Here is a 72,089-nt window from a genome sequence, read left to right on the forward strand (position 1 = left end):
CACCCTTTTTAATATATACCACAACATAATATGATTTTATCATCCTTTTCATAAATCATACTATCATTTTAACTAACCTTCATCAACTAGAAGATTTGTATAAGTTTTACATGTTTTCCTAAATCTATTAAAATCCACTTACAACCGTGGCTTCCAAATTTGCATCGGTAAGAGAAATAAATGGTCAAATTTCATTCACTCAAATCATTATTGGTATTTGTTAAATAGATATCTATGATAAGTTGCTTCCCTTCCGATCATCAATTTAGAATTTTATCGATGGTGGGTATATGAAACATCATACATAGTCATCACTAATCTCGGATAGTAATACCCACATTCTACTTGCAACCAAGAATGATAAAAAGTTTGCTATATCCAACATCTTAAAAATCCTAACAAAAATTCGGCATAATCTTTGTGTAAAGTGTAAAAATCTATTAAATTGCCTTTCATAAATAAACTAACCAAACAATATATGGGGGAAACTAAGTTATTACGCATGAGATTAAACTATATTATGGTAATGACTTCAATCTAAAAAGGTCTTGTATGACATTTATACTTCTATTCTATTCAATCCAATATTAAGTAATACTTATGTTTGGTAATACATGTCACTAACACCGTACGACAAGACAATAACAACCCATGAAAACACAAAAATTCTAGAAAACCCGAGAACACTTTTTAATTTTTTTTTCGTCAAGTGTTCTTTACAAAAAACACATAATAACTTATGACGCTTGAAAGAAGCTCATTTCCTGAAGAATAATACTAAAAACATGATTTTATGAAAGAGATAATGTCACTGTAGCACATGAAACTTTTAACATTTGGCTAATTTGGTCCTTAAAGTTTTTTTTTGGTACATTAGACCAGTAACTCGTAATTGACCTTTTAATTACACCATTTTAGCAACTTTTAGAAGGTTTCCCGGTTATACGATGCCATTTTGTCAATTAATATATATTTTTTGTCTAATCCGATGCCACGTGAGATATGCCACGTCAATTAATGAAATACGACGCTTAAAGCCTTTCGTCTTCAGCTATCGAACTTCACTAGTCTTCGTCTTCATTATTCAGCTGTAAAAGAAACTGATTTAGGGTTTGTGAAGCATTCCTATGATCGAGCTGAAAGAAACAAAGAACTCACAGCAATGGCACAATCGGAACCTAATGGACTGTTTGCGATGGTGGAACTCAACTACCAAGGGGTATTTAATCAAAATCCTTTCTCTTACACTGGTGGTGTTAAAACCATCTTCAATGATGTTGACTTTTCTTCTATGACTTATTCTGAGTTTGTGACCTTCTGCAAACGTTTCATGCATGAAGAGTGTAAAAAGTTTTACTACTGTGAACCAGACATGTCCTTGATGGAAGGGCTTAATCCCATTTCAGATGATGTGGAATATTCTGCTTTTTATTTTTGATGCTTATGGAATAGATGGTGTAATTTCGGTTTATGTGGATCATATTGGGGTTGGTGTTGATGGGTGGCATGATGATGAAGATAATGATGATGATGAACATGAGTCTTGTATTGATGGTGAAAATGAAGCTGACAACATAGATGAACTTAGAAATGTTGCCTTTGAATTTAATGAGGATGTAGTGCATATGAATAGGACATCAAATGATCCTTTCTTGAGTAAGCTATGTATTGATGATGAGGATGCAAACAACATTGTAGATGATGACAATGAGAGAGAAGTTGAAGTTAACATACAAACTCATTCCATATTTAATGAGCTATTACACTAGTAAAAACAAAAACCAATTCTAGGGATGAGATTTAAGGGTCCAGGGCAAGTAAAACCAATGTTGTGTAACTATGCTGTAGCTAATGGATATCAATTGTGTTTTGAAAAAAATGATAGGACAAGACTTTTGGTGAGGTGTAGCAAGGGTGCTTGCATATTTAGATTATGGGCTTCCTGGATGAGTGATGAAGAGAGTTTCCAAATCAAGTCACTAAAAGCTGATCATAATTATGCTAGGAACTTCAAGTTTGGATCATTGGTGACATATGCATGGATTGGGAGTCACTATACCAAAGAGATTGTAGAAAGTCAGAAAATAAGTGTAAGGAAGCTTAGGTTAAAGGTAATGGCCAAGTTTGGTATCCAAGTTAGTATGGGGCAATGTAGAAGAGCAAAGAAGTATGCACTGAAACTTGTTGAAGGTAACCTTGTTGAACATTATGGTAAGCTATGGTCATATGGTCATGAGATTTTAAGGACAAATCCTGGGTCAACTGTGAAACTAGATATAGAGGATGGTCCAGATGGAAAGAAATATTTTAGCAAGTTCTATTGTTGTTTTCAAGGAGTTAAACAATGTTGGATTGAATGGTGTAGAAGGGTAATTGGTCTTGATGGATGTTTTCTTAAAGGTGTTTGTAAGGGAGAATTGCTTTGTGCTATTGGGAGGGATGCAAATGACAAGATATATCCTATTGCTTGGGCAATGGTTAATGTGGAGAACAAGCAGAATTGGAAGTGGTTTCTAGAGCTTCTCATTGATGATCTACACTTGAATTTAGGCAATGGTTTCAGTTTAATGTCAGACGAACATAAGGTTAGTATTTTACATAGTAATGCATTTATGTTAATTTTACACTATCTGAATTAAAGCTTTTTACTACTACAGGGTTTGATAGAGGCTGTTAAAGAGTTGCTGCCATATGTAGAGCACAGGCAGTGTGCTAGACATATTTGCCAGAATTTGCAGAAGAGATTTACTGGTGCCATATATCATACCTTGTTTTGGAGAGCATCTAAAGCCACAACTGAGCATGCTTTTAAAGTTGTGATGAAAGAAATTGAGACATTGAACTCAGATGCCCATCAATATCTCATGGAGAAAGATCCTAAAACATGGTCTAGAGCTTTCTTTCAAACTGGAAGGTGTTGTGATGCAGTTGAAAATGGGTTCTCAGAAAGTTTTAATGCTGTAATAGTAGATGCCAGGAAGAAGCCCATAATAACCATGTTAGAGGAGATAAGATTATACATGATGGACAGAATCTACAACATGAAATTAAAGGGACAACAATGGGGAAATCATATTTGTCCAGAGATAAGGGATAAGGTGAATTTGCTTAAAAAAGCTTAAAGGCATTATCAGGTACTACCAAGTAGATTAAACCAGTTTGAGGTAAGGGGAGCAATAGATGCATATGAGGTGGACTTAGAAAGGAAAACATGCTCATGTAGGTTGTGGCAATTGAATGGATATGGATGTGCTCATTCTGTAGCTAGCATTTCCTTTCTTAATAGGGATGTAGAAGCCTATGTAGACAACATGTTTAGCACAACCACATTTAGGAAGGCATACAATTACAGAATTGCTCCCATGAATAGCAGTGACATGTGGCCAGAGACAAACTATACTCCACCATTGCCTCCTATTAATAGAAGGATGCCTGGTAGGCCAACTATTAAGAGGAAGAAATCCACTACAGAGAATACAGGAACACACAGGGTTTCTAAGGCTAGAAAGAAAATTAGATGTAGTATTTGCAAGGAGATAGGTCACAACAAGGCCACTTGTCCACAGAGAAGGCCCCAAAAGTTAAATGTGAAGAAACAGAAGAAACAAAAAGTATGTGTGAACCAAAATGCAGGATAGGTAAAACAATTTAAAATATAAGATTAATTGCATATAATTTGTTACATATAATCTGTTACTAACATAATTATATCATGCCATGTAGGGTAGTACAAGTGAACCACAACAACATGAAGAGGTTGAAATGACTCCAATTGAGATGGATACTACTCAAAATGATATGCAAGTTGCTCCTACTGATGCTGAATCTAGTAGTGCAGAGGATTTTAGTCATTATATGCAATTTACTCCACCTAGATGTTATGAAGGTGGTGAGGGTGTTATGGGTGAGGAAGCTGATGTGGTTGAGGAAGCTGTTGTGGTTGAGCAAGCTGTTCAAGATGAGGAGGCTGAGGAGGTTGATCCTGTTATCCAAGTTGATAATGTAAATGTTCAGGAGGTTGATGAGGTTAATCCTAATGCCCAAGTGGATAATGGTAATGTTCAGGAGGTTGCTCCTGTTAACCAAGTTCAGCAGATTTATGTTAGGCCAATTTCAGATATTTTGAAGAGGATAAGGAGAAGAAAGTCAGAGAGAATATTGAAGCTGAAATTAGGTAAAACAATTGGTGGTGTTGATGATCCAGGAAATTCGAAGGGAAAAGCTCTTGTAATTGATTAGTGTTTATTGTAATTTGTGTTTAAAGTTTATGTAATGGGATGATGGTAAATTGGATTTAAAGTTTATGTAATAGGATGATGGTAATTTATATTTAAAGTTTATGTAATAGGATGTTGGTAATTTATATTTAAGTATGTATGACATTAAAGGGTATTTTAGTCATTTAAGTATGTATGAAAGAAAAGGGTGTTTTGGTCATTTAAGTATGTATGAAAGAAAAGGGGTGTTTTGGTCATTTAAGTATTTATGAAAGAAAAGGGTATGTTGGTCATTTATTTATTGATGACATATATGGGTATTTAGGTCATTCATTTATGTATGCAAGAAAAGGGTAATTTGGTCATTTAAGTGTGTATGGCAGAAAAGGGTAATTTGGTCATTTAAGTATGTATGACAGAAAAGGGTAATTTGGTCATTTAAGTATGTATGACAGAAAAGGGTAATTTGGTCATTTAAGTATGTATGTCAGAAAAAGGTATTTTGGTCATTTAAGTATGTATGACAGAAAAGGGTATGTTGGTCATTTATTTATGTATGACATGAAGTATGAAAGTATGTTACCATTTTAAGTAAAATCATGACAATTGGCTTTGAATATTTATGCATGGAAAAAATTGGAATAATGTGCATGCATGGGGATGTTTTATATGGTCCTGGATATGGTTTTTTAATGGCTTCACAGGTCCCATTTTTTCATTATTAAAACACTCACTGACTACAAATGGTCCTCATACACATAGTGTACTGCCACATGGACCACTTCCTAATTAAATATATTTGTTGGGAATATAGACCATGCATATGTTTGATAAACATCATCTGATTATACAAAATGCCCTACAATTGGGACTTTGAATATTTTTTTACATTACTTATCATATGCCCTTTCATTAGGGACTTACCACCTTACAACATCAACACATTAAGGTTGATAACCCCAACTTATAACTAAAACCAGCTTCAATACATACAAAATGAACCTTATGGAACTGACTTTCTAGTCTGCCTTTACAAAAAATACAAGGGATCCCAAAAAAACAAAAGGTTACACTAACCAACCAAACTAACTACATTGACCCCCCTAACTTCAAAACATATAAGGCCAAGCAAGCAAACAACAGGGCAACTATCATCTTGTACCTGCCTATTGCCTTCCTTGCATCATGAACTTCTTTCTCACTCTTTGCCACTTTATACTGCTCCTGTGACAGAAGAAACTCCACTTCATCAATCCTTCTCCTCAATTTGTTCATCTCAGACAGTTCATCCTTGGCATCCAGTTTCTGCTTCAGAGAATATAGCCGGTTTTTGTAGTACCCGTCTGCATGTTCTTCATCTTTCCATTCAAAGAAGCTACATTTCCTCAACATAGTCTATAAAAAGCCAATAAAATTAGGGTTTGACTGACAATCACAAATCAACTACCTTTAATGTACCAGGGAAATGGGTTTTATTCACAGTGATCGTCAAGAAGGAAATAAAATTAGGGTTTTTAACATATGAAACAAAATACAAATACACCATTATTGTCTTTACAGAAAGAAACAACACATCAAACCATAAAATACTAACTTATCAAAATCAAGAGAATCGGGACCTATCATACTGTTTTGACAATTCCAGAATCGCCTCCTAGGGTTTGTTATCTTCCAACAGGTTCGTTCTTTAGCTGGAACGACACAATCACAAACCTTTACCCCTTCCTGCGACTGAACATGGGTGACTTGTAGCTGATTCCTTGACGTCGATGAGCTCGAAGACATTCTTCTTCAAGATGGAAATAGTCGGGGAGGGAGAAGTCTTTGACTTTTCAGAGAAGGGTAAGTAAAGATTTAAAGGAGGTCCGAATGAGGGTTTCAATTAATAAGCCTATATCGATAACTGGACTACTTCGACACATAAGCTTCCCACGTAAGCTTATTGGACACATCAACGTGCCACATAAGCATTATAACCGGGAAACCTTCTAAAATGGTGTAATTAAAAGGTCAATTACGAGTTTACTGGTCTAATCTACCAAAAAAAAAAAACTTTAAGGACCAAATTAGCCGAATGTTAAAAGTTCCATGTGCTACAGTGACATTATCCCTTTATGAAAAGTACATGTATACACATTTAAAAAAAACCACATTTTTTCAGAAAAAAAGTTTGGAGAGTATATACCTACTTAATGGATAAAGTAGTTTTCTTTAAGTAGGGTGGAAAGTTTTTACTAATATTTGAGTTATTAATTGATTATATATATATATATATATATATATATATATATATATATATATATATATATATATATATATATAATCGAATTCCTACAAGGAAAAACTTGGTGAATAGATTTTTGATCTTCCTTATAGTCTTTGTCCAATCTGGGACAATTTCTCGAAGGATGTCGATCATGTGTTCCTTTCGTGTGAGGTGGCGACTTAGATTTTGTATTTTATTTGTACATGGTATAACATTAGTCTTTCGTTTTGTAACCAAGGAATTATTTGTATGGGTGGATAGTTTGTTCGTAGACTTATAACAAAAGATGGGCTTTGGAGGCAATTAGGTCATCCGTTATACCCACCACTAACCACTATAGTGGTGGGTGCCACATCATCACCACTAGCTACCACTAAAAGGTTGGGATACTCACCACTATATCCTTATTATTTTTTGATTATTAAAATAAAAAAATATATTTTTTAATTAATTAAATTGTAGAGAGAGATGGAAAAAGGTAGAGAGAGATAGAGAGGAATAGAGAGAGAATGAAGCTGATTGGGTGTGGTGATCCGTGCTCCTCACCACATATGACCACAAAAATGTTCCACCATTAGCCACCACTAACACTATGGGATGATGTTCACATTTGTGGTTAGTGGCCACATAGACCACGGAAGCTCTCATGATGACCATACCAGAAGCCTTATAAGGATTACTTGTAGAACATTTGGGAAGTATCAGAACACTTTCATTTTTAGATCTCATAAAATTAGAAATAAGTCTATTTTTGATAGTGTAGTCGCTCTTTCTTTTAATTGATAAGTTCACTAGGTATGAGCCCCATGTATTACATGAGTGTATTTAAAACAATTAAATATGTATAAACATTTGAGAAATTTGAATTTATAAGAAAAATGAGAAAAATATTGAATTACTAAAATTAAAGTGTTTTTTTCTTTTTTAAATTTTAAACAAATCATTTAGATAAAATAATCAAAGCAAATTAATGAGATTTTATTTTAAAATTTTGAAATTATAAGAAAAGTCCATTAATGAAATTGATACGCCTTTATTATTAAATTTAAATACCATATGAAATTTAATAAAATAGAAAAACCATAAAATTACATATGGAATAAAAATTAATTCAAAATAACCACAAAATGACATGTGACAAAATAAATGAGAGTGTGACAAGTGGAAAAAAACCCTTCATTTATTAGAGAAGATAGGAATATAAATTTAAAACTCAATTATGACTATCCACCTATAATAATTTGTTTTTCTAGCTCAACGTCTGTTTATAAAATTAAAGGAAAAAAGTAATCTTTTAGATGTTATTTATTTTTATTTTTTTTACAAAAATAAATCTATTTAGGCTGGGTTTAAAAAAAATAATGAACAATAATCAGTGATGGAGCTTGAACTTTTATTAAAATTGGCATACATATTTAAAAAAGTATATCACTCAAGATTATTATACTACACATAGCAACACCTTAAATATATATTAAAAAATAAACCACATAACCAAGCAAATATATAGGAGAATGACATGATACAACTATCGGTTAAAGTTACCATTCAGTTGAGACAAACCCAAAACTTTTTGTCATGATTAATCTTCGTGGTTGATGTCCAAATTCGAGAAGGATGCCCACAACCACATGAGTTTGTATCATAAAATATCTTCTGTGTCTTTTGAATGTGTGATCTTGAGTTGGAGATCATGGATTTAATACAACAAGAAGAAATCAAAGGAGAAGAAGAAGTTATTCGTTCATGAAGAAGCCTAAATCAATTTATAAAAGAGGAATATATCGACAAATGTCATATCACTAATGATTATGTCATGTAACAGTAATTAGGTTAAGTCATCCTTTAACTTGAAAAGAGCCGGTTACCACTGGGAAACATTTGAACACAACGTATAATTTGTTGGTGTTTTTGTATAAAAACCTTACTTGGATGATGTTTTTTGAATATATACTAAACTTGGATTGTGTTTTTTGAAAGCTTTTGAAATATAGTTATCCTCTTAACTCATTTTTCTCTTGTTTTTTGTTCTCTTAATTAATTTTTACCGGTAAATATCGGTTACCATAAGGTGACATTTGAAAAGAGTATCCAATCATTTGATATTATTTTGTACAATGACCTTAGTTTGATGATGTTTTTAAACATACCAAATTTGAATGATGTTTTTTTGAAAGTTTTTAAAACATAGTTACCTTATAAGTCATTTTCTCATTTTTTTTATTTATATAAAATTGATGACGATAATGTTACCATTCTTTGTCATTTTTACAATTTAGTGCAAGTTCCAAACCATGTTAACGTCATTGAGTTAAAAGGGTGATGCGCAAAATACATCACGAAATGCAAAACATTGAAAAAGAAATGCAACTTTATCTTCTTCACTTTTAGTTTTTTGTATAAACAATAAATGTTAAGGGAAAATAAGCTTTGGAGTATAAAATACGGAAATTCAAATTATATGCTCATAATCATAATGACTATTATTGACTTTCAAACTCGAGACCTATAATATATAATTCTGTACCCCCATCATTTCTATAATTTTTTATTTTACTTATACTTGTATACGGATCTAATATTCTAGTGTATAACAAGTGGGGTGTATGAACCTATTTAAAACCAGCTTCCATTGAAAATTTTAACAAAAAACATGTTTTTGTTATTTAATTGAACAATTGACACCCAGTAGTTTTCTTTGGCACCCATTCTCACCGAAAAAACCCAAGAAACACTAACAAAAGTTCATATACATTTTATTAATTTTGGTTATATTTATCTCTTATATATTTTGGTCTCCTGTTAGTTTTGGTTATGAATCCGCCACTGCTTGTATACCTTTGTCATAGAAAAGATATAATTCATAACTGAGCTTTTAGTAATAGAGTATTCGAGACAAATAGATGTCTTTTGAAATCTTATTTATTAAATAGATATAGTTTTAAACATTTACTAAACAAGTATAGTTTCAAAAAAATAATAGTTTTTCTAAAGTTTTCAATATATATATATATATATATATATATATATATATATATATATATATATATATATATATATATATATATATATATATATATATATATATATATATATATATATATGGGAAAAGGGAATATATATTACAGCTCCACCTAAGCTTAGGTATTAAACCTCTTGAAAATACATTCTTTTACTATATAAAGATTACGGTTAGTGGATTTACAATTAATACTTGAAGATGTAAATTCAAGATCGACACAATAGAGTTTACGTTTTAGGGTTTAGGGTTATGTTTAGGTTTAGGTTTAGGGTTTAGGGTTTAGGTTTAGGTTTAGGGTTTAGGGGTTAGGGTTTAGGGTTCAGGGTTTAGGGTTTAAGGTTTTAATAAGGAAGCAAAAATATTGATTATCTTTTCCCTTCGTAACAGTGGAAAAAAGTAATGTTCACTTGAGTGAAGTAATAAATGATAATGGAGGAAAGAAAAAGAGATCGTAAAACGATAATGAAAGAAATAAATGTTAGCGAGGACGGTATATTTACCAATTAAAACCAAACTGGGTATATTTAGCAAGTTAAAACGACATATTTTAGAGGTTTAGTACGTAAGCTTAGGTGGGACTGTAATGTATATTCCCTAACCCATATATATATATATATATATATATATATATATATATATATATATATATATATATATATATAAATATATATATATATATATATATATGGAAATGATCAAACGAGAACACTTAAAAGGTTGAGAACACGAGAACAATTCTGAACCAACCAATTTAAAAGATAAATTAGTAATTTTATATTTGAATTAAATTGCAACATAGTAATATTAATCGATGATCTCCTAAAATCTAGGTATAATGATTTTAGTTACCTAAAAAACTAATAATTTTTTTTAGTTAATGGAACATTAAAGATCCTTTTTTTTGTTACTTTTCCCTATAATTAATAACCAACGTTTTCGCTCTTCAAAAAGAAGTGAATAAAACTTCAATCACAAATAAATACACTTGTATTTACCAATAAATTTTTTGTTTAAAAACTAAAATATCAAACTGATTGGTGTTCCATCACATATGATTAAACTTTTATTCACAATCACAAATAAATATATACTTCTATTCACAAATAGTAGACATATAATTTTTTTTGTTTAAAAACTAAAATATGAAAGAGGTTCGTGCTCCATCACATATGATTAAACTTTTATTCACAATCACAAATGAATATATACTTCTATTCAGAAATAGTACACACAAAAAATGAATACAAATTTTTTTTCATTAACTTAAAATAAAAATTATCTAAAATTTTATCATTTTTTACAAATAAATGCATGTAATCACAAATGAATACTCTTATTCACAAATTAATATACATTTAATCACAAATGAATAATCACACATAATATAATTTACATCTTGAAAAAGATATAACGTAATATAATTTCGCAAACATGTTCGTGCTCCGTGATATCAAACCTCTCTCATGAATTTCAGCAAACAGGTTATGTGCACACCTTTTCCTTTGAATCTAATCATTAATGCAAACACTACAAAATATACCGCTAATCATATTAATACAGTTAAATAAACATTTAATCATAAATTAATATATATATATATATATATATATATATATATATATATATATATATATATATATATATATATATATATATATATATATATATGATGGATATAAATTACTACCAAAAAGAAAATATTTATAAGAGATAAAGAAACCCAATGACTATATGGTGTGTCTGCTTAATAGATGCAAAGATTCAAACCCATATTCTTGTTTTTTCTTTGTCCTACGTGAAGTAAGGAAAGAAACACATAATCAAACTGGTTCATCACCATTTTTTTCATACAGGGAGGGGAGTAATCTTCATTTCGTTCTTCAAGCTTATTACTAAAAAAATCATAATCATAACCACATTGATTGAAACAAGGGGAAGATGGCCGCAACTTCCTTTTTTTTGCTATCATAACCAACATATTCTATTTATTTACGATTATAAACATTAATCATAAACAAATAACGCACAATGGTTAACTGATTCTGCACGTTATTATACTTATTTAACCGAAAAAAAAAACTAAAAAATGGCATACACTCAAATGCTTATGATGTAAAATTATTTATGAATATACTAGCACTTAGGATGAATCCCACTACGTATTGTACACATTCTCCATTCTGTCTCTTCCAATCAGCAAGTTATCCTTGATATATTGGGTGGTGGATCGGCGGCTGAAACAGAAACATTGTCGACTGAAAATTATGCTGGAGATTAGCGCCCTTCGGACATCGCTCTTGGTTGGCTGTGTGGGACGATGGTGGCTACAGAGTGGGATGAAGATGCTCAACAGATCTTGATGGTCGTGTGCATATGATGGTGACGATTAACTATGAAACCCTAGATATATAGAAAGAGAAATAGGAGATACGGTAAGATGATAGAAAAGAGGTGAAAGAATGAGTAATTATAGGAACAAGCTAATTAAATTACCTAAGTATATTTTTGGTATATTTTAAAATACCGAAAATATTTAAATTAAATATAAAATTATTAATTTACCTTATAAATTCGTTGGTCCAGAATTGTTCTCATGTTCTTAATCTTTTTGGTGTTCTCTTTTGATCTACTCATATATATATATATATATATATATATATATATATATATATATATATATATATATATATATATATATATATATATATATATATATATATATATATATATATATAATATGCTCTTTCATCTTTTTATTTTTTTATTTTTTTATTTATTGAAAGAGAAGTTAAAAACACCATTTTACCTTTTATTATATTCATTTTATTATCACAATTTGACTAGAATTGAAACAGACGGTTCTTTAAAACAAAAACCGGCCAATTTGATTGCAAATGGAACCGATGGTTCTTCAATATGACGGAACCGGAACAAGAACCGGTCACACCCGTTCTTTGGATTTTGAAACCGATTTTGATTCAAGGTTTTTCATTTACTTTTTTAACTTTACTACTAATTAACCGTTACAAAGTGCTAAGAAAACATAATAAGTTAAGCATCCAATAGCGACAAAAATTAACAATTACAAAGTGTCAAACATAAGAAATTAAGCATCCATCATCCAATCAGGAAAATAACAAAAATAAAAAATAAAATAGCCATTACAAAATATTAACCAATCAATGTAATTTATAAAAGATTCAAAATGTTGAGAAAATCATCACTTCACTTAGACAATAACGAAAACTTATTAGTTGATGCAAGAAAAAGAATTAAAGGATGTAAACTAATTTGGATCAAACCAACCACCCATTAGTAAAATCACAAATTAGTTATAGTAACACTTTTAAGGGTACCATAAATAAATAAATAAATGTCATATTAGCCCGACAAATTTATTCTATTTGTTTTAAAAGATCATTCATTTATTTTTTTGTATTTTAAGGGAATGAAATAAAATGTGACCAGTTGAAATTGTCTCTTGACTATTTATAAGAAGTCACTGAATTATAATAATAATAATACTATAAGTTAATTAAAACAAATTAAAATAAAAGGGAAAACATAAACATGATCATAGGCATTAACCCTTCTTCATCCATATGTGTGCTTCTAACGCCTCCCACCTTCTAAGCTTCTTTCCGAACAATAAACTCCAGATCTTCTTCAGACGTCACCAACATAGACAATATCAAACGTTCTCCTTCGCCATTCACAATCACTACATCCCAAAAGTTCCACAACATATATGAGATTCGAAGACGATCGAGGCGGAGATGATGTGTTATTGTTGTTGATATTTGAGCTCTTCATCTTCATCCCTCCGCACATTCTCCTTGAAGATGGTGGCTCTACTGACGATAGTGGTGTTGAATTGGTGGTAGTCGTAGTTGTCATCATTGGTGCCGCCAAATTGATGATGGCAACGAATTCCATCTGTCGCGAATATGGTGGCTCTTCCATTTTTAGGGATTGTCTGATGAATACACATCCTGGGATTGATAAGTGGTTTTTTTGTTCTTGAGATTTAGAAAAAGATGTGTGATTTCTTGGTACAGCCATGTGATCCATCATCGTTGGTTTTATTTTGTGTACTTCATCTACTTTGAAAAAAAAAGTCGATTTGTCTCCTCGATTTCTAGTCGATTTGTACCAGAAATCTTGTTCCAACCTCAATTTTTTGTTATTATATAGTCAATTTTTGGAATTACCTTGTTAAAGATTCCGAATTTCTTCATCAATTTCTGTTATATTTCTACATTTATTGTATTGATTTCATTGAATACTTTCTTGATTTATCAATTCCATTGCATTTGGCATAAGATGTAATCAGAAAACAAAGAATTGAATTGATAAGGATGTATCCAAGAATGCTAGCAAGGGTATATGCATTAGGTTGGTTAGAAAGTTGAGACTTGATGAAGTTGATTGTAGGAAGGAATTACACATTCCTACTTGATTCATTAGGTTGGCATAAAGATGTAATCAGACGACAAAGAATTGATATGATAACCTACTTCATTTTAGGAAGGAATTACGCATTCATGAGAACAAGTCAATAGCTTGGTTAGAAAGTTGATACTTGATGATGTTGATGTCCAAACGGTAGTAGAGGCACATATTTTACAGGCTTACCCGATATCAGGTCACATAAGGGTATTTTAAAATAGAAAAATGAGAGTTCATTCCCTTAATGTACAAAAAAGAGTTACGTGACCTGTTAAAACAAATACGACAAGTTCGAAGAGCTAATATGATATTTACCCTATTATATTCTACTAGTACCAATTTTACCAGCAATTGAATGTAAATTATCATTAGTAAAAGTATATTTTGACAATAAGTAAATCACATGGGAATGAATTTACAACCTGAATAGCACGTACTTCTTCATTGCTTTCTCCCTGTTAGGATTTCACTAAGAAAACAATGAACCAAAAAACACGTATGTTGTGGCAGCCGCCTACTATTCAGTGGCGGAGACAGTACAGGGGCGTGCAGGTGTTCAGCCACCCCCAACTTGACTAAAACCCACTATAGTCCATGCAATATAAAACATTTAAAAACAATTTCCATCTGAAAAAGAAAAGGAAACTAGTTGTTTTTGAAGAAGAGGCCATGAAAATAGGAAATTAATTCATTTTACTTAGAGAATCTGTTGAGGAAAATCAAAATCCAACCTATTAAAACCTCTTAAATCTATCACAAAAGTTCTAAATCCTAGCCAAAAAGTCCTCAAAATAATTAAAGAAATTCAAGCATAAGAGAGTTTACAACTTCATAGATCTATTTAAAAAATCATAACCTAGAAAAAATTGCCACAAATCGCGTTTCCATGATTCACGTCATGGTCTCGCCGTATGAGACTCACCCTCTTAGAATCTCCTCCTCGTCGCAACCTCTCGAAGACCCATGTGTGCTTTGATCGGATCCCTAAATCTTTCAGATCTCGTCCTCTCCTTCTCCTTCTCTAGTCAGTTGCCATTCTCCGTCGCCACTCACCATTGTCGGTGGCCGCCTCTGCTATGCGGCTTATTCTTATTCTCTTAACAGCTCACTATAAGTTTCTCTCAAACTCTTCAATGTCCATCACATTAATAATGTCGTATGCCGCTAATTTATTAGATTGTCCTCTTATAAATTTACCTTTTTACTTGTTTTTTTTAATTCTGCACCCAGATATAGCCTTCACGTGTTGCCTCAATAACTTTCTAAATTGATGTGCTTTATTAACCTGGAATTGTCATTTTGTATTAATTGTAATTCTTTTTATTTGTGTAATTAACCTAAAAGCTTTTTTAGTTTACAAACATTTGTTAGCCAAATTGTTTTGTAGTTAGCCATCTATTTATAAATGTTTGTTTAGTTTATTTGTGTGTTAATTGTTCAACTTTTTGTTACTTTATGCAAGATTTCTAATGATAACTAAAGAAGGACCCATGCTTCGCATGGGTCAAGAGTTTACGTGAATGTCAACTTATTTGTAAATACAGTTAAGTTACAACAAATACACAACATTTAATTTAATCACTCTCATGTAAAAACCTCACGATAATACTCAATGCTCTCCAACAACCACTATACATTTCAAGAAAGTTACTTGCATTTTAGATAAATAATATAGAGAAGCAAAAGGATCATACGAAGATATTAATGTAAGGATAAAAGAAATGAAGCATCATGTTATAGATTGATTTCTAGATTTTAGATAAAACGGACGTCATCCAAAAGTAAATACAAATAATAGCAACAACAACATCAGTTCCAAATCGGAAATCCACTGAACTTCAATCACAACCTTTATGCATCCACAATGATATCATCTTTTCAGATTTCAAGCACCCACAATCTTTGGAGCCTTATTACAGATGGTATCCAAATACTTCAAGGGCAGTTTCGACTTTTAAAATATGTGTTGCTAAAAAAAGTAAAATTGTTATCTTAATCTATAATTCCTTACTCTGAAGGTTGTTTTGTACCAAGTGCTTATCTTGATTCTTATGGTCCAATAATAATAATATAATATTAATACCCGTATTTGTCCACAAAGAAGGAGAGACATGTTAAGGAAAATTATCTTTTCTAGAGCCATATTTTCCAATTCCCATGTTATTAGTTGTTTCATTTTCATCAAATAAAACATGTATAATTATAGAGCCTATTATGCAACACACAGTGGAGACACACACATACACACACAAATACCTCTTTAGCTGCATATACTTTAAGTCCAACTTCTTCAACTTTTTGTCCTAACCAACACACAAGTCAACTTAGAATATTAAACTGAAAAAAAAGGTTTATCAATTTAGTAAAAAAATCCATGCATACTACATGCATTCGAAATACAAGGTTCATGTTCATCACAACTTTTGCAAGATGTAAGCAAGGTCAAAATGGAAATTAATGAAAAAAACTAATTAATTACCTTATAACACATTTTTTCTTTCTTTCTTTTTTTTTTTTTTTTTTTCTAAATTCACATTATTTTTATCTTGATTGGCATATGCATAACTTATGAAAGCATCATACTCCTTGGATGCATCAACTCCAAGCCCACAGTATGCCTCAATCCACTTCTTATTTTGTTCATAAATCCCTACATAACTCAATTCTTCGTTAATGTACACACCACACAGATCCAAACCCACATATAAATACAAACAAATACACAAACATATACAAGAAATACAAAATCACCTACAAACCTGAACAAAAACTTAACACACACGTTAACCATGCCTAAAAATCAAAGAAGATGAATGACAGGAAATGTCAATTTTTTACCTTCGACACCAATTATAACCCAGAATTGAGGGATCCTATAGTTGTATGCACTATATGTCAAGGTATCTAAGATGCAATAAAAGAGATAGAGAAACAGAGAGGAGGAAAGGTCTATTTCATTGCATAACTGGTAAGAAGAAAACGCACGGATACATAACAAAAGAGCAGAAATTGAGGAAACTGATGGGTTTTGAGCATTCTAACCCTTCCTAAGTGTACATGCAACCCTAATAAACCTTGGATCTATGTTTGTCTAAGATACATGCAAATAATTATTTTTCCAAGGCTTATATCCTAACTAGCATGGCATGGGGAACTTGAATCAAATAAAGCTAGTAGAAACACTTACCTTGTAGTTGTAGTTGATTGCTTGGAGTTTTAGAGCCTAACACCAATAATGTGGATGCCTCAAATGAAAGTCACAAATCACCACAAACTTGGAACTTTGAGAGAATAGTCACACTTCTCTTGAAATCGGCCCTCACCTCAACATGTGTCAACTAGTATCCACTAGATACAACTAGATTGATTTCAAGAGCCAAAGCCTCCTTTATATAGTGTGGTGGATTAGGGTTACATCCATGTAAACCCTAATACCCATGTCTCTTCATTTCCATGAGATCCATGGGTTAAAGCTCCATGGAGTATCCATGGACTTCTCCATCCAAGCCTAGCCCATTCCAAATAAGCATAAGCCCACACTATATAAATATAAAAGCCCATATTTAATTAGTAATATCTTTGATCACTAAATTAATCCTAGATTAATTATAGATCACTACTAATTAAATAATATGATCTTATATTAATATATTAGAACTTATAATATATTAATAAATCATAACTTGTACTATTCTCAAATATTATCCATGAATTGTTCGGGTGAAGTGCAACCCAAATGGACCATGCTGGGTCGGGTCAAGTACATACCAAATATAGTTATGGACTTAGACACTATATCCAACAGTCTCCCACTTGGATAAGTCTAGTAACTATATTTGCAAGTATAACTTCAGGAACCGATCAGCACTTGTAGCTCTTTAAACTCTGTAGAACTTGAACGCGCCATTTAGATAAGTGATCATATAATCCTCTGTTCTAGATATCAGCCGGACAAACACATGGAACATTGTCTTACTTATTGTCCAGCATTTGTTTCCCGATTTCCGATTTGTTTGACATAGAACTTAACTGAACACATCAATTTAGTTCTGACGGGCCCGGTACATAGGTCAAAACAAAATCATCGAGGGGCCCAGATATCAGCTTCTAATCCAAGAAGGAACAGATAAACTTCGACTCATATGTTTGTTCTACCACTCATTGAATTACACACAAAGGCACGTTTTATAACATCGAGTTACCAATGCGTTTACGTACAATCAATGCATAACCAACTCGTAAGTAACAAATCATATCTCTAGGTTTGAAGACTTATATGATATTACCGTCTCATGATCACTCGAGATAAAATTCCATGAAGTGATTCCAGTGAGCGTGGGTTGAGTCCAATGCTCAGAAATTATGAGCACTCATGATTGTTGTAGCCTTGTCCAACACCTTAGACCTCTACAACCCATCATGACAGTCTTGATTCATACCTACTTCCGACATATGACCGACTGTGGAGGTTTGAATAATATGTTATACCAAACAAAATTATTCTGGAAGTCAAAACATGCAAAAGAAATATAGTAAAAGATCGACAAGAGATAGTAACACTTTACTCATAAATAAAACACCTTTTATTCATCATCAAATGTCAATTACACTTTACAAATTTCCGGGTTATCTAACTACTAAAACTTATATCATCCTTCAGCCCTATGCTCCGAGCATGCTTGAGATGCTTAACCCTACTCAGTCCCTTCGTGAGGGGATCTGCCGGGTTCTCATCCGATGATACTCTCTTCGCCACGAGGAGTCCTTCTTCAATTCGATGTCTGATAAAATGGTATTTTCTGTCGATGTGCCTGGATCTCCCGTGATCCCTTGGTTCCTTGGCTAAGGCAACCGCACTATTGCTGTCACAGAAAATCTCCATTGGCTCTTTTATAGCTGGTACAACTCCAAGGTCTCCGATGAAGTTCTTTAGCCATATCGCCTCCTTTGCTGCCTCGCTTGCCGCTATATACTCTGATTCACAAGTGGAATCAGCCACTGTCTCCTGCTTGGAACTCTTCCAAGAGATTGCTCCTCCGTTTAGGGTAAAGACCCAGCCTGACTGAGAGCGGAAATTATCCCTATCAGTCTGAAAGCTAGCATCACTATACCCTACAACTCTCAAGTCATCACTCCCACCGAAGGTAAGGACCCAGTCCTTAGTCCTTCGCAGGTACTTGAGGATATTCTTTACCGCTGTCCAGTGTTCCTTGCCAGGGTTTGCCTGATACCTGCTAACCATACTCAAAGCAAAGGCTACATCAGGTCGAGTGCACGTCATAGCATACATGATCGATCCTACAGCTGAAGCATAAGGAAATCGACTCATTTCTGCTATCTCAGCCTCAGTACTAGGGCTTTGTGTCTTACTCAATCTGGCGTTACACTGAATGGGTAACTCACCTTTCTTGGAGTTATGCATGTTGAATCTTTTCAACACTTTGTCCAAGTAGGTACTTTGGCTAAGTCCAATTAGCCTTTTACTCCTGTTTCTCAAAATCTTTATCCCTAGGATATAGGCAGCTTCACCAAGGTCCTTCATAGCGAAACACTTCCCAAGCCAGGACTTTACTTCCTGCAGGGTTGGAATGTCATTTCCTATGAGTAGTATGTCATCCACATACAGTACCAAAAAACTGACTATGCTCCCACTAGCCTTGATATAGACGCAAGATTCATCTTCACTCCTCGAAAAGCCAAATTCCTTGACTTTCTCCTCAAAGCAAAGATTCCATCTGCGAGGTGCCTGTTTCAATCCATAAATGGATTTCTCGAGCTTACACACTCTATTCGGGTACTCGTTGCTGACAAAACCCTCTGGCTGACTCATGTAAACATCTTCAGCCAACTTTCCATTAAGGAAAGCGGTTTTGACATCCATTTGCCATATTTCATAATCATGAAATGCAGCTATGGACAACAGAACCCGAATAGACTTAATCTTGGCTACTGGAGAAAAGGTCTCATCATAGTCCACTCCAGGAATTTGAGAGAAGCCCTTTGCAACCAGTCTCGCCTTATAAGTGTGTACTTTACCATCCATGTCGGTCTTCTTCTTGAAGACCCATTTGCACCCTACAGTCTTACGACTAGGTACATTCTCAACCAAGTTCCAAACTTGATTGTCATACATGGATTGTATCTCGCTATCCATGGCCTCTTTCCATTTAGCAGCCTCAGGGCCTGCCATGGCTTCCGCGTAGCTGTTAGGTTCATCCAGACCTACTAGTGTCTCATCACTAATAAGTGTCTCACCTTCCGCAGTAATATGGAAGCCATAATAATGCTCAGGTGCATTCCTAACTCTCGTGGAACGCCTCAGAGGTACAGGCTCATCAACTGGCTCAACAGGAGTTTCCTCCTCAAGTTGAGGGCTAGTGTTCGAAGTTCCTTCACCGCTTGATTCTTGAATTTCTTCAAGATCAATTTGCCTCCCACTGTCTCCTTGGCTTATAAATTCTCTCTCTCGAAAGACTCCTCTTCTTGCTACAAAAACCACATTGTCACTAGGTCTGTAGATGAGGTAACCAAAGGATTGCTGTGGGTAGCCGATGAAAATACACCTCTCGCTTCGAGGTTCGAGCTTATCATGAGTCTCGCGTCTCACGAAAGCCTCACAACCCCAAATCTTGATGTGGTCTAGCTTAGGTACTTTGCCAGTCCACATCTCGTGAGGAGTTTTGGCAACTTTCTTTGTAGGGACAAGATTAAGAATATGGGCGACAGTCTCTAAGGCATACCCCCAGAATGAGATTGGTAGCGTAGCTCGACTCATCATGGAACGAACCATGTCCAACAAGGTTCGATTACGCCTCTCAGCCACACCATTCAACTGTGGTGTCCTGGGAGGTGTCAATTGTGAGACAATCACACATTCCTTAAGATAGTCGAGGAACTCTGAACTAAGATACTCACCTCCTCGATCGGATCGAAGCATCTTAATGTTCCTGCCCAATTGATTCTCGACTTCCTGTTTAAATTCCTTAAACTTCTCGAAAGTCTCTGACTTATGCTTGATTAAGTAGACATATCCATATCTACTGTAATCATCAGTAAAATTCAAATAATAACGATTAGCATCCCTTGTGGCATGTTTGAATGGTCCACACACATCCGTGTGTATAAGGTCCAACAAACCTTCACCCCTCTCACACGAGCCTGTGAAGGGTGACTTTGTCATTTTTCCAAGTAAGCATGATTCGCAACTATCATCTGACTTTAGGTCAAACGACTCCAAGACTCCATCCTTTTGGAGTTGGCCTATGCGTTTCTTGCTTATATGTCCAAGACGACAATGCCATAATGATGCTTTATCCAAGTTATTATTATTAGTAGAATCAATACACAAAACATTATTTCCCAAGTTATCTACAACAGATACAACTTCATACACACCATCACAAGGTAATGCTTTAAAATAAAAAACATTATTATAGAAAACATCTATAGAACCAACTTCATTATTAAATGAAAAGGTAAACCCTTGTTTGTACAAAGCATGAAAGGAAATAATATTTCTTGCCATTCCTGGCGAATAACAACACTTATTCAAATCTAAATTAAACCCACTACTTAGCGATAAAGTATAAACTCCAATCTTGGTAACAGGTAAAGCTTTCCTATTCCCCATGATCAAGTTTATTCTTCCTTGCTCCACATTCTCACTTTTTCTTAGTCCCTGCAAGTCACAACAAATATGAATACCACAACCGGTATCAAGGACCCAAGACTTAGAATGGGGTGAGTTATTAGAAATGATAGTGTAAGTACCTGCATGGTTGGGTTTGACTTTCCCATCCTTTACATCCTGCTGGTACTTTGGGCAGTTCCGCTTCCAATGAGATTTTTCATGACAATAGAAGCATTCAGCCTCTTTTGGGTCAAAAGAAGGAGTGACGAAACCTTTCTTGGTTCCACTTGAAGAGGAGCCATCAAGGGTCCGAGCCTTGGTACCCTTCGAGGATCTCTTTCTCTTCCTCCATTGATTTTTCCCAATTGCCAAAACTGGAGTTGAGTTTGGAGTAGGAGTGATAGCAACCGACTTCCCCTTAAGACCTGATTCTGCGGTCTTGAGAAGTCCCTGAAGTTTGCTGAGTGTGACCTCTTCCTTATTCATGTGATATGTCATGCGGAATTGATCATAGAACGATGGTAAGGAGTGCAAAATGATATCTATTGCAAGATCCTCAGGGAAGTTCACATTAAGCTTCAGCAAACGATCCACATACCTTTGCATTTTCTGCATGTGGCTCGTGACGGATTCCCCGTCCTTCATCATGGTTGTTATCATGGAGCAGATGATTTCATACCTCTCTTGTCTTGCACTTTGATGGTATCTTTCCATCAAATCTTGGTGCATTTCATAAGGGTAGAAATCCTCATAAGACTTTTGGAGTTCCGCTGTCATCGTGACCATCATGATACAAGCCACTTTCGTAGCATCCCTTTCATGTGCTCGAAATTCAGCGATCTCCTGAGGAGTTGCAGTGGTCTTATCAATCTCCTTAAGCTCCTTGTCAAGGACATATTCTTTGTCCTCGTAGCGGGTAATCATCCTGATGTTTCTGATCCACTCATTGAAGTTGGATCCATCAAAGGTGACTTTCCCACACAAGTTCATAAGGGTAAAGGAGCCATTAGGATTAGAGCCAGAAGCATTGTTGGAAGACATCTGAAGAGAAGAGAACAAGATTAGTTTAGATATAAGAGAGTCCTTAATAAAACACCCAAATGTAATATTAAGGCTAGGATCCAATCACAATATAATATAACTTAGAAGAGGTATGCCGTAATCTAAGCTATACCATATTTGAAAGGTAGGTGAATGACGATTCACCAATTTCCACCACGAAAACCGCAATATTTAAGTATTAGGTTTTTGATTGGTTCTTAGAAATTCCTAGATTCTTTGAGATTCAATGAACTTTTCAAAGGCATGTTTCAATCTCGAGTGTGCCCTCCAGGTTTTGTGACTGGGATGCCGAGGATCACAAAACGAGGTGTGAAGTAACCATGCAAATCACTTGGTACCCTTTATAGTTTATCACTCAATCGATGTGCCGGTAAACCACACACGCTCCATCGATACTATAATAAACCTTTAAGTCACCCTTTACCTACCTTGTTAAGTCCAAGTTAGTGTGCCGATTAACCACACACGCTCCACCAACGACTTAAACAAAGTGTAAAGTGTAATTTCATGGATTAGCACCTTATTCACATTTTTCCTAAAGTAACTAAGATTGGGAATTTAATAAACATTTAGTTACTTTATAATATTCATCATACTTTGAATGAGAATTTGTAAGTCCTTGTCTTACCCGTTCGGCTAACGACCCTCCACCGGTCAAGCAAGCGGTGGGTGAGAGTGGACACCCATTAAGTCACCATTTTATAGGCAACAACCTTATACCCACCTTATAGACCGGCTTCGTGAATGAGGCGTACTAGCGGTAAGACGACTTTGTTCTTATACATATATATATATATATATATATAATTATTAAATCATAATAATATAAGTATAAGGGTTGAATTTTAACTTTTTAAAATTCTAAGGGCTGGAACTAAAGTTTTAACTTGACTTTACTTGTTCCAAACTTGAGGGCAAGTTTTGTAAACTTTCAAAACTTTTCATATCTTGTAACTTATGAGTTTAATAGAGTAATAAAATGAGGACTTTTCATTTTTCTAACTCTTGTGTTCTTTTAATGGTTTTTTTAATCCAAGATACTTTTGGTTTTCCATAACTTGAGGACAAGTTATGGACTCCATTAAAACACATTATGATCAAGAATTAAACTACCACATAGGTTACAAATAATTCCTATGATCATCTAAACATCATAAGAACAAGATCATGAACATGAACACTTTCATATATCAAAATCACACTTAATCTTTGTAATTTTGATAACTAGTTGTTGTAAATGAGTTAGAAAGGACATTACACCTTCTAAAACAAGTTTTCAAGTACCAAAACAGTTTAGGGTAATGTTTCTAATCCATTTCCAGCAACTAAAGTCGAAAAACTGCACTCTGTCGACCCTACTCGTCGAGTGCATGAACCTACTCGGCGAGTAGGTTGAAGATACAAGTGGACTCGGCGAGTCTCCCCATGGACTCGGCGAGTCCATCAGTCAGACAGCAAGATTTCGACTTTTTCCAAGCATATTGCAACAAGTATCAAACAAACAAGCCTAGGCTCTGATACCACTGATGGGTTTTGAGCATTCTAACCCTTCCTAAGTGTACATGCAACCCTAATAAACCTTGGATCTATGTTTGTCTAAGATACATGCAAATAATTATTTTTCCAAGGCTTATATCCTAACTAGCATGGCATGGGGAACTTGAATCAAATAAAGCTAGTAGAAACACTTACCTTGTAGTTGTAGTTGATTGCTTGGAGTTTTAGAGCCTAGCACCAATAATGTGGATGCCTCAAATGAAAGTCACAAATCACCACAAACTTGGAACTTTGAGAGAATAGTCACACTTCTCTTGAAATCGACCCTCACCTCAACATGTGTCAACTAGTATCCACTAGATACAACTAGATTGATTTCAAGAGCCAAAGCCTCCTTTATATAGTGTGGTGGATTAGGGTTACATCCATGTAAACCCTAATACCCATGTCTCTTCATTTCCATGAGATCCATGGGTTAAAGCTCCATGGAGTATCCATGGACTTCTCCATCCAAGCCTAGCCCATTCCAAATAAGCATAAGCCCACACTATATAAATATAGAAGCCCATATTTAATTAGTAATATCTTTGATCACTAAATTAATCCTAGATTAATTATAGATCACTACTAATTAAATAATATGATCTTATATTAATATATTAGAACTTATAATATATTAATAAATCATAACTTGTACTATTCTCAAATATTATCCATGAATTGTTCGGGTGAAGTGCAACCCAAATGGACCATACCGGGTCGGGTCAAGTACATACCAAATATAGTTATGGACTTAGACACTATATCCAACAGAAACTACCCACGATCTCCTGATGTCGGGGGTTAAGTACAACTGAAATAAACAACATTAAAAATACTAAAATGACGATAATGACCTTTCCAAATAAATTATCATAACAATACCCTCCCCATAACAAACACCTTGACCTCAAGGTGTGAAATCTGGAAAGCGTAAGGTGAACTCATCAGCAAATTCCCACATAGCATCTGAGATGGGAATGTTCTTCCAATGGATCAGGTACTTAACAGCGGCATGGTTGTGTCTTTTCACCAGCTTCCTATCAAGGATGCAGTGTGGTTGCAGCAAGAAGCGTGAGTCAGTTGGCTGCGGGATAACCGTGGTAGGCGGGCCAGCTGCTTGTTTCAGCAGGGAAACATGAAAGGTGGGATGGATCAACACATTGGATGGTAAATCGAGCCGGTAAGCAACCTGACCAACCTTCTCAACAATTAGAAATGGACCATAGTATTTGATGAAATAATTCAGAAGTTTAGTTAGTCACTTAATTAGTTTTTAATTAAAGTCAGTTTGTTAGAATTAGATGCACGTTTATTTTGATTCAATCAAAGCCATATTGGCTAAGAGACCGAGTCTCATGCATGTAGTGATAGTTGCAGTATTTCTCGTATGTTTTTGTGTTTAAATATGTTATGCATGTAATCGTTGAGTAATTACCTCTTCTCTTTCAATTTACAGTGAAAAACTTTAAGCTTGAAACAGTTAGAGTTGTTCTTTCTTTCATCTTGATATTGTACATAGCCATTGTCTGAGTGTTACAGGTTTGTGAAAAACCAACATTTGGTATCTGAGCGAATCTGGTGCATGCCCAAGTATCAAGCTCGTGGAGAAATGGCGGGAGGCAATGGTGGCAATGGTGAAAAAGACGGACTTGTAACCCTCCACTATCCGATGTTGACAAAGACGAATTATGGAGCATGGGCAATCAAGATGCGAGTGTACATGTTGGCTCAAGGCATCTGGGATGCTGTAGAACCCAGAACCTCAAATACCCTTGTTGAATCAAAGAAAGATAACATGGAATTGGCCGCCATTTATCAGGGTATACCTGAAGATCTACTGATGGTTTTGGCGGAGAAGAAGACGGCCAAGGAAGCTTGGGACGCTCTCAAAACCATGTACATAGGAGCTGATAGAGTGAAGGTTGCAAGGATTCAAACGCTGAAGGTTGAGTTCGAAGCACTGTGCATGACAGAAACGGAAAGTGTCGACGACTTCATCGGAAAAGTAACCAACACTGTAAGTACACTTCACACTCTGGGAGATAAGGTCGATGAATCTCAGGTGGTGAAGAAATTGCTCAGAGCAGTGTCATCCAAATTCGTTCAAATTGCTTCAACACTCGAACAATTTGGGGATTTGGATGATATGTCCGTCGAAGAAGTGATCGGAAGACTCAAAGCATACGAAGAACGAATGAAGAGTCGTGGCGAAAGCGATGAACGAAAGCTTCTTTTAACGCACAAAGAATGGTCTGAAAGAAGCAAGAAGAAAATAGAGGGTGATTCGAGACAAAAATCGAATCGTGGCCGTCATGGAGGATCACGGGGTGGTCGTGGCCGAGGAAGAGGTAGAAATGGTGGCCGTGGAAGGGGAAATTCACACCATCATAAAGAAGGAGGTCAAATCTCATCAAATAATCGAGATAAAAGCGAGATTCAGTGTTACAACTGCTAGGAATTCGGGCATTATGCAACCGAATGCACGAATCCCAGAAAAGAGCGAACCTACGAAAGCAATCTGGTACAAGATATGATAATGAACCTGCACTTCTGTTGTCATCACTCGAAGGGAAAGAAGAAACCGGTGAAGTATTCTTAAATGAAGAAAGCGTGAAGCCAAAATTGAGAACACTTGGAGGTGAATCAATCCAGTCAAACCTGTGGTACCTCGACACAGGTGCGAGTAATCACATGACTGGAAGTGTGAGCAAGTTCCTTGAATTAGACCGAAAGACAAGTGGATTCGTGAAGTTTGGCAACGAATCCAAAGTGAGAATTGAAGGAAAGGGAACTATCATGTTTAAATGCAAGAATGGAGAGCAAAGGAAGCTTCAGAATGTGTACTACATACCCGATTTATGTAGTAACATCATAAGTCTTGGGCAATTATCAGAATGTGGGGACGAAATCAGAATCAAAGAGCCGTTGTTGTGGGTCAGAGATAAGGATGGAAGACTGTTGATGAAAGTTCACAAGTCACCAAACCGCCTCTACAAGATCGAATTGGAGGAGGTTAGATCAATGTGTCTATTAGCTCAAGTTTCTGATCCAACTTGGTTATGGCATGCGAGGTTGGGACACATAAACTTCAATTCAATGAACTATATGACAGACAAGAAGCTTATAGAAGGTGTTCCAAAGGTGACAGTTCCTTCACAACCCTGTGAAGGATGTCTTGTGGGAAAACAAGCAAGGAAGCCATTTCCTTTTGAAAGCAAGTTTCAGAGCAAAGAAAAAGTTAGAACTTGTACATGGAGACCTCCGTGGCCCAGTCTCACCACCCACACCTTCTGGTAACAGGTACTTTATGCTAATTCTTGATGACTTTAGCAGGGTAATGTGGGTTTATCTGATGAAATCAAAAGAGGAAGCCCTTCAAACTTTTAAAAGTTTCAGAAAGAAAGTTGAGACAGAAACATGGGAGAAAGTTAAGGTGTTCAGAACTGATAGAGGTGGTGAGTTCTTGTCAAATGAATTCGCAAGATATTGCAATGAAACAGGCATGGAGAGGCATTATACATCTCCCTACTCTCCACAACAAAACGGAGTTGTAGAGAGACGTAATAGAACTGTATTAGAGATGGCTAGATGCAATTTGAAGACAATGACAATGCCAGATGTCCTATGGGGAGAAGCAGTATCACACTCTGTTTATGTCTTAAACAGAGTACAAACTAAAGCCCTGAAGGATTCAACCCCATATGAAATGTGGACCGATAGAAAGCCTCATATTGATCATCTAAGAGTCTTTGGGTGTATTGCACACATGAAAGTGACAAAGGGACATTTGAAAAAGCTGGAAGATAGGAGCATGCCACTGGTTCATCTCGGAGTTGAAAAAGGATCGAAGGTGTACAGATTGTTAAACCCAAACACAAGGGAAATGTATGTAAGCCGTGATGTGGTATTTGAAGAAAATAGAGCATGGAATTGGGAAAAATGTGAGAAGATCAAAGCAACGCCTGGTATGAGCTTCACTGTCGAAGGCTTTGAATTCGCCAATGATTACGACGACAACGAGGGAGAGTGGGTGATACGCCGGACCAAAATAGCGGGTCACCACAGTCAAATGTTAATTCAGGTTGTGTTGACCAGTCGGATCACCCGAATATAACCCCCCAAATACCCCTATACACTCACCAGTTACGCCCAATTCCCCAATTGTTCAAACTTCTCAAAATTCTCCGATCAATCTCAGCACCGCCTCAAGTTCCACCGGTGGTGGTGCCCCAAAACGATTCAGAACACTCACTGACTTGTACGAGAACATCGACGAAGTCTATTTGCCCCCTGAAGAACTGATGCTGATTCGAAATGATGAAGAGCCATCAACTTACATTCAAGCCAGTAGAAAGAAAGAATGGCGTGAAGCCATGGAAGCTGAATTAGCCTTGCTCGAGAAAAATAACACATGGAAGCTGGTCGATCTTCCTAAGGATCGAAAGGCGATAGGTTTAAAATGGGTATTCAAACTAAAAAGGGACCCGAGTGGAAAAATTATAAAACAAAAGGCAAGGATTGTAGCGAAGGGGTATGTGCAACAACACGGAATTGATTTTGATGAGGTATTCGCGCCGGTGGCCAGAATTGAAACAATCCGATTGATTTTAGCGTTAGAAGGCTCAAATGGGTGGAAAATACATCACTTAGATGTGAAATCAACATTTCTAAATGGCGAATTAGATGTAGAAGTCTACATATCCCAGCCAAATGGTTACCAAAAGAAAGGAGAAGCTCACAAAGTCTACAAGCTATCCAAAGCTCTTTACGGGCTTAAACAAGCTCCAAGAGTTTGGAATGCTTGCCTGGATTGCCATCTGAAGAGCCTTAGATTCAAGAGATGTGCTTATGAATACTCAGTCTACACGAAGAAGGAAGGAAAAGACACTCTAATAGTCGGAGTGTATGTAGACAACCTCTTGGTGACAGGGAGCTGCACTGAGAATATTCAGATATTCAAGAGAGACATGAACATCAAATTCGAAATGAGTGATATCGGGCTATTATCCTACTACTTGGGGATGGAAGTGAATCAGAAAAGAGATGGGATCACATTAAAGCAAGAGGCATATGCAATAAATCTCCTCATCAAAACAGGTATGCAAGACTGTAACCCTACACGAACTCCAATGGAACAAAAGCTCAAATTACGCAGGGATGAAGAAGGTGAGCTTGTAAACAGAACTGAGTATCGAAGCATTATGGGAGCATTGAGATATCTGACACACACACGGCCTGACATTTCCTTTGCTGTTGGGATTGTTAGCCGCTTTATAGAGAAACCAGCTTTGAAGCATCTTCAAGCTGTAAAAATGATACTCAGGTACGTCAAAGGCACATTGGAGTTTGGCCTAAGATATTCAAGGGGGAAAGAAGACACAAACCTCGTTGGATACACTGATAGTGACCTTGGCAATGATGTAAATGATAGGAGAAGTACAGGGGGGTATGGCATATTATGTGAATGAGAACTTAATTACACGGGCTTCTAAAAAACAGAGGTGTGTGGCACCCTCCTCGTGTGAAGCAAAGTTCATGGCTGCAACCATGGCTGCTTGCCAAGGGATATGGCTAAGGAGGTTGATGATGGGTTTTGGTCCTAAGAACATCCTATGTGCTCATACAAACCCTAATGCTTGGATCTAGGTTTCTCTATTATACATGCAAGTTATCCAAGACTATAAACCCTAATTCTATCATTCAAGTAATCATATTGATCATGAGAATAGGTTTATAATATTACCTTGATTGTTATGTAGCAATAACAATCCCAAATCTCCTTGTATTGACTTTGGAAGGCTTAGAGTCACAAGTGTCACTCCTCTAATGGTTCACAAACACCATAAGCAAGAGGATGAAGAGGAGAGAGGATGGAGGCTACCAAAACTGTGTGAAAACCCTAGCAAGAAGCTTAGCCACGTTTTTGGTCCTTAAGGGGTCTTTATATAGTGAGGCAATTAGGGTTATCTAACAAGGAAACCCTAATTTGGTTGCTTAAGCCCTAAGCAACCCATGGAGCCCTTTCCCTTATGGCCTTGGACGATTTCATATGGGCTTCCCCCATAGAATTCGTCCACCTTATAATAAAAGGCAATCCATGGCCCAAATTGCAATTATCTTATAATTACAATTCCAGTCCCTTAAGTTTAATTAATCTCTTTTAGTCACAAAACTAATTACCAATTAGATATTGACTAATATTAATTAAACAATATGATTTCTCCTTTAATATATTATTCTCATAATATAATAATAAATCATATTTAATCCTTTCTCTCCATAATTCATCCTATCAAGTTGCTTTGGTGAAGGCAACCCAAAAGGACCATGCACCATCGGATCAAGTACATACCAAAATAGTTATGGACTTAGACACTCATCCAATAGTTGATTAGTGAAATAACGGGACAAAAAGTACCACCTTTGACAATGATGGTGGATAACAGGTCATCACTGGACTTGATGAAGAATCCAGTCTTCCATGGCAGGAGTAAACACATAGACATCTGATTCCACTTCATTCGCGAGTGTGTTGAAAATGAGGAGATTTCAGTCACACACGTATGCAGCAAGGAGCTGAAGACTGATATTCTAACCAAGCCACTTGGTAGAATCAAGTTCGAGGAAAGGCGAAGTCTTTTCGGAATTCAAAAGGTATGACTTCTGAATTAAGGGGGAAAATGATGAAATAATTCAGAAGTTTAGTTAGTCACTTAATTAGTTTTTAATTAAAGTCAGTTTGTTAGAATTAGATGCACGTTTATTTTGATTCAATCAAAGCCATGTTGGCTAAGAGACCGAGTCTCATGCATGTAGTAGTAGTTGCAGTATTTCTCGCATGTTTTTGTGTTTAAATATGTTATGCATGTAATCGTTGAGTAATTACCTCTTCTCTTTCAATTTACAGTGAAAAGCTTTAAGCTTGAAACAGTTAGAGTTGTTCTTTCTTTCATCTTGATATTGTACATAGCCATTGTCTGAGTGTTATAGGTTTGTGAAAAACCAACAGTATTTAGGAGAGAGCTTTAATTCCCTGGTGAAAGGAACATATTGTTTGCTGGCAGTAGGGTTGCACCTTCAAAAATACCCAATAACCAACTTCAAATGATCGTTCACTACGATGTCGGTCTGCAAATTGCTTCATCCGATTGCGAGCTTTATGCAAGGATTGTTTTAAGAGGCTCATGAGACGTTGACATTCCTGCATAAGATCATCCACTGCAGCTACCCGTGTATCGTGTGGGATGTATGGAATGTGTAGGGGAGGAGGGAACCCATAGAGAGCCTGAAACGGGGTCAAACCAAGAGATGAGTGAAAGTTGGTGTTGTACCACCACTCCGCAAGTGATAACCAACTGCACCAGGTGGTAGGGCGCTCAAAAACCATGGCACGTAAATAAGTTTCCAAGCACCGATTGACGGCTTCAATTTGACCGTCCGTCTGTGGGTGATAGGCTGTGGATAAGGCGAGAGAAACCCCATGCAACTTCATAAAATTAGTCCAGAAAGCACTCAAGAAAACAGAATCACCATCCGAAACAATAGTAGTTGGCCAACCATGTAATTTATAAACCTGATCAGAGAAAACTTGAGCGACATCGGCAGCTGCGTGTGGGTGGCTTAATGCCATGAAATGAGCATATTTGGTGAGGCAATCAACCACAACAAATATGGTATCCTTGCCTTTGGACTTGGGTAAACCGCCTATGAAATCCATGGAAATGTCTGAGAACACGTGTTGAGGAATTGGCAAAGGATTAAGTAGTCCTGGAGGAGCCACAGTCTCGTTTTTAGAGCGTTGACAAGTATCACAATGACGGATAAATTGGCGTACATCCTTGGTTTGCCCCTTCCAATAAAAATAAGATTTAAGTCGTTGGAGAGTCACTGACACCCTAGAATGGCCACCTATAGGAGAGCTGTGGAATAATGTGAGCAATTCAGATCGTAAGGTTGCATCTTTTCCCACGACCAACTTATTTTTTTGTTTAAGGAACTCACCATCCCATGTAAAGCGACCCGAGTATTGAGGACCTTGAATTCGTTGGATAAAGTGTTGGATGTCAAAGTCTTCTTCCCAACTTGTTTTAAGTTTATCTAGTAGGAGAGGATCAAAAGTAGACAAGGTGAGGGCCCAAAGAGTACCACCATGAACACGAGAGAGGGCATCTGCTGCTATGTTTTCTTTTCCTTGTTTGTACAATATTTCAAAATCATAAGCCATCAGACGAGATAACCAAACATGTTGTAAATGGGTGTTCACCTTTTGCTCCATGAGGTGTTTAAGGGACTTTTGGTCAGTCTTAATGATAAAACAAGACACAATCAAATAATGATGCCAACTTTTGACCGCTAGCAGAATAGCCAATAATTCGCGTTCATAGACGGATAGGGGCTATTGGCGAGCGGATAGGGATTTACTGATGAAGGCTAATGGGTGTTGTTGTTGCATCAAAACTGCCCCAATACCTGTACCAGAAGCATCATTTTCAACAACAAAAGGCTGAGAAAAATCTGGTAGAGCAAGGACCGGTGTTGAGCTCAATGCTTGTTTCAAATTATCAAACGCCTGTTGGGCTTCATCAGGCTATTGATAAGCATTCTTTCTCAACAAATCAGTGAGAGGTTTTGCTATGATCCCAAATGAACGAACGAAACGTCGGTAATATCCAGCAAGCCCAAGAAATCCCCGTAATTGTTTTGCATTGCTCGGTCTTGGCCACTTCAACACAGCCTCTACCTTTTTAGGGTCCGTGCTCATACCATTCTTATTAATTATAAAACTCAGATAGTCAATCTCTAAGCCTCCAAAAGTGCACTTGCTGCGTTTAGCAAAAAGTTTGTGTTGCCTCATAAGTGATAAAACAGCATGTAGATCCTGCATGTGGTGATCCATATCCTTGCTATAAACTAGAATATCGTCGAAAAACACGAGTACACACTTACGTAACAATTGCTGGAACGTATGGTTCATCAAATATTGGAAAGTTGCCGGTGCATTAGTGAGGCCGAATGGCGTCATCAAAAACTCAAAATGCCCTTGATGAGTTCTAAATGCGGTTTTCTGAATATCAGCCTGGTGCATTCGAACTTGATGATAGCCAGAGCGGAGGTCCAATTTAGAAAAAACTGTAGCACCATTTAATTCCTCCAACAGTTCGTCTATCAATGGAATAGGAAACTTATTTTTGATTGTTGCATCGTTGAGTTGCCTGTAATCGATACACATACGCCAAGTATTATCTTTTTTTACAAGAATGACCGGAGAAGCAAATGGACTATGGTTGTCACGTATGAACCCGGTGGCCTGAAGTTCCCTAGTCATGCGTTCGATCATGTCTTTTTGAGCTGTATGGTAGCGATAAGGCTTCTGATGAATAGGAGAAGTACCCTCCTTGAGAGGGATATGATGATCACCGTATCTTGGAGGAGGCAACCCTTGTGGGTCTTGAAAAACATCCTCAAACTCCATTAAAATTTGTTGCAACCCAGGGTGGGACAAAAATTTTGTGACCTGTGATGTGTGTTGGAAATCACCCACAACATCATCATGAGAGAGTGGGGTTATATGCATGCTACATAATTGGAATGAGACTAACTGATCTGGTTTGGATAGCAACGTGTTGAGTTTGTCCCCTAAACAAAAATGGAGTGAATTGCTATCAAGCCCTTTTAATTCGAAAGACTTTCCCCCCACGTCAAACTGCATGGTAAGGTTTTTAAAATTCCATGTGATGTTGCCCAATGTGAGAAGCCATTGGACTCCAAGAACCATGTCATAATTATGTAATGGTAGCACCAATACGTCTGTAGAGAACCATAAGCCTTGTATCAGCCATTTAAAATTAGGACATACCTTCTTGCAAGGGACCTAATTGCCATTAGCCACCTTAACCCTCATTTCTTTGATTTCTTGTAAAGGGTAGTTTAATTTGGTAGCTAGTTTCTCATCAAGGAAGTTATGGGTTGAGCCGGAGTCGATGAGGATATGAAGTGAACGAGTTCCGATAGCACCTCGTACCTGCATTGTGGAATAGGAGGGGACTCCCTTTAAAGCATGAATCGAGATTAGAGGCTCATGTTCATCCTCCTGAACCTCTGTGTCTGGTATGGGTTCTTCATCACCCCCGTCAACTTTGATCACCATAAGCTGCTTGGATTTGCACCGATGCCCTGGGGTAAATCGTTCATTACACCAAAAACATTCTCCTTTGGCTTGTTTTTTCTTCCAATTCCTTACTTGTCAACCGTTTAGTACCCGAATTTCGCGCCATAGGAACACTGTTGGTAGGAGGGGTTGCAAGTAAGGGTAATTTGGTAGCATAAGAAGGTTGACCCCCTTTCGGGTTTGTGATTGTAGATGGAGTGGTGGCCTTGGGTGTTGATGTAGTAGCAACATGAGAGAGTTTCAACCCTACAAGGGCGTTTAGATTTGCATCCTGTAGTCGGGCTAGAGCATAAGTATCCCGGAGTGTCTTGGGTTTGAACATCTTAATGTGCCCCTTCATCTCTGGTTTGATCCCCCTGAGGAAAATACTGATGGCATACTCTTCAGAAATGGTAACCTTGTTTAGCAAAAGGTCAAATGCATGACAATAATCATGAAGGGATGAAGTCTGGTACAAGGATGTTAACTGTTCCATGGCATCATCTTACATTGATGTTCCAAATCTACTGGTGATGGACCGAACATAATCAGGCTAGGGTAAATCTTGTATGGCGCAACCCCTCGTTTTCATGTAGGACTGATGCCATTGCATAGCGTCCCCCTCCAAGTGAATGACTGCATATTTCAATTTCATGTTGTCAGGAGTTTCATCCACCTGAAAGAAGTGATCACAGCGAAGTAACCAACTCTCCACATCATCACCGTTAAAGCGAGGGAATTCAACATTCCCGAAGCGGGTTGGTCGAAAGGAACCATTCAAGAAGGATCCACCGGAACCCTCCTTGTTGCCGCTTCCTGAGGATGAGCCATGTTGTGGCCCCTTTGTTAATTTAACCAAGGATGCCTGAATAGCCACTGGGGTTCCTCTGGTTTCAGTGACAAAGGTTTTTAGTTCGGACAGTGATTGAGTATGTTCACCTAGGGTTTTCTTGAGGTCTTGATTACGCGTCATGGTGAGATAGAATTAGAAGCAAGGATGGGTAAGTCGAGGAAGGACAGGCTATGATACCAATGTCAAGGTATCTAAGATGCAATAAAAGAGATAGAGAAACAAAGAGGAGGAAAGTTCTATTTCATTGCATAACTGGTAAGAAGAAAACGAATACATTACAAAAGAGCAGAAATTGAGGAAACTACCCACGATCTCCTGATGTCGGGGGTTAAGTACAACTGAAATAAACAACATTAAAAATACTAAAATGACATAGGTGGAATAGGTGTTGTTAGGTTAGGAGTAGATTAGATTTTCCGTTTAAAAAACAAATACTAAAATGACGATAATGACCTTTCCAAATAAATTATCATAACACTATAGAGATGAACCCAGTTCAGATTGGAGACGACAGGGTTGAATGAGTAAATGGAAGAAATTTTTCCCCCAAATTGGATTGCCTGATTAGGCTTCGTTTCAGGCATCAGTCGCTTACGAATTGCCTTGCCAAACCACCGCCCTCAATAACAATCGGTGGAATTAAAAATGTGGACGGCGCCAAAAGCTAGCACAAGGAGGAGGCAGAAAGAGTCAGTGACGTTGGATGAGATGAGTGACGGTGAACGAAAATTGGAGAAAATAGATAAGGGTTACAAATTAGGGGAATTGAAGTGTTGATGTTGAAATCAGAAGCACAAGTTGTCGATTTATGCAATCGTAAGACGACGTTGTAGTCTATTGACGGTCAAAATATGTGATGTTGAGACCTTGTGGATTATCAACAGCGGTGGAGATGTATCTGAGAGAAAAGAGAAACTAGAGATGGAGGAAAAAGTAAGGCGGGATGGGTAGCTAGAGCAGGAAGTTTGAGTCGGTGCATCGTAGGTGGAGGACACGTGGTAACCTATAAACATAATCCGTGGTTGGGTAAATGTGACGACCTATTTATGGTATGTAAATTAAATATAGTAATCTTTCCTTTTTTAGAGGAAGTCGACGAGTTTGTAGCTCGACTTGTCGAGTAGAGACGGGTTTTCCACGCAAGTTTAGCCGGAGACTCGACGAGTCTGTATTCTTGGACTCGGCGAGTCTGTCAGTCTGGATGAAACTCTAAATCCCAAGGTTTGTACCCTATTTAAATGTCATTATAGCCTCCCACCCCAACCTCTTTCACCTCTTAGAAAATTATTCCCGAAACCCTAGCCTCCTTGAAGTGTATGTGAGTGATCTTTGCCCTTGTGAAGGAATCTTGGGGCATTCTTGAGCAAGAAGAAGGAGGAGAAGGTAGAAGAACTCAAGGAAGAAGAAGTAGATCCATATTATACTCCTCTTTGGCTATCCTTTCGGGTAATAAAGTTTTCATCTTGGTTATTGTATTGCTAGATCTAGTTTGTCCCCAAATTGATTGTAACACCCATAATCAAAAAGACCAAGAAAGGAAAGGGAAACCCTAAGTCAAAGGGTCAACTCTTCGAGTCCAGGGAGGAACTCGGCAAGTCGGAGCGGGATCCAGGGGATCGATTAAGTAGCCGACTCGGCGAGTCGGCAAAGAGGACTCGGCGAGTCCAGTCTGAAGAGGGAAACCCTAAATCCGGGACTTTGTGCACTATTTAAGCATCTCATTCTCTCCCTTAGGGATCCTTACAGCTGCTCTCATCCAGAATACTGAAGCCTAGCCACCATATCCGTTTTTGAGCAAAGATCTAGCCTTGGTGTTGTGATTTGAAGCTTGGAAGAGAAGGAAGTTCATAGTGGTGCAAGAGGAAGCCTTGGATCCAGAGTTGGTGTGACTTTTCAGAGCATTTGGAGGTAAGAAGTCGTTACCTTCACTCTTTTGCATATAGTTTTCCCTTTTTTATGAGATTTGGGGCTTTTATGCCATGTCCTTGAACCATTTCGAGTTAGAGCCCAAATCTGAAATTGCTACTTCAGATCTAAGTGTATTCTGGCCTAGAGAGTCTTAAAGTATCATTCTTGGGGGTGTAGGTGAAGCATGGTTGTCTTAAACCCGAGTTTGGAGTGTTTTGGGCCTAGATCCCCTTAGCTACACGTAAAGTTTGCACCTTTACATGAGGGATAGGCTTTGGAGGAGTGGATCTACAGTTTGGAGTCCCGGCATGACTCAAAAACCTCTGAATGTTCGAAGGACTGAATAAACTCGGCGAGTCCTTCGAGTGGACTCGGCGAGTAGTATGAAGATTAGGAGGAACTCGACGAATTGGATGAACAACTCGGCGAGTCTGTTGATTAACAACACGTCGAGTCTGTTGAAGATTGTCTTGGACTCAGCGAGTCAAGTCGCGAAACCCGAAATCCTTCAAGTTGAGACTCGGATTAGTGAGTTGAGTGGGGACTCAGTGAGTTGGACAGGCCAGGACTCGGCAATCGGTAGACTCGGCGAGTCGAGTCGCGAATGAAAGGATTCTGAGCTAATGAACCCGGCGAGTTAGTAGGCAGACTCGGCGAGTAGGGTTGACCTGGAAGGTTGACTTTGACCAGAGTTGACTTAGTTGACTTTTGGAGAACAATTAAGCTAAGTGATATATGTTTTGATATTGGTAGCTCGGGGAGCTAGTGGAGCAGCGGTTCAGGAATTATTAGTCAGCAACCAGAGGGGCTACCAACAAGTTCAGCAGTACGAGGTGAGTTTCCCTTTGTGTGAATGGGTCTACGGCCACAATGCCGGCCCATGTAGATATGAGTTGGAAGACCCAGGGGTTAGCCCTAGGCACGGTATGCCAGTATGATAATTAGGACCAAGGTCCATCGATAGCGGGCGGGTGCCCAAGGAATGGTTTGCATGATAGAGTATACTTGTTGTCAGTGTGATACTTGTATGTGCCTGGTAGGGAGGTGAGTGTGGGCGAGGTCCCGTATCTCACCAATAGTAGAGTGTGGACGGTGTTCCACATCTCATTAGCAGGAGAGCAGGGGCGAGGCCCAAGTTAGGGAAAAATGAGTGTGGGTTGGGCCCGTATCTCACAATCAGTAGGAGCGTGGATGGGGTTCCATGACTCATCAATAGCAGGACAAGGGCGAGGCCCAGGATAGGCGAGGCCTTAGGACAGGATCCATTAGTGTATGTTAAGCTTATGTATTGTGATATGCTTGGGTGTTAGTATATGTTTGCGGGCGAGGCCCAGTGACATGCGAGGCCTAAGTGAAACAGATCTGTATCCGAGCGGGGCTCGAAGCCAGGCGGGGCTTGGAGTGGTGAGGCCGTGTAGCGGGCGAGGCCCGAGGTAGTGGGCGAGGCCCATAATAGCGGGCATGGCCCTGTATATGTTGTATGTGTTTGTGCAAGGTATGTGGTAGGTTGGGGAAATCACTAAGGTTCATGCTTACAGTTTTCAGTTTTGGTTTCAGGTACTTCCAGTAGCGGAGGGAAGAGCTCGGGGTGATTGCATGGCACACACCATTGATTAGTCAGTCTGGGATGTTTTACTCTAATAATGTAAATATGTTTTGGAAATGATACTCTGAATTCATGTTATGACTTATGATATGTTTTTATGAATATGGTTTTGGTAATGATTTAAAGAAAATTTTTGGTACGAATTTTGGGACGTTACAAGTTGGTATCAGAGCCTTGGTTTGAGGGATTCGGACGTACTCTCGGGTGTGTCTGAACTCAAACTAAGGGACTTGGTCTAAAAGTTTTTCAAAATGAAAAGGCAGTTTTGTAAAAAGAGTTTTTAGAAATGAAACAGTTTTAGAAAAGCGAAAGGAATTCAGAAATAATAAGAACTTTGATAAGAGAAAAGGGTGTGGTGCATGCAATCAGCCGAGCTCAAGTAAGTACCCCAAAATACCCATACAAGTTTATGTTATGATTATCAGTTAGTAGAACAGCATGCTAGATTAGGACTAAGGATCTAGGGAGGATGGCTTATGTACCTGTTATATGTGCTTTGAGCTGCATGATAGTGCTGATTAGATAGTAGTAGGATAGCCTGTTTAGGTTATGCATGAGTTTATGAGCTTATGTTGCATGCTAGTACAGATTCTTGATATGAGGTTATGATTGCTTGAGTATTTATGGTTAGATTTTCCCTTGTCTGAATGCTACTTGCTTTGTGCATTGTGGGATTCTGAGTCATGGGAATTGGCCATTAGGTGAATACGTCACGTCACATGTGATCAGGGTTGAATAATCTTAGAGTACTGGATTTGGTCCTATTGCGCAGCTCTTGTCTAAGTCCAACCGTTGTAGAGACGAGTCTTTTACTCGAAGGATTATATGAGCCTCGTCACATGTGATGGTATTCAGGTAACGGCTAATTGGCATTACAAGGAGACCTTCAGCAGCTGAGGACTGGTTTGAGTCGGAGATTTCCCTAGGGTAAGCCTAGGATGAGTATAGTGCTGGGAGCAATAGTAGTAGTGTAAGGGACTTGGTGGAACCGAGGTAACTCTTGAGGAAAGCACGGATAGATGTGGAAGGTAGTATGGGCTCGTACTACTAAAAGCAGAGGATCCGTACTCGATTCAAGAGGGACCGAAGTAAAACCAGGAAACTTGTAGTGTGTGTGAGAGATCCCTCAGCAGTAAGGATTATTCTGATAGTTATGTGTTATGTTTGTCAGCATGGTGACATTGCGCGAGAGACCAGTAGGCGGATCAGGCGCCGGAGAGGGATCAGGCTCGGGTTCAGGGACCGAGCAGCTCGAGGAGCGTATGAGAGAGTTTATATCAGCAGAGGTTATGCGCAGCATGCTAGACCAGACTTCTGTGATCTTTGGCACGTTCAAGGAGGGTATACTATAGATTTTAGATGAGAGGTTGGGAGCCTTCCGTACAGAGATGATGGCTTTGATGGGAGCCCGTACTTTGACATTTCGACAGTTTAGAGCTTGCGGAGCGCCAGATTATCATGGGGTTAAGGACCCCATCACTAGCAGCAGGTGGTTGGCCGATGTTGCCAACACGTTCCGTACAAGCCAGTGTCCTAAAGGGGACAAGATTAGACTTGCTTCCTATCTTCTGAAGGACAGAGCGAGGGATTGGTGGGAGAGGTTGGTCACGCCATTGGTGATGATGCCGCGTTGGACGCGATGACATGGAGCAATTTCTCGGGCAGGTTTAGGGCTGAGTTTTCGCCGATTATTGAGGTACAACAGCTAGCACGGGAGTTTCAGGATTTGATGCAGACTACTGAGACTGTGGCAGAGATCACCGCCAAGTTCAGGGAGAGGGACCTTCTTGTTCCGCAGTATGTCGCATATGAGGAGATGAAGAAGGCCCAATACCACGAGATGTTGAGGGATGACATCAGGCATTTTGTGAGCTGGTCCAGATGCAAAACGTTGGAGGATATGGTTGCACGAGCTAGAGAGAGGGAGATTGATTTGGAGCATATCCGGAAGAGGAAGCCGGATGAGGTTCAGGCAGTCACAGGTTTGGGCAAAAGGCTCAAGGGGTCTGATTTGAGATCGAGGGATTACCAGAGCCGCGGCCGCTGCGGGTGGTACGACAGGATACACGAGGGTGTGTGTAGGAGTGGTAGTGGTGGAGATCCAGGTTGCTTCAAGTACGGCCGGACTGGTCATCTTTACAGGGATTGTACTGCTACCACCACGTAGGGATCAGACTTGATATGTTTCCACTGCAGTCAGTAGGTCCACAAGAAGGCCCAGTGCCCCAGTTTGTTTTCGGCAGGACGGGTGATAGCACCTGCCCCTGCAAATTTAAGGATCACAGACGACCGTCAGGGCCGAGTGGAGGCGCCTGCGGTAGGAGGCAGGGCTTTTTAGATGACTACCATGGAGGCGCAAGCAGCGCCGGACGTTGCAAGTGTGTTTCTTTCGCTTCTCTGTTAATTTTCTTTTGTTCATGATTATATTGTTATGGTTCAGCATCGTTATGGATATAAGTATTTCAGAATTGTGTGACTTGCTTGTGATTTAGTTATATGCCATCTGCATGCCTGGGTTAGTATAATGGTAGTTAGGGGTTGTGCCCTATTGGAGCGAGTCACCTAGAATGCAGTAGCTATAGCATGCTTATGTGGGACTCAGTAGTGTCCCGCTAGATTCAGGAAGGTGTTATCAGGTAACGGATTGGTTAGATCCCAAGCTGTGGCAAGCTTGGGTTGTTAGCAGATCGATTTTGAGATAGTAGAGAAGATTGGGAATTTTTCTCAAGCATTGAGCAGCGAGGTATAAGCAGGATCAAAGTGGGGGAGAACCCTCCGAGCGTACAAGGGTGTGAGCACGCAGATCCAGAATGAGTACGCGGCCCCAGAGAAGGAATGGCAGTGGCACAACGATTGATGGGCTGTGGGGTTCAGGGTTGGGAGTTTGAGAAACTTGTTGGATAAGGTGTCTAAGTCCATAACTATTTCTGGTCAGTGCTTGACCCGACCCGACATGGTCCATTTGGGTTGCATGGCACCATGCAATTGGATAGACTAAATGAGAGAAATAACACCTGGAGATTATTAATATATTATAAGTTCTAATATATTAATAATATTATTTAATTAGTTTGATCAAGAATTAATTTAGAATTAATTAAGTGATCAAAAGATAACTAATTAAATATATGGGTTGATTATGTAAATCATTCATATCTTGTATAGTGTGCTAAGAGGCTCCATGGATTATCAAGTTGGGTTCCACCCATAGGATGCTCCATGGATGCTCCATGGGACTTACAAACCCATGGGTCATGGAAATGAAGAGTCATGACACATTAGGGTTTACATGGTGTAACCCTAGATGTGTCAACACTATATAAGAATCCCATTCTCCACCAAAATCGGTTACACATATGAAACAAGAGGGCTAGGCTGATTTCAAGAAGTGTGTGTTCTCTCAAAAGTCTTTCCAAGAGCATTTGGCGTTGTGTGAAGCATTTGAGGCATCACACTTGGGGTGCTAGGCTCACAAGGTTTCAAGGAACACAAGCAACAACAAGGAAAGTTATTCTATCTTTCATTCAAGTTAGAAATTGTTCCCCATGTATGCTAGATAGGAATATAACCTTGGAAATCAACTTTGCATGATAATTAGACAAACATAGATCCAAGGTTATTAGGGTTGCATGTACACTTAGGAAGTGTTAGAATGCTCAAAACCCATCAAAACTCCCAATCGGTTAGTTTGTGTAATTGTGATGGTTAGTAAGTGGTTGGGAATTCAGGTTGGAGGATTGCCTGTAGGACTCGAGTGAGTCGGAATGAGGATGTTGAGAGCTGGTAGCATGGGATGCTTTCGTATTAGCAGTCAGTGGTGGAAAGTGTTGTAAGACTACGGGGCAGTCGTAGCATTCACTAGCAGTCAGTCGTGGAAAGTGTTGTAAGACTACGGGGCAGCCGTAGCATTCACTAGCAGTCAGTGGTGGAAGTGTTGTAAGACTACGGGGCAGCCGTAGCATTCACTAACGGTCAGTGGTGGAAGGTGTTGTAAGACTACGGGTAAGCTGTAGCGTTCCCTAGTAGCTTCGTTAGCAGAGTTGGGGCAAGGCCCTTATCTCCTAGTGATCAGGTAGGGATCAAGAATGAGTAGTGGCTGAGAATAGTAGGAAGCTTGCCTGTATAGCCCTAGAGAGGTGAGACCTTGGGAGAGGCCGCTCCAGGAAGTAGTTGGGTGGGACCCGTGAGCAAGGCCTGTAGGTGAGTAGCAGTGTAGATGAGACCTGAGAGCAGGGTTGCTCAGTAGTATGGTTCGGGTGAGACCCATGGGCGAGGCCCGTGAGTTTTAGTAGCACAGGTGGGACCTGGTAAGGACCTTAGGGTCAAGTTAGGGGATCGATGATCCCAGGACTTGTAGTGCCAGAATGGCAGAGAAAAGGTTGCAGTATTAGGTAGCCTAAGTTTCCTCGGAAGTCGCTGGGAGAGACAAGAAGTTTGTGTTGGGACTAGCGACCGGTGGGAGCTGGTAATCCAGATATTGATAGATCAGTAGGGACCAGGGTGGTCTTGGTTCATCCTGAAGGCAGATAAGGGACAACAGAAATTTTCAGTCAGTAGCAGTGATGGTATGTAGTCTGTTAGGTCTAGTTTAGTGTTGCGTCTTTTGAGCTCGTTAGCTAGTTCAAGTTTTGTCTCCGGTATGGGCCTGTCCATCCATGAGTTTTGTTAGGGTTTATTATATATAGATGCTTGCATGCATTCTTAACATAAGATTGATAGAGATTTGATAGAGTAGAAGTTCTTATCTTTTGTAACCCTAGAATCCTCTACATCAGAAGTTCTTCATCGAGCTCTGCTGAGGATTGAGTTAATCAAATCATTCGACACATTCAGATCCATACTTGTGTTTTTTACATTACTGTTTCTATTTTATTTATTTACTTGTTACAAAGATCTAATCGATCAAAGAATTTTCGAACTCATCAATTGGTATCAGAGCAGGAGGCTGTGTAATTCATACACATCTCTTCTATGAAAGAAGCGATTAGGGTTATTCTGCATTAACTGATATTTATTGAGCCGTCACTCCATAATTGACGTATCTCTTTATTTATTCGTTTGCCCTAATATTACATATTACAAGTCTGATCTTTCAAACAGGTTAAAAGATCAAGCATGGACGATTCTCAATCTAATCCTATCAACATCTCAAACAACATTGGATCAACGACGAAGATTCCTATTCTATACACCCAGGATTACGAAGTTTGGGCTCATCATTTTGAAGACTATGTCATCGGATCTGAAGATAATGGGTATCTTATTTGGGAAGCCATTGTGTCTGGACCATTTGCTCACTCAGGAACATCCAAGATCATTACTGTGGAGGAAAGAACCATTATGCTAAAGATTGTGTTCTGAAGAAAATGGCAGAGAAAGATGAGGAAAAAGATGAAGAGGCTGTCTTGATGAAAAAGCTGGAAGAGATCAAGAGGAAGAAAGCTGCTACTAACCCTTCTAGGAATGCTCTTATTGTACAGGGTTCGGCAGAGGATGATGAGTTCGGTGGCGTGCAGGTATGGTCAACCGACTCAGAGGATGATGAAGTGAGAAAGCCTTCACATGGGAAGGCATATGTTGCAAGAGGTGACGAAGGCAGTGGAAAGTGTTTTGTGGTGACTGATGTAACTCACATAAGGGGATACAATACTGATGGTGGAAACGAGGACACCAAGGAGCGAGAGGACTTATGCTTCACAACAAAACCTCTCAGTATGCAGATCAATGAGCTTGATGAATTGATCAAGAAGGTACAATCTCTCTTTATTTCATTCAAAGTCCCACAGAAATCATATGAAAAGGAATTAAATAGCTTAAATTCAAGAATCTCTAATCTGGATAGTTGTTTAACTCAAACACGGGTCACCAATTCTAACCTAACTGACCAAATAAGCAGGGTGTCTTCCAAGAGTGAGGAGCGAAGGATGTGGATAGAGCAAAAAGAGTCGGAGCTGATAAAGTCTAAGGATGAAAACATTTATTTACAAAGAGACAATTTAAAACTTTTAAAACAGAGAAATGTTTTTTGTTTGATTGCTAAACGAATTTATGCTAACATCACTCAACTACATCTGAATTGTGAAATAGGGCAGAAAATTCATCGCATGATTTTGCCCTTCCTTGAGTTTAAGGAGGATGAAATCGATGCTGAAGCATATAACTGCGAAAGTGTTGTATCGTCTGATGATGTGAATCCCACTTACATGTATGGTCTGGACAAAGTAGAATCTTTCATAAAGTCCAAGGATCATAAGGACATGCTGAAAAACCTTTTGGATGAAAACGATAAGCTGAAACTAAGGACTGAAACTATACAAAAATTTGACTCGTTGAGTGCCAATTTAAGTTCAGAAAATAAAATTGATGTTGAAAACGCATCTGAACTTAATGAGGACGATGATATGAGTGAAATTTCTGTAGAGGATGTAGTCGACTGTTCTGAGTTTGTCAAGAGCAAACCTGAAAACCACAAAAATCTTATTTCTGAAAATTCTGTGGAGTTCGCTCGTTTGTCCCAAAATAAGTCCGCGATTCTTGAAGAAAAGGCTGTTGTGTATCAAAAGGTGAGGACAACACCAAATCAGGTGTATAAGGTCACAGGAGTAACCGAGCATCAAACAGCCGAACTCACTGCCATAGTGAACGAAGATAACGCAGATGGCTGTGATGAGTTCTTTTGGTCTGCTCCTATATAATGCCGACGAAACAGTTAGTTTGTCAGAGCGAACGTCCTGGAAAACAAAAGGAAGATATGTACCAGAGCCGCTGAACAAGCCTGACAACTTTGACGTGCCAAGCACAAGTGGTACAAAAGAAATACCTGTAGAAGTCACTTCCACAAGCGAAACATCATCTGTGAAAAGTGAACCGGCTGACAAGAAGCTGAAACAAAAGGCCAACATCCACAGACAGCCAAAACAAGTGAAAGATCAAAAGCAGCAAAGAAACCTAAGATACAAAAAGAATCTCTCTGAGCGAAAGCAGTTTTGGCGCTCTCAAAACAATCATTTCTCTTATAATGATAGAAATTCAAAGTCAGAGAAAAAGGATTTCGGCCCACATGAGGAAAATAATCGAAAGGACAGGTTCGGTTCAGAGAGCAACAGCAATCGAAAGGACAGGTTCGGTTCAAACAGCAACCGAAAGGACGAGTTTGGTCCCGAAAGCAACAGCTACTGAAGATCCAGGTTCGGTCCCACTGATGATCATAAAAAAACGGGTCACTTAGAACCTCAAGTCAGGAAAGACTCCAAGTCCAAATTCTCTCGTTCACATTCTTCTCATTCTCGATTCTCTTCTAAACCTAATTCTGTTCCTGTTCAAAATTCTAAATCATCAACGAACCTGAAAGGAAAATCGAAGATTTCCTCTGTCCAGGAAGACCGAAAGCAGTCTAAAGCCCAAACACCAAAACCTGAAACCAAACCCACTGTTGCTAATCCTAACAAAATCAAAGTGTTTACCATTAAAAGAAAAGATGAAACAACATTAATAAAAAAACATATCTTATTGATGTTTCTCTTACTATTCCTGTTCCTGTGAAAGGCTCACGTGGACCCAAGAAACTTTGGGTTCCTAAATCTTCTTATTTTTTGCAGGTTATAAGTGACGAGCAGTTCGACAAAGAATGGTACATTGACAGTGGCTACTCACGTCACATGACAGGGAGGAAGGAGGAGCTAAGGGAGTTTCGATCTCTTCAGAATGGTGGGAATGTCAAATTCGGCAACAACTCCTTTGGAACAATAAAGGGTTATGGGATGATAACCAATGGAGACTTCACAATAAGAAAGGTGGCAGATGTTGAAGGTCTACAGCATAATCTCATCAGTGTGTCACAACTGGTAGGAGGCACCGGTCTCAAAGTTTCATTTGATGATGAAGGTTCAGAAATCATAGAGAAGAAATCAAAAAGGGTAATTCTCAAATCAGAACGCAAAGGCGAAATGTTTCCTCTCAATCTCAAACCAATCAAAGGAAATCCAGCTATATGCCTATTATCCAAAGCTCATTCTGACGAAAGCTGTTGTGGCACCGAAGGCTCTCACATCTCAACTTCAAGGACATCAACAAGCTTGTCACAGGAGGTCATGTTCGGGGTCTCCCATTGCTCAAGTTTGATCGAGAACATTTGTGTGCTGGGTGTGAAATGGGGAAGCAAAGTCGTCAAAGTCACCCATCCATTATAAACACAAAAGTTATTGAACCACTTGAGTTGCTTCACATTGACTTGTGTGGTCCATCATCTATCGAAAGCATTGGCGGTAGCAAGTATATTCTTGTTATTGTTGATGATTTCTCACGTTTTACATGGGTATTCTTTCTGAAGCACAAATCTGAGGCTACTCCTAAGCTAAATATGTTTATTAAGCAGGTTGAAGTGCAACTGAGAAAAGTTGTTCGCAACATCAGAAGCGATAATGGACTGGAGTTCAAGAACAAAGAATTTGAAGACTTTTTGGCAGAAAAAGGAACCAGTCACAACTTCTTAGCTCCCCATACGTCTCAACAGAACCGAATTGTCAAAAGAAGAAACCGTTCCTTGTGTGAGGCGGCCCGAACGATGCTAAGTTTCGCTTCTCTTCCGTTATATTTATGGGCTGATGCTATTGCTGCAGCATGTTTCACACAGAACCGGTCTTATCTCAACAAGCATTTCTCTCTTACTCCTTATGAGATCTTCAATAACAGGAAGCCGAACGTAAAATTCTTCCATGTATTCGGCTCACGATGCTTCATCTTCAACTCCAAAGAACATCGTAACAAGTTTGACGCTAAAGCTGATGAAGGAATTTTTCTGGGATATTCTCTTACTTCAAAAGCTTACCGGGTCTTAAATAAGCGCTCTAGGAAGATCGAAGAAACATATTATGTGACTTTCGATGATAACTACATCAAAAAGCTAAAAGCTACTGAAGAAACAATTGGAGAGATTTTCACTCAAACAGGTCAAATCACGGCCTTAATTGCTAATCTGTTCGATCAGTTTGTAGAATTATTCGATGAACCTGAGAAAGCTACTCTCTCGGAGGCCAAGTCAGCAGATAACAAAGTCGACCATCTGAAGCAAATTGTCGAAGAAGCAGCCAAACGAATGGGTGAAGGAGAACAAGTTCCAAACAAACCTCCTGAGCAAGGTGCTTCAGTTGAGGGGGAGAATCTACCTTCTTCAAAACAACTGAGCTCACAAATTGAGGGGGAGAATTCTATTCCAGTTCCACCCGAAAGCTCAACTGCACCCGAAATCCCTTCAGCACCCGAAAGCTTGACAACACCAGAAAGTCCTGTAGCACCAGAAAGTCCAGCTACACCCGAAAGCTCATCAGTCGAGGGGGAGAACTCCGATATGTTCTACGACGACGATAGTCAATCTGAATTGGAAGAAATGGTCAAAGCTGAATTGGATCCATCCTATGATCCAAATTACCCTCCTCTTGTTAAATGGACCAGAGATTATCCTGTATCTCAGATAGTGGGTAATGTCTCTGAAAAGGTCCTCACCCGATCTCAACTGAAGGCAAAGCAAACATCTCTATTCTCCAAAGTAGAGTTCTGCATGTATAATTCTTTCGTATCAAAAGTTGAACCGAAGACAGGAAATACGGCTCTTGATCATTCTGACTGGGTTCAAGCTATGCAAGATGAACTCAACGAGTTCGAAAGAAACAAAGTATGGCGCCTCATTCCAACTCCTAAAGATGCCTCAGTTGTCGGTCTCAAATGGGTGTTCAGAAATAAAATGGACAAGGAAGGCAATGTGAATCGAAACAAAGCTCGTCTCGTGGTGAAAGGATATTTCCAGGAAGAAGGAATCGATTATGAGGAAACTTTTGCTCCGGTAGCGAGGCTGGAATCTGTTCGAATCTTTCTGGCCTATGCTGCACACAAGAACTTCGAGGTCTACCAAATGGACGTGAAATGCGCCTTTCTGAATGGAGAACTTGAAGAAACGGTCTACATGGAGCAACCTCCTGGTTTTGTCAATGAAAAGTACCCAAATTACTGTTATATTCTGGACAAGGCAGTTTACGGTCTGAAACAAGCACCTAGGGCATGGTATGAAACGCTAACCAAGTTTTTAAAGATGTCTAAATTCAAACAAGGTTCGGTTGACCCAACCTTCTTTCGTAAGAAGGAAGGTAACCACCTTATGATTGTTCAAATCTATGTCGGTGATATCATCTTTGGCTCAACGAATCCTAGCTTAACCGCTGAATTCAGAAAGGTGATGGATACTAAATTTGAAATGAGCTCAATGGGTCCGATTAACTTTTTCCTTGGTTTAAATATTAGACAGGGACTCGAAGGCATCTTTATCAATCAGGAAGCATACACCAAGACTCTTCTTGCTAAATTCGGCATGATGGGAGACTCATAGGTTAAAGTTCCAATGGCATTCGGCACCAAGCTCACACCATCCTTGGAAAAACCTACAGTCGATATTACGCTATACCGACAAATGATTGGGTCTTTAATGTACCTTACTACTAGCAGGCCTGATATAATGTTTTCTATGTGTTACTGTGCTAGGTTTCTGGCGAATCCTCGTGAACCACATATGCTTGCAGTGAAAAACATACTCCGGTATTTGAAACGAACCACCTTTCTCGGTTTATCGTATCCATCAAACTCAGGTTTCTTCATTCAAGCCTACTCAGATGCAGACCTTGGAGGTTGTGGTTTAGACAGGAAAAGCACCACTGGAGGCTGCCAATTCCTAGACGGAAAGTTGGTTAGCTGGAAATTAAAGAAACAAACATGTGTATCTCTGTCTACAGTCGAAGCAGAGTACATCGCAGCTGCCTCCTGTACATCTCAAGTGATTTGGAGCCAAAGCCAGCTCCGGGACTATGGACTCAATATGAAAAAGATCCCACTATATTGCGATTCAGAAAGTGCAATTAGGATCTGTCATAACCCAGTGCAACATTCCAAGACCAAGCATATAGCACTGAGGTATCACTTTATTAAGGATCATGTGGAAGATGGGAATGTCGAAATTCACTTTGTTCGAACCACTGATCAACTGGCCGACATCTTCATCAAAGCTCTTCCTGAAGCATCTTTCAATAAAATTCTACAAGGGCTAGGAATGATGGATTCGGAGTCAGTACCAAAGACTACTTCTCAAAATTAAAAGTTGGAAGCGAAATAGACCGAATGTTCGGGTTCGGGTCTCATGTTTGCCGAAATGAACCGAACACTCGGGTTCGGGTCTTGTTCTGGTATATCGAAATGAACCGAACGCTCGGGTTCGGTCCTATCATCTGATCTTCGCTTATCACTCTAAGGTAGTTTTTTTGGTTGTAAACCTTTTGTATCATTTTCTCAAATTCATTTCACTTATTTTCAAAGTTCTTTTCTTTTTCAAACTTTTTTTTTGCAACCGAAATAGACCGAACGCTCGGGTTCGGATCCAAAATTTTTTTGCGTCTCATTTTTTTTAAATCAAAAATTCTAAAATCTTTTTATTTTTTTTAATCGAAAACTCCAAATTTTTTTTATTATTAGTTCGATAATTTTTGTTTTGTGTCTTATATTTTTGTGTGGCTATTTGTGGGGAATTATTTCATTAGTTAAGTGTCCCTAGAAGCATGCTGCTGTATGTGTCCAAAGCCTCACCTGATTCTGAATAATAGCCTTACTGACTTGGTACATACAAACCTTGTCTTCCCAATTAGGCTTTCATATTTATTCTAATCATGAGCTACCTGACTCTCTTCTCACATGAGATAAGAGTTTTCTGCTTGGTCCTTATTTTAACAGCAGAGATACTTTGGTTTCTTTACACAATCTACACTACTTTTCTCCATCTCATTCGCTTCATAAACGTAACCCTTGAGACTCTCAGAAATTACCACTGAGGTTTATGGTTACACAATTTCTGTGTTTATGATCTTAGCTTCGTGTCACTACGTACTAAGTGAAACCCACAATTCAATACCTACTATGTATTGATGGTGAACAATCAATTTTGCTCTAAGCTTTCACTAACGAATTGACAGATTTATCAATGAGGATGGAAAGTCAAATCTCTAATTTTCTTTTGTGTGATTCCTATGAAATTTTTAAGTCCTATAACATTTCTTCCCTTGGAATCCAGTGTTAATTTTTTTTTTAGATTTTACATAAACTATTTTATCTAGCCACTTAAATTATTTCAAACCTACTTGTTCAACAGACTGCATTGGTCTCACAAGTACTTCGTTCGATTTTTGTCTTATATCAAGATCAGGAATTCTGAATTGAAGCGAAAGCCACCCAAATTAGCCTGATTAAAAGAAGCCTTTCAACACTTCTCAATAAGTGTCTGATCGTTATTCAACGGGAAACCATACAAACACTTTAAAGTATCTCTTGACTTTGAAGGAAGAGATTCGTGCCCGGGATCCTTTGTTTCATGTCTTTACTGACATCACAAAATCTCTCATATGTGTTGCTTTATTTCTTTTTCTTTTACACACTAAGCACGAAAATCTTTTTGATTTTCCAAAATTCTGGTTTCATTAGTTACAAGGCATAATGTTTAAATGGGATTTGCAGTTATAAGGGAGTTGTGGTTAATATTGATCCACGTGGTCAATTTTGCTTTAAGATGACGGTTAATCTAAAAGGATACGATGATGACTCAGGCGGGAGTCCAATCGATTTGATTTTCAAACGGTGCTTGAAGGCCAGGCGTGCGAAGCGGAACCGTTTAGTTTAAAAACGGCGCCTGATGGGAAGGCGTGTGAATCGGGATTGACACTCTCTCTCATGCGTAATCATCGGTGCTACCAACTGTCACGCATCAATCACTTCCAAAAAACCCTTCGTATTTCCCTCGAAGATTTGGGACAGATTCTTCTCTCTCCTCTACCCACATTATAAAAGGTAACTTCAACCCTTGTTTACCTCTTTACTGCACCCAAAAATCAGAGATTAAGAAATTCTTCACGTATTCTACTGTTCATCATCTCTCCCAACTTCTTCACAACAATGGCGGATTCATCATCAGTTCATGCCACTTCCCACATCCTGCCGATTCGTCCCCAACAGAGTTTGATCATCGATCTTACTCCTTAGGTCTATGATGCTTTCATGTTCCCGATAATCGAATGCCTCAAGTACTCACCGATTGCTCCTGCTCTCACCAAAGTTGAAGCAGTTCCTATGGAGTTCTTATCTCAGATTTTCGCCACTGCTCATTATGACAAGTCAGTCGACAGGATCTTCTTCGACGTGCTTGATCACAAGGCGTCAATCTCCAAGCAGCGATTCTGCTCAATTTTAGGGTTTGAACCTGATTCAACTAGGGTTAACCCTGAATCGATTCCGGTGGGTCACATGTTCTCTATGTTCTACAACATGGGGTATACTGAGGTGCTGATAACGGTTACGAAGTTCAAGAAATCGTGCCTGCCACCTCAGTGGAATGGGTTGTTTACAGTGTTGTTCATGGGGCTGTCTGAACGCAGTGCTGGATCAGACGGTGCAAGTCGTTTGTTCATCACACTTCTCTATGGGGTCTACAATGGTATCAACCTGGACTACGGGTCGGTCCTATGGCAACAGCTCATTCAGAGTCTGTCTTCTACATCTCGGCATTCCGAGATTTCCTATGCTCGATTTTGGACTCTCATTACAAAATGGGTGATGGACAAGTACCAGGTCCCCATTGTTGCTGGTTCTCCAATGTCTTCGATTGGTACTTTCCATACCACGAAGATCATTGTCTCCGACGCATCCAAGTTTCACTTCATTGGCTCTATCCCTGAGTCGATGTATAGAGATGTTCCTGCCGACAGCCGGATCATTAAAACCTACAAGGAGTTTCGTCGCTCTGGTCCTAGAGAGCTTACTCCTGAGATGCTCAAGTCCATGCATGAAGCCGACAAGCCTGCTCCAAGGGGAAAGAAGAATGATAAAGGCAAAGACAAGCAGGTTGGCAAGGGAGCGAAAGGCCCTTCTCCCAAGAAGCGTAAAACTACACAGCCTGTTCAGTCTCCTCCGCTGAAGAAGAGAAAAACCCAACCAAGGCGTAAGCTGATAATCGCTTCCTCCTCAAGCGAATCTGAGGAAGATAATTCAGACTCTGATGAGTCTCCTCGTGGTAACACTCCACCACGATCGCCTACTCCAGTTGTTCACTTTTCCACTTCTCCAATCTCTTCTCCACCAATTACCATTCCCATTTCCATTCCCCCCATAACCTCCACCACTCAAATACCATCCACCTCCATCCCAGTACCCCCTCCCATCTTTACTGAAGCAACCACCACCACCGTAGAAGTAAGAACCAATGTATCTGATACAGGGGTTCCTACTGACACACCCAAACCCCCACCAACTACCGAACATACCACCCAACCCGAACCTACTACAAGTACTGAGGCTCCACCCTCACCACTACCCTCATCTCCTGCTCAGGCAGCAGAGGACGAAGAACCATTCCTCGGCGGGGAGGATATGACATTTGATTCGGTCTATTACAGTCCGTTTCAGGTACAGAGTGACGACGATGATGATGCTCCCGTTACCAAGAAGCATCTCAAGGAGCTTCACGATAAAATAGATTCACTCATCGCCTCCTCTTCTTCATCCCAGTCTACCATCTCTGAAGCTGCCATTCAGAAAATTGTTGATACTTTTTCCAAAGCTCATCAAGTCTCTCTAGACTCCGCCACTGCAGCCATTGATGCCTCAACTAAAGCCTGTGAGGCAGCGACTGAAAAAGTCGATAAACTATTCACTGATGCTTCTTCTTTGTTACAGTCATTACAGGAAAATGCTGAAGCCACCAAAACAAAGCTGGAACCAATTGTCAACCAGCTGGCTACCTCAGTTGCATCAGAACTGACGTCGTTTGCTTCTCTTCGTCAAACTCTCTCAGACGACAACTCAGCGTTTAAGGCGACGCTTGAGGAGCGACTAACCAAGCTCCAAGAGGATCTTGCTGCTGAAAATTCTCTTATGGATGCTCTTGCCAGAAAGACCACTGCTCTGAAGGTCAAGAGTCTTCAACTCTCCAATTCTCAAAAGGAGATTGAGTCTCTTCGATCTGAAAGAGAGATTGTGTCTTCGTGTGTTTCGGATGTCCACGCAGCCATTTCAAACATCCTGGAAGCAAATGACCTGATACTCAACTATTCTATGAGGCGAACTCTCGCAGAAAAGCTTGCTCCTGCCCTTTCTCTCCTGAGCAAGATTGAAGGGCTCCTTGATTTCGTGTCCATTCCGAAACAAGGGAGAGAAAAATAAAATGTGTCTTAACCGCCTCCTACTTCAACAACAACCAAAACAACCGAACCTCCTCCTTCAGGCCAAGCCTCAGGTTCGGGTGTTAAAGACAAGGGCAAGCAAATTGCTGAAGAGAGCGATGATGAAGATAAGGAGACCATTTCCGACCTTCTGAAGAAGCAAGGTCGAGATAAAGACGCTGACATCAACGCTCGTGTAGCTAGAGAGGCTGAAGAAGCCGAAAGAAGACAGAAAGAAGCTCACGACCTTCTCGAGAGCAGGAAAACTCTCTTTCCTCCTTGGACTCTTGAGAAGTTGCTGAAAGAAGGTATCGATACTCCAAGCATGTTGTGGCTAGAACCGGTGATCTCTCTAGATCGTTCTAATACTGTCGATTCTCAGTTCGATATGCCACTGACCCAAAAGGCGTTTGTTATTCCATGCCTTTGACAACATTGTTGAGTTCCCTCATCCTCATCCAAAGGTTGACAGGGACTTAGTCGATTTCTATCTGAGGGCCGCTCAACCACAGTACCAAACATGGAGCGCTCAGAAGATTATCAATGTTCGGGTTCTAAAGCCGTATAAGGAAGGAAACTTCACCAACGTTCGGTTTAAGGTGCTGAGAGGATCTGCCAAGACTAAACATGCCATCTCGCTTGCTGATCTTCCCAACTTGAATCCACACGACTGGATTATTTTGCACAACATCCTTCTTACTAATGAAGCAGAATATGGTCCGATCATCGACCACTTCAAGAGGATGATTGTTTGTTACATCATGGAAGTCGCCAAGATGGATCAGGAGATAGCGAGTGTATTCAAGAAAAAGCCTACCATATCTCCTGTTGGCTCAGCAAGTGACCTAAACATGATGCAGATGGGAAAGATAGACCCGAAGAGAAACTCCGTTATGTTTACCAGAAACGAAGGCCAAAAATGCCTGTTCGCTTTGGCAGACAAACATCTCTATACCACTGCATGTCTGGAACATGTCTTAGGGATCATTCCTCGGTGCAAGCAGAATTCGGAGGATGACAAGAAGTACTTTGATGATATGATTCAATGGTACATTCGCTTCAGAAAGACTATTCTCGCACTTATCTCTCATCTATTTGATACAACCAAGAAGGTTCCAGCAGTTGGTCCAAGCAAGAAGAAATGATAGTCTCGCTCCAAATTGACGCAAAGGGGGAGATTGTTAGGTCCAATTTAGTGTTGCGTCTTTTGGGCTCGTTAGCTAGTCCAAGTTTTGTCTCCGGTATGGGCCTGTCCATCCGTGATTTTTGTTTAGGGTTTATTATATATAGATGCTTGCATGCATTCTTAACGTAAGATTGATAGAGATTTGATAGTGTACAAGTTCTTATCTTTTGTAACCCTAGAATCCTCTACAACGGAAGTTCTTCATCGAGCTCTGCTGAGGATTGAGTTAATCAAATCATTCGACACATTCAGATCCATACTTGTGTTTTTTACATTACTGTTTCTGTTTTATTTATTTACCTGTTACAAAGATCTAATCGATCAAAGAGTTTTCGAACTCATCTTAGTCTCTGGTGGAATTCAGTTAGTTGATCGAGGGGTGCTCAGCACCAAGTTATAGTAGTGAGAAGTGTCCAGTAGATACTGGAGGTAATGACCCGTACTGGAAGTAGCGGGCGTAATGGAGTTGGGGAAGGATAGGACCTTCACAGTGGCAGAGGAAGTAGTTAGTTATGGGACGTTGCCTTGGGGAGGCCAGAAAACGCACAAGGAAAGAAGGGGTAAACCCCTATGGGTTCAGTTTCAGTACTCAGGGGTATCAGAAGGATTGTCAGTCGAGTAAGTTGTGTTCCCAAAATGTTCAGGGTTAGGGTTGACCCGAGATTATTATCCGCAAGGATTAATGTTAGTTAGAATGACCGGGCGGAAGGCCAACGAAGGTAGTCAGCGGATGTTAGGTTTACCAAGCAGAGTGTTGAAAGCAGATTGCAGGGCGATTGGCCGTAGAGAAACTTCGAGGGCGAAGTTTAATTTAAGTGGGGGAGAGTTGTAACACCCATAATCAGAAAGACCAAGAAAGGAAAGGGAAACCCTAAGTCAAAGGGTCAACTCGTCGAGTCCAGGGAGGAACTCGGCGAGTCGGAGCGGGATCTGGGGGATTGATTAAGTAGCTGACTCGGCGAGTTGGCAAAGAGGACTCGGCGAGTCCGGTCTGAAGAGGGAAACCCTAAATCCGGGAGTTTGTGCGCTATTTAAGCATCTCATTCTCTCCCTTAGGGTTCCTTACAACTTCTCTCATCCAGAATACCGAACCCTAGCCACCATATCCGTTTTTGAGCAAAGATCTATCCTTGGTGTTGTGATTTGAAGCTTGGAAGAGAAGGATGTTCATAGTGGTGCAATAGGAAGCCTTGGATCCAGAGTTGGTGTGACTTTTAAGAGCATTTGGAGGTAAGAAGTCGTTACCGTCACTCTTTTACATATAGTTTTCCCTTTTTTATGAGATTTGGGGCTTTTATGCCATGTCCTTGAACCATTTCGAGTTAGAGCCCAAATCTGAAGTTGCTACTTCAGATCTAACTATATTCTGGCCTAGAGAGTCTTAAAGTATCAGTCTTGGGGGTGTAGGTGAAGCATGGTTGTCTTAAACCCGATTTTGGAGTGGTTTGGGCCTAGATCTCCTTAGCTACACGTAAAGTTTGCACCTTTACGTGAGGGATAGGCTTTGGAGGAGTGGATCTACAGTTTGGAGTCCCGGCATGACTCAAAAACCTCTGAATGTTCGAAGGACTGAATAAACTCGGCGAGTAGGGTTGACCTGGAAGGTTGACTTTGACCAAAGTTAACTTAGTTGTCTTTTGGAGAACAGTTAATCTAAGTGATATATATTTTGATATTGGTAGCTCGGGGAGCTAGTGGAGTAGTGGTTCAGGAATTGTCGGTCAGCATCCGGAGAGGTTACCAACAAGTTCAGCAGTACGAGGTGAGTTTCCCTTTGTGTGAATGGTTCTACGACCACAATGCCGGCCCATGTAGATATGAGTAGGAAGACCTAAGGGTTAGCGCTAGGCACGGTATGCCAGTATGATAACTAGGACAAAGGTCCATCGATAGCCGGTGGGTGCCCAAGGAATGGTTTGCATGATAGAGTATACTTGTTGTTTGTGTGATACTTGTATGTGCTTGGTAGGGAGGTGAGTGTGGGCGAGGTCCCGTATCTCACCAATAGCAGAGTGTGGACGGTGTTCCACATCTCATTAGCAGGAGAGCAGGGGCGAGGCCCAAGTTAGGGAAAAAGTGAGTGTGGGTTAGGCCCGTATCTGACTATCAGTAGGAGCGCAAACGGGGTTCCATGACTCATCAGTAGCAGGACAAGGGCGAGGCCCAAGATAGGCGAGGCCTTAGGACAGGATCCATTAGTGTATGTTAAGCTTATGTATTGTGATATGCTTATGTGTTAGTATATGTTTGTGAGCGAGGCCTAGTGACAGGCGAGGCCTAAGTGAAACAGATCTGTATCCGAGCGGGGCTCGAAGCCAGGCGGGGCCTGGAGCGGCGAGGCCGTTGTAGCGGGCGAGGCCCGAGGTAGTAGGCGAGCCCCATAATAGCAGACATGGCCCAGTATATGTTGTATGTGTTTGTGCAGGGTATGTGGTAGGTTGGGGAACTCACTAAGCTTCTTGCTTACGGTTTTCAGTTTTGGTTTCGGGTACTTCCGGTAGCGGAGGGAAGAGCTCGGGGTGATTGCATGGCACACACCATTGATTAGTCAGCCTGGGATGTTTTACTCTGATAACGTAAATATGTTTTGGAAATGATACTCTGAATTCATGTTATGACTTATGATATGTTTTTATGAATATGGTTATGGTAATGATTTAAAGAAAATTTTTGGTACGGATTTTGGGACGTTACATTGATGGTTTTGAGCTCAAAAACCCCAAATACCTAGTGATGAAGCTTTGTAATCAAGCCATACCTCGGATCTAGCCTCTCTTGAGTTCCAAGAACTCAAGAAGGCCATGTTTTGGTAGCCATGACTTTGCTCTAGTCAAGTAACCCCCATAATAGCCAAGTTTGAGTGTTATTGCTTCATTGCATCATAGATACATGTAAAGATAACAACTTTACGTGTTCAGATAGTCCCAGAAACCCAGATCTATGAATTGGATGCGCTAAAACTGATTAGAATCGACTGAATTGAAACTGCATGCAAAGGACTCGACGAGTCGTTCTTTTGACTCGGTGAGTTGGGTCGCGAGTCTTAGATTCCCCTTTCAGTAGTAGCAAGTCTGTTTAGTGAGTTAAGTAAAGACCCAGTGAGTTAAGACATGGATCTGGGTGTGGAGGGACTCGGTGAGTCTACGCCATGACCCGACGAGTCCAAGGCAATCTTCTTGCCTCAAGAACATACTCGATGAGTTGTTCATACAAATCGGAGAGTTACAGTCTGGACGTGTTCATATGATGAAGGACGACTCGACGAGTTGTTCATACAACTCGGCGAGTCGGATGAAGATGATTCGACGTAAGTTTTGTAACAACGGAAATTTTAAAACAAAATTTCCATTTCTTAAAAAATATATTTCCATCCAAAATAAGTCATAAAGATCCAATGTATCATGTCATAATACAAATCATATAAATCCCAAGATCATAAATCCCCCATCAGTGTGTACAGATCACGCCGGCGCCTTCCCACGGTCCTCGCTGGCACCTGAAACACATATCACAACAACTGTAAGCATAAATGCTTAGTGAGTTCCCCAAAATACAACCTACGCACATACGCCTTTCCAGGCCCTGACCTTCTGGTCCTTGTGTCTCAGGGGACTTCCGTCCCGACTAGGTAAACCTTCCGGTCCTACCCACGCCAACCTTACGGTCCACATTACAACGCCTTCTGGCCCATAACATATTCGCCTTCCGGCCCATAACATAATGCCTTGCGGCCCATATCAAGCATATCATACATGGCACATATAACGATTAACTTATCACACATAACACATATATCTCATACCAACTCTGACCTTCCGGTCACACAGTCAAACCCTTCCGAGTATAGTATAGTGAGAAGACTCACCTCGTGGAAAGTCTAAGATCTCGAGTCCTTGCTAACACCGACCCCGCACAACGGCTCAACCTCGCCTAAACATAAAAATATTATTTATTACACAAGGACTTCCACCACTTAGAACTTTACTCCTTATCATCATTCCTCAGAGGGTAAAAGACCATTTTACCCTTCCTTGACCTAAAGTCCTCAAGTTGACCAAAACCCTAAAAGTCAACAAAAGTCAAACCCTGAGAGTATGCGGGGCGTACGTCGCCAACCCCTCCTTGATCAGGGTCTCCACCCAGTACGCTTCGCGTATTGGAAATTGCGCCCAGCGTAACCCCCAGAATCAGTCACTCTCCATTTCTGGTCTTAATCGGTTAAGCCATTACTTCCACTTCTAGATCCGACTTTTCTAATGTGTCTAAACCCATAAAGTCGAGACCTTTAAGCCTTGGCATGGCTGTAAAGGCTCCAACATCACAATACAACCTTTTATTCAAACTCAAGGACCTAGATCTCATGCATGGTGAAATCCCCACGTTCAAGATGCCATTTTTATGAGTCTACAACTCCAAAAGATCAGAAATATGAAGTATCTAAGATTATGGAGGCTATTTGCACAAAAGTCTCCACCTTTGGGACTTAAACCCTAGAAAATAACCTTTTAAGCATACAACATAAACCAAGTGACAAGATCCGAACTTTATACCTGGAAATGAAGCTTTAGCCCTTGCAAAGTTCAGATCTACACTTGAGCACGATTTCTAGCCTCTCCAACAAGCTCTTCTTCTTCTATGCAACCTTGAAATGGCACCACCAAGCTTAGAATACACACACAATGGCCTAAGAACGAGGGTACACTCTTTTTAGGGTTTCACTCTGAGGGATGGTGGCTGAGAAGACCAGCCACATGTTCCTTTTATAGCCCCATCAAAGGAATTTAGGGTTTGGGTATGTATAAGTTACGCCGGGCGTAACCTTGGGTACGCCCCGCGTACCTGAGGGGAAACACGTCCAAAATGAGGTGCGCGAGTACCCGTAGCGTACACCTTGTACGCCCAGCGTACTCGCCTACCATGAAAATCCTAAATCACTAACTTAACCAAGATGTAAAGCCAAAAGAAGAATACCTGGATTTCGGGCTGTTACAATTCTCCCCCACTAGAATCAGACTTCGCCCCCGAAGTCTCATACCGAAAACAACTCTAGATACTGATCCCGCATCTCAGACTCGGTCTCCCATGTCAGCTCGGACCCTTTCCGATGTTGCCACTGCACTTGTACCAGGGGTATTTCCTTGTTCCTCAAAACCTTAACTTTCCGATCTCTGATCGCTACTGGTCTCTCCACATAGTTCAGGCCTGCATCCACCTGAATATCATCCAATGGCACCACTGCCGACTCATCGGCAATTCATTTCCTCAACTGCGAGACATGAAAGGTATCATGAATCTGCCCCAACTCAGTAGTTAGCTCCAACCGGTAGGCTACCCGGCCCACCCTAGCAATTACCCTGAAGGGTCCAATATACCGGGGTCCCAACTTGCCCCTTTTCCTGAATCGTATCACCCCTTTCCAAGGAGAGACCTTTAGGAGCACAAGGTCGCCAACCTGAAACTCGAGCTCGGACCGCCGCCTGTCCGCATAACTCTTCTGGCGACTCTGCGCAGTCAACAACCTCTTCCTAACCTGCTGAATCTGCTCGGTCGTCTGGAGTACAATCTCCGTGCTACCCATCACCCTCTGCCCCACTTCTCCCCAACAGATTGGGGTGCGACACCTCCGACCATACAACAGCTCAAAGGGTGGCATACCAATGCTCGAATGATGACTGTTGTTGTACGAAAACTCTGCTAAAGGCAGATAAGTGTCCCAGCTCCCTCCAAAATCCAAAACACGTGCACGGAGCATATCCTTAAGCGTCTGAATCGTCCACTCGCTCTGTCCGTCTGTCTGCGGGTGGTATGCGGTACGGTACTGAAATGCAGTCTCGTACCTAACTCCTCATGAAACTTCTTCCAAAACCTGGAAGTAAAACGCACATCACGATCTGAAACAATCGACATCGGGACCCCATGCCGCGATACCACCTCCCTCACGTATAGTTCTGCCAACTTCTCCGCAGAAGAGCTCTCGCTGATGGCTAGAAAATGAGCGCTCTTCGTCAATCTATCCACGATCACCCAAATCACGTCGACTCCCCTCGCAGTCCGTGGCAATTTGGTGATAAAATCCATGGTAATTTGTTCCCACTTCCATTCGGTAATTTCTAGCGGCTGCAACTTACCGTGCGGACGCTGGTGCTCGGCCTTAACCTGCCGACAAGTCAGGCATCTCTCAACAAACCATGCAACATCCATTTTCATACAGGGCCACCAATACTCCTTCCTTAGGTCCAAATACATTTTCGTAGCCCCGGGATGAATCGAGAATTTCGATCGATGCGCTTCCTCCATCAAAATAGTACGCGTACCGTCCACAAACGGTACCCAAATCCGACCCTGAAAAGTCATAAGTCCTCGACAATCCGTAACGAATCATGATACCTGACCTACAACCCGCTCCCTCTTCTGGTTTTCTGGTTTCGCAGCCTCAGCCTGAGCTCCTCGAATGGTATCTAAAATCGGGGTCATCACCGTCAACCTCATACATATATCTCGAATCGGGGTGCTTTCCGCCCTACGTCTCAACGCGTCAGCTACCACATTAGCCTTACCCGGGTGGTACAGGAACTCACAATCGTAATCCTTCAACACATCCAACCATCTCCTCTGTCGCGTATTCAGGTTTGGCTGATCCATTAAGTACTTCAGACTCTTGTGGTCCGTGTAGATGGTACACCGAACCCCATAAAGATAATGCCGCCAGATCTTGAGGGCAAACACCACAACCCCCAATTCCAGGTCGTGGGTGGGATATCTCGACTCATGAGGCTTCAACTGCCTCAAAGCATACACTATCACATGCCCCCTCTGCATAAGCACCGCCCCTAAACTCGATATGGATGCATCACAGTACACCACAAAATCCTCCATCCCTTCCGGGAGTGCAAGCATCGGGGCCTCGCATAATTTCTGACGAAGGGTCTCGAATAAGGACTGCTGCTCCGGTCCCCACGAAAATGCAACTCCCTTCCGGGTCATCCTAGTAAGCGGCATGGCGATCTTGGATAAATTCTTGATAAACCTGCGATAATATCCAGCCAAACCCAGAAAGCTCCTGATCTCGGTGGGCGATCTCAGCACTTCCCATCTCATCACCGCCTCTATCTTGGCCGGATCGACCAAAATCCCTTTCTGGTTAACGAGGTGCCCTAGGAACTGGACCTCTTGTAACCAGAAATCACACTTGGAGAATTTGGCATACAACCTCTCCGATCTCAGAACTCCAAGACTCTCCCTCAAATGCTCCTCATGCTGCTCCCTAGACCTCGAATATACCAGAATATCATCAATGAATACGATCACCGACCGATCCAGCATCGGCCTGCACACCCTGTTCATGAGATCCATGAACGCAGCTGGGGCATTGGTGAGCCCAAAAGGCATCACCACAAACTCATAATGTCCATAACGAGTTCTGAAAGCAGTCTTCTGAATATCTTCATCCCGAACCGTCATCTGATGATAACCCGACCTCAAGTCTATCTTGGAGAACCAAGATGCCCCCTGCAACTGATCGAACAGATCATCGATCCTAGGTAACGGATACCGGTTCTTAACCGTCAACTTGTTCAACTCCCGGTAATCGATACACATCCGGTGTGAACCATCCTTCTTCTTGACGACCAAAATCGGCGCTCGCTAAGGTGAGCTACTCGTCCGGATAAACCCCTTCCCCAACAGCTCCTGAAGCTGTGAGGATAACTCCTACATTTCTGGTGGAGCGAGACGATAAGGCGCCTTGGGGATGGGCGCCGCTCCCGGAACCAAATCGATACGAAACTCCACTTGCCTTTCCGGAGGCACACCTGGTAACTCTTCGGGGAACACATCCGAAAACTCGCATACAATAGGAACGTCATCAACCGAATTGGGCCTCCCCGCGGCCACTCGAGTATCCGTCACGTAGACAATGAATCCATTGCAGCCCTTCTGCAAACTCTGCCTCGCCCTGGCAACCGAACAAAACGCCGACCCACACCGGGTCCCCTCACCATACACCGAAAGCACTCCCCCACTAGGGTCTCGAATCGTCACCAGCTATCTCTCGCAGTCAATAACTGCCCCAAACTTACTCAACCAGTCCATGCCCACGATAACGCAGACATCCCCCATCGCTATAGGAACCAAGTCTATTGGGAATTTGACACCAAAAATCTCGAGTACACATCCTCGAATCACGTCTGCGGCATATATCACTTTCTCATCAGCTATGGAAACCCTCAGAGGTCGACTCATCACTTCCCGATTAGTACCGAGGTGCTGACTAAAAGCCAGAGATACGAAAGACCGAATCGCACCCGAGTCAAATAATACTAAAGCAGGTACATAATTCACAAGGAAAGTACCTACGCATATCATGAAATAAGCATAAAATCTCATAAAAGAATAATAAATACATGAAAGAATACATACCAGCCACAACATCAGGCGCCGCACGGACCTCCTCCGCAGTCAACTGGAAAGCTCTCCCACGAGCCCTCGGGGCCTCGGCCTTCACTGGTCGAGTCTCAGTAGCCCTTGCAGCTGGTGCAGATCCCTGGAGAAGCTGAGGGCACTCGGCCTTCTGATGGCCGGTCTGGTTGCAATGAAAGCAGACCACACTTGTAGCAAGCACCTGGTCGACATGTCCCCTCGTGACCCTTGCCGCACTTTTCGTAAGTGCGGCCCTTCTGACCTCCCGTCCTCGAATCGGCGGACTTAGTCCGCTTGGCTGCCGGCTGAGACTGAGCCGGCCACCGATCCACCCGTTGAGAATCGGCCTCCTCCCTGGCCTGGGTCTCCAACTCGATCTCGCGCTTCCTGGCATTCGCCTGAAGCTCAGCAAAAGTCTGATATGTCGAGTTCGATACGAACTCCCGGATATCCCTCCTCAACACACCCAAATACCGGCTCATCCGAGCCTGCTCCGTGGACACCTGCTCGGCGCAGAACATCGCCCTCTCATGAAACTTCTGCGTGATCACCGTGACAGAATCATTACCCTGCTTGAGGGTCAAGAACTCATGAACTAACCGTTCCCTCTCCACCAGGGGAACGTACTCGTCTTTGAACATGGTGGTAAATCTCTCCCATGTCACAGCTAAAACCTCTGCCAGAGTGAAGTTCGCCGTCACGAACTTCCACCAATCCTTTGCTCCCGGGCAGAGCTGGTTCAAGGCGAACCGTACCCTCAGATGCTCTGGACATGAACAAGTGTAGAAGCATCCCTCGATATCAGCAATCCATCTCATCACAGTGATCGGATCCTGCGTCCCATCAAACTCAGGTGGCTTCGTGTTGCTGAACTCCTGGAACAGCAACGAGTCACCTCCCTGTGGTCTGGCAGCGGCCACAGCTGTGGTAGCTGCAGCGGCTGCAGCCTCAGTCAACGCGGCGTACCGCTCATCAAATGTCTCCATCAGAGTGGTCTTAATAGACCCAAACATCTCCGGAATCTCAGCCCGGATCGCTGCAGCCACCTCCTCATGAATCATCTGACGAATCTCCTCGTCACTCACACTGCTCGAACTAGGTATGTGGCATGGTCCAACCATGATGCCTCTGAAATACAACATAGAAATATCAGAGACTCTATCGAGCATAATCGCACTTGATAACACAACCCTACTTAGTCTCCGATACCCAGGGATTCTTACTTGGGTTGCCCACTAACCCGGAGTCTTCGGTAGTACGGGCCCAATACTACCGACTACACCGCATCAGCATTCACCCCAAGTCCTCCTCCCCAAACCCCGGATTCTGAGTACTCTATTCTGGCCATGCACTAGCTACCCGCTCACTCTCAAAGCATCTCATAGCAACAGATTTCCCTAGACTAAGGCATCACAAATCAGGCCACTCTAGTCCTAATATGAATACCTAGTCTTCTAGCATGCATATCATATCATATCATATCATATCATATCTCATAACACATATTGTAAGGGTATTTTGGGGATTTTTACCGTTCGGGCGCTGGCTGATCGTACACACTGCTTCATCCTTGGTTACCACATAATCCTTTATAAAAATTTTATGCTTTTGTTTTTGAAAGATTTTCTCAAATCCTCGGTTTGAGTTCAGTTACGCCCGAAGGTGTACCCGAATCCCTCAAACCAAGGCTCTGATACCAACTTGTAACAACGGAAATTTTAAAACAAAATTTTCATTTCTTAAAAAATATATTTCCATCCAAAATAAGTCATAAAGATCCAATGTATCATGTCATAATACAAATCATATAAATCCCAAGATCATAAGTCCCCCATCAGTGTGTACAGATCACGCCGGCGCCTTCCCACGGTCCTCGCTGGCACCTGAAACACATATCACAACAACTGTAAGCATAAATGCTTAGTGAGTTCCCCAAAATACAACCTACGCACATACGCCTTTCCAGGCCCTGACCTTCCGGTCCTTGTGTCTCAGGGGACTTCCGTCCCGACTAGGTAAACCTTCCGGTCCTACCCACGCCAACCTTACGGTCCACATTACAACGCCTTCTGGCCCATAACATATTCGCCTTCCGACCCATAACATAATGCCTTCCGGCCCATATCAAGCATATCATACATGACACATATAACGATTAACTTATCACACATAACACATATATCTCATACCAACTCTGACCTTCCGGTCACACAGTCAAACCCTTCCGAGTATAGTATAGTGAGAAGACTCACCTCGTGGAAAGTCTAAGATCTCGAGTCCTTGCTAACACCGACCCCGCACAACGGCTCAACCTCGCCTAAACATAAAAATATCATTTATTACACAAGGACTTCCACCACTTAGAACTTTACTCCTTATCATCATTCCTCAGAGGGTAAAAGACCATTTTACCCTTCCTTGACCTAAAGTCCTCAAGTTGACCAAAACCCTAAAAGTCAACAAAAGTCAAACCCTGAGAGTACGCGGGGCGTACGTCGCCAACCCCTCCTTGATCAGGGTCTCCACCCAGTACGCTTCGCGTATTGGAAATTACGCCCAGCGTAACCCCCAGAATCAGTCACTCTCCATTTCTGGTCTTAATCGGTTAAGCCATTACTTCCACTTCTAGATCCGACTCTTCTAATGTGTCTAAACCCATAAAGTCGAGACCTTTAAGCCTTGGCACGACTGTAAAGGCTCCAACATCACAATACAACCTTTTATTCAAACTCAAGGACCTAGATCTCATGCATGGTGAAATCCCCACGTTCAATATGCCATTTTTATGAGTCTACAACTCCAAAAGATCAGAAATATGAAGTATCTAAGCTTATGGAGGCCATTTGCACAAAAGTCTCCACCTTTGGGACTTAAACCCTAGAAAATAACCTTTTAAGCATACAACATAAACCAAGTGACAAGATCCGAACTTTATACCTGGAAATGAAGCTTTAGCCCTTGCAAAGTTCAGATCTACACTTGAGCACCACTTCTAGCCTCTCCAACAAGCTCTTCTTCTTCTATGCAACCTTGAAATGGCACCACCAAGCTTAGAATACACACACAATGGCCTAAGAACGAGGGTACACTCTTTTTAGGGTTTCACTCTGAGGGATGGTGGCTGAGAAGACCAGCCACATGTTCCTTTTATAGCCCCATCAAAGGAATTTAGGGTTTGGGTCTGAATAAGTTACGCCGGGCGTAACCTTGGGTACGCCCCGCGTACCTGAGGGGAAACGCATCCAAAATGAGGCACGTGAGTACGCGCAGCGTACACCTTGTATGCCCAGCGTACTCGCCTACCATGAAAATCCTAAATCACTAACTTAACCAAGATGTAAAGCCAAAAGAAGAATACCTGGATTTCGGGCTGTTACAAGTTTGGAGGAAGAACTCGTCGAGTTGTTGCCAAACTCGACGAGTTGAAGCGAGTAGAGAATTAGAAAAGGTGTTAGAGACTCGACGAGTTGACGACCCAACTCGGTAAGTCCGGTCAATTGACAGTTGACTTTGATCAGGAGGTTAACTTTGACCATGGGTAAATTAGTCATTTTACCCTAAGAATAATTATCAGTACCTGATTTAGTGTCTATGGAATTTGTAGCCGGGGAGTTCTGAAGCAACAGTCAGCCAGTTTTAGACTTAGCATCCCAGCAGCCAACGTTACGAGGTGAGTTTCCTTTCCAGTAGGAATGTGTCTACGACCACAATGCCGACCCGTTTAGTTAGCAATAGTTCTGGACTTCGGTCCGATGTAGTAGTTCAGTGTGCTTGATGTCTTTGTGACTCAAGCATGTTTTTGTGTTATGTGTTCCGGACTTCGGTTCGATGCAGTATGCAGTATATGTGTTTATGCTAGTAGTTATGATTATGCTATGCTATCTTCAGTCAGTTTCCGGACATCGGTCCGATGCAGAGGGCAAGACCCTGGTTAGTTCTGGACTTCGGTCCGATGCAGTTTCCGGACTTTGGTCCGATGCATAGGGCAAGGCCCTTGTTAGTTCCAGACTTCGGTTCGATGCAGTTTCCAGACTTAGGTCCGATGTAGTGGGTAAGGCACTATAGTTGCTTTATATGTTATTGTATGGTATGTGGTAGTTTTAGGGGAGCTCACTAAGCTTTGTGCTTACAGTTTTAATTTTGGTTTCCGGTACTTCTGCTAACAAGGGGAAGAGATCGGGATGATGGCATGGCACACACCATAGATACAGTTTTATCCTGGGAGCTTTATTCAGAAATTTTCTTATGATATTGACTTTAGTTTTGATTTGTTACATTTGCTATGGCTTTTTGAGACATATGATTCATGGTTTTATTATATAACATTTGATGTTGGTTTTTAGTAATGTTAAAACAAAAATTTTTGGGTTGTATTTTGGGATGTTTCAAGTTGGTATCAGAGCCTTGGTTTGAGGGATTCAGGCAGACTCTCGGGTGTGACCGGACTCAAACTAAGGAAATGGTAAAAAGATTTTCAAAAGCAAAATGTTTTCAAAAGAATTTGTGAAAAAGAAAACTTAAAAGGAAAAAGAGTTTTTGAAATAGAGAAAAAGGGTGTGGTGCATGCGATCATCTGAGCTCAAGTAAGTACTCCCAAATTACCCATACAAGTTTATGTTATGATTATCAGTTTCAGTTTCAGTAGAACAGCATGATAAAATAGGACTAAGGATCTAGGAGGATGCCTTATGTTCCTGCTATATTTGTTTCAGCTTTATGAGAATTGCATGCTAGTATTGAGTAGACAGTAGTAGGATAGCCTGTTTAGGTTATGCCTGATAGTATGAGCTTAGCATTGTATACTAGTACAATTCTTGTTATGAGGATAGAATTGCTTGAGTAGTTTCCTATGTCTGAATGCTGCTTGCTTTGTGCTTTGTGGGACTCTGAGTGGTGGGAGTTAGCCAGTAGGAGAATACGTCACATCACATGTGATTAGGGTTGAATAATCTCAGAGTGCTGGATTTGGCCCTATTGCGCAGCTCTTGTTTGAGTATAACCGTTATAGGGATGAATCTTTTACTCGAAGGATTATCTGAGCCTCGTCATATGTGATGGTATTCAGGTGATGGCTAATTGGCATTACAAGGAGGCCTTCAACAACCGAGGACTGGCTTGGGCGGAGTCAGAGATTTCCCTAGGGCAAGCCTAGGATGAGAGTAGTAGAGATCAGTAGTAGTAGAAGTGACTTGGTGGAGTCAAGGCAGTTCTTGAGGAAAGTACGGATAGATGTGGAAGGTAGTATGGGCCCGTACTACTGAAAGCAGAGGATTCATTCTTGAACCAAGGAAGGCTGAGATGAGACCAAGGAACTTGTAAGTAGTAGCGATCCCTCGAGATATATTAGTGTTTCTGACGTTTATCATGATGTGATTTCAGAATGGTGGTTTTACGCCTTAGGCCAGCAGTTGGCAGTTCAGGAGCCGACGAGGGATCAGGATCAGGCTCGGGGGCCGAGCAACTGGATGAGCAGACCAGGGAGTTCCTCTCTTCAGAGGTTACTCGCACCATACTTGAGCAGACTCCTGTGATCTTCAGTTCGATCAAGGAGGGTATTTTAGAGCTGATGGACGAGAGGTTGAGCACATTCCGTGCTGAGGTGGCGGCCATGATGGGGTCGCGCACACTCACCTTCTGGTAGTTCCGGGCTTGTGGAGCTCCAGACTACCATGGGGCTCAGAATCCCATTGCGAGTACCAGGTGGTTGGTCGATGTCGCCAATGCGTTCCACACCAGCAGATGTCCCGAGGGGGACAAGGTCAGACTAGCGTCCTGTCTTCTGAAGGACAGGGCACCAGATTGGTGGGAGGAGATCGGGCATGTTATCAGAGATGACACAGCTCTTGATGCGATGACCTGGGTTTACTTTACTACCAGGTTCAGAGCTGATTTTTCACCGGTTATTGAGGTGCAACAGTTAGCTAGGGAGTTTTAGGATCTCACCCAGACTACAGAGACAGTGGCGGAGATTACCACCAAGTTCCGGGAGAGGGCTCTTCTCGTTCCTCAGTACGCAGCTGATGAGGAAATGAATAAGTCCCGTTATCATGAGATGTTGCGGAGTGATATCCGCCAGTTTGTGAGTCGGTCCAGCTGTAAACCGCTGGATGATATGATTGCGAGGGCTCGAGAAAGAGAGATAGATTTGGAGATGGAGAAGAATAGGAAGCCAGAGGCGACATGTGGCACAGGAAGTTCGGGCAAAAAGCCCAAGGTATCGGATCACAGATCTAGAGGGAAACAGAGCCACAATCGACGTGGAAAGTGTGGGAGGTTGCACGATGGGGCGTGCAAAGCAGGGAGTTCTGGTTGCTACAAGTGCGGCCGGACCGGGCATATAAGCAGAGACTATGCAGCTACTACTACCACCATCACGACATCTGATCTGATTTGCTTTCATTGCAATCTGAGGGGACATAAAAAGTCCCAGTGTCCGAGTTTAGCCGTAGCAGGGAAGGTGGCAGCACCTGCCCCTGCTACATTAAGGATTGCAGATGGCTGTCAGGGCCAGGGTGAGGCGCCAGTGGCGAAGAGTAGAGCTTTTCAGATGACAGCATAGGAGGTGCGAGCGACTCCTGATGTGGTGACGGGTATGTATTTTCCTCTTATCTCTTTATTGATATTGATTGTTTCTCATGGTTATATGTTTTCATATTGGGTTGTTCTTAGTGAACGACATTTCAGCTACAGTACTATTTGACTCGGGGGCTACCCGATCATTTGTTTCTCTTGCGCTTAGCAAGAGGTTTAGTAGAGCTCCGGGGGAGCTGGACTGTCCACTTGAGGTGGAGATAGCAGACGATAGGACCGTTAGGGTCGCGAGAATACATAGGGGGTGTTCGCTGTAGTTATTTGATGAGCAGTTTTTAGTGGACTTGGTTCCTATTCCCCTACGAGGGAATAAGGTTATAATGGGTATGGATTGGCTGAGCCCCAATGGGGCAGTGATTGATTGTGAGCTGCAGTTGGTGAGGGTTCGCACACCCAGTGGGGGAGAGTTAGTGATTCAGGGCAAGAGGCCACAAATCGGACCGGTCCTTTGATCAGCAGCGTGAGCGAGGCGCTGCGTTCAGCAGGGTTGTGCAGGGTACATCGTCTATGTTATAGATGCCCGAGAGAAGGGTAAGGCGACAATTGACGATGTACCCGTAGTGCGAGAGTATCCAGACGTATTCCCAGAGGAATTGCCTGGGATGCCTCCAGAAAGACAGGTTGAGTTTCAGATTGACTTGGTTCCGTGCTCAGCACCGATAGCCAAGGCACCATATCTGTTGGCTCCTCTAGAAATGCAGGAGTTGTCTACGCAGCTGCAGGAGCTGCTAGAAAAAGGTTTCATCAGGCCGAGTTGTTCACCATGGGGAGCCCCGATCCTTTTCGTAAGGAAGAAGGATGGGTTGCACCGTATGTGCATAGATTATCGGGAGCTGAATAAGGTAACGGTGAAGAACCGTTACCCACTCCCGAGGATAGACGATTTGTTTGACCAGCTTTAGAGAGCATCTTGGTTCTCCAAGATTGACCTTCGGCCAGGATATCACTAGACACGGGTCAGGGATGAGGATGTACAGAAGACCGTTTTTAGGACCCATTATGGTCATTATGAGTTTGTGGTGATGTCGTTCTGGCTCACCAACGCTCCAGCTGCATTCATGGATCTCATCAATCGTGTATGCAGACTGATGCTAGATCGGTCAGTGATAATGTTTATTGATGACATCTTGGTTTATTCCAAGACTCAGGAGCAGCATGAGGAGCACTTGAGAGAGGTGCTGGAGACGCTGAGGAGGGAGAGACTTTTCGCAAAGTTCTCGAAGTGCGAGTTCTGGTTGTGCGAGCTGCAGTTCCTTAGACACCTCGTCAACCATAAGGGTATACTAGTAGATCCGGCCAAGATTGAGGCCGTGATGCAGTGGGAGGTCCCGAGGTCTCCATCTAAGATTCGGAGCTTCCTAGGACTGGCAGGGTACTACAGGAGATTCATCCAAGATTTCTCCAAGATAGCAGTTCCACTCATCCGACTGACCAAGAAGTCGGTGGTGTTTCGTTGGTGGCCTGAGCAGCAGGTGGCATTTGAGACCCTCAGACAGAGATTGTGCGAGGCACCGCTTCTTACCCTTCCAGAGGGACTAGAGGATTTTGTAGTCTACTGTGATGCTTTGATCACATGTATGGGAGCAGTGTTGATGCAATGAGGGCATGTGATAGCTTATGCCTCTAGAAAGTTGAAGCCTCACGAGGCTAACTATCCGACGTACGATTTAGAGCTGGGGGCAGTGGTGTTCGCCCTCAAGATTTGGAGACATTACCTCTATGGGGTTCGTTGTACCATTTACACGGATCACAAGAGTTTTAGGTACCTCATGGACCAACCGAATCTGAACATGAGGCAGCGCAGGTGGTTAGACGTGGTAAAGGATTATGACTGTGAGATCCTTTATCATCCGGGCAAGGCCAACATTATGGCCGAGGCCCTGAGCTGCAAGGCGGTAGCTGCCCCGATCAAGGATATTTTTCTGAGGATGACAGTGATTACTCCATTGTTGGAGC

General features: G+C 40.8%; 2 protein-coding genes across 2 annotated transcripts; both read left to right on the top strand.

The window, feature by feature from the left end:
- Window positions 1-2,114: 2,114 nt before the first annotated feature.
- LOC111903142 (uncharacterized) lies at window positions 2,115-3,122 on the top strand. Its single transcript, XM_023898924.2, has 3 exons — window positions 2,115-2,585; window positions 2,658-2,751; window positions 2,929-3,122. Exons 1-3 carry the CDS (start codon window positions 2,115-2,117, stop codon window positions 3,120-3,122), a joined length of 759 nt encoding a protein of 252 aa, XP_023754692.2.
- A 22,672-nt stretch (window positions 3,123-25,794) lies between these two features.
- Window positions 25,795-26,640, top strand: LOC111903141 (uncharacterized). The gene has a single exon (XM_023898923.1). It carries the CDS (start codon window positions 25,795-25,797, stop codon window positions 26,638-26,640), a length of 846 nt encoding a protein of 281 aa, XP_023754691.1.
- Window positions 26,641-72,089: the final 45,449 nt, after the last annotated feature.

This window comes from Lactuca sativa, chromosome 3, assembly GCF_002870075.4.
Source record: "Lactuca sativa cultivar Salinas chromosome 3, Lsat_Salinas_v11, whole genome shotgun sequence".
Lineage (NCBI taxonomy): Eukaryota > Viridiplantae > Streptophyta > Magnoliopsida > Asterales > Asteraceae > Lactuca > Lactuca sativa.

Coding starts and splice junctions, on each gene's coding strand:
- LOC111903142 (XM_023898924.2), top strand. CDS start 2,115: ATGGCCAAGTTTGGTATCCAAGTTAGTATGGGGCAATGTAGAAGAGCA. Junction 2,586..2,657: donor TAATGTCAGACGAACATAAG/GTTAGTATTTTA, acceptor TTACTACTACAG/GGTTTGATAGAGGCTGTTAA. Junction 2,752..2,928: donor TTTGCAGAAGAGATTTACTG/GTGCCATATATC, acceptor GTTGTGATGCAG/TTGAAAATGGGTTCTCAGAA.
- LOC111903141 (XM_023898923.1), top strand. CDS start 25,795: ATGGCGGGAGGCAATGGTGGCAATGGTGAAAAAGACGGACTTGTAACC.